Below are 70,160 nucleotides of genomic sequence, written 5' to 3' on the forward strand. Positions count from 1 at the left end.
GGTGGGTGTTCCAGAAAAGAGAGCAAATCGGACATAGGAGCTGATGGCTATTAGAGCCTAGAAAGGGTTGAAGCTGGATCTGGAGTTTCCTAACAACAGGACAGATTGGAAAGGTGTCTAGTAGCTGTCTGCACTTGCAGAGGTGGTTGGACCTTCAGTGTGAGAAGCTCGCTCCTTTCTTGCCCCTAGTTCCACTTTGGGCATTGCCTTCAGTGTTGGATCTCCTGCTGTGTAGTCCGTTGCTACTTTGGCCTTTGGGGAAGGAGAGGCAGGGGGAGACAACACATCGTGCATAAGGCCTGAGGGAGTACAGCTTCCAAAGGTAAGTTTCTGCCTGCGTTTTTGAAATTTCTTTGGATGTTGCTTTGACGAAAATTGCAACAGGCAGGCATGAGTTCCCCAGTGTGTGTTTTGGGGAAACTAAGAGGAGGACCCGTGAGAAAGGTAATGAAGAACCATGCAGATTGTGTACGTGTCTGTTCTGGGGCTGTTCATGAAGCTGTAGTGGTAATCGCTGTTACTGTCTCCTCTTGAGGGCCTTCATCACTTTGCTGCCTTGGTGTCTCCCCTCTGCAGCCACGTGGGGCTCTGGGCCAGCTGTCAGCCATGCGGCTCCTGTAYCTTCTCTTCCCCTTCTTCCTCCTGTTGCTCCAGGGCACTGCAGGTGAGATGTGAAGAGGGGAGGAGCGGTGAGATGTGAACCCATTTCCGAGGTGCCTTCCATGTCGCGCAAAGTGACCACGTTTGTCAGAGACACTGAACAGTTTGCAAGGAATGGTTTTCTGATCGACTTAGTGTTCCTGTGCGAAAAACCACGCAATGGCACGGATAAGAGATCTTTGGAGAGCACCCTTTCCTCCATGAACATGGGCGGTGGGTGTAGAGACAGCCACCCCGGAATACAGGCAGTCTCCTTCAGGCAGCTGAAGCGGGATTCAGCTCCTAGGCCCTGTATTTAGGTGTCTCACGGGGAGCTGTTGCAGAGGAGGTCATGTTGCAGTCACAGAGGACTCAGCTCCTACAGTCAGTGCGGGTTATTCAATTCTCGTGGGGAGGAACTGYGGGTCRGACCCTAAGTGTAATGCCATGTGAGGACCCCTGCCTGGGCCACAAAGCCGTTCTCCTCATCCRGTGACCTCTAAGCTGAGTATCCCAAAGTGCTGTTGCCCCACGCCATGGGGGAGTGTCAGCTCCTCTGCAATATACAGATTCTTTACAGTAATCCTCCTACTGCGCACTTTCAACTGTTCTAATTTGCAGGATTCACCACTGCACCAGGAAAWAAGGAGCAATGTGAACGAGAAGGCGGCTATTGTGGATTTCTAAAGTGCTCTTTCCCTTTTGGTATCGAAGGAAAATGCTCAACTTTTTTCTTTTGCTGCAAAAAGTAAGCACTAGGTTTAAAAAAGATGTTGTCGTGCCACAGTGTCGGTAGAAATAGTTGCTGTTGTCTTTAAAGCCACACTCCTGGTTCAGACCTTTGTGCCTTCGTGCTCTGAGGCAGAGCCCAGGGCAGGGAGSGAAATGGCCTTGTGTGCTCAGGGCTGCCCTGAAGGAGCCCAAACTCAGACAGCACTTTCCTATTCCCTTTAGCCCCACAAGACCTGCACAGCCTTGGTGGAGGCTCTGCCACAGTGTAAGCGACCCCGGGCAGYGACGCCGAGCCGGGAGCCCCCTCTGTGCGCCCCGTCCCACGCCGGTGCCGCGCCGCGCTGGGGACGGGCGCGGGCGGCCGCTGCCAGGTCACTGCAGTGACACTGCGGCACGTTGTGATGCGCCGGCCGGAACGGGGGCGGCCCCGGGGGGCTGGGCGGGGGCTGCGGCACTTTGGGGGGGTCTCCCGGCCTGCATCCCCTCCAACGGCATGTCCATTTATACATATCCACTTATGCAGTATGGGGCAAGGATGTAGATGGAGCTCATGCTTGAGGAGCTCTCTGCTCTAGCAATGGGTGTTCTGTGCCAGTGACACCCCAAATGCACCAAGCGCTCCGCTGCTTCCCCCTCCTCTGCTGCCTCCGTCGCCTGGAAACATTTTTTCTGTAGCATGAACGGGCATCCATGGGAAAGCCAGTAAAGATGTCTACAGATCCTGGCACACTGTGGGCACAGGTGTGACTGCAATCGTGCTGCAGCACTTTGCTGGCATCCCTACCCACCTCTTAGTGTCTGCGGTGAATTATATCCAAAGTGTGTGCAGGAAAATTACTTCTGTAAAGTACAAAAAGGAAACCTCCACTAAAAACACACACCGAATTTCTGTGTAGGCCCTCCGATTCTGTGTCTGCAGCCCTTCTTGAAAGCTCCTCCTGACAGGACACTTCCCCCACAGGTTTATGAACCACAGAATCAGAGACTGGTTGAGGTTAGAAGGGACCTCTGGAGATCATCTAGTCCAGCTCCCTTTCTCACAAACCTACTTGCAGGTATGGAATAGATGCTACTAAATCCTCCCAAAGCCATCTCTTCTCCAGATTTAGAGGAAGTGCTCTAACCCCCTGACAATCTGAGTTATTATCTGCTGGGCTTGCTGCAGTTTATCAACCTGTCTCTTGTGGCAGAGGTGCCACAGCTGGACCAGTTAGATATGTTTTCTAAGAGTGGAGAGCAAGGGGTGGCTTCCCTCTGGCAACCCTTCATAGCCATCTGCTGGCTATGTTCCTGCTGATACATCCCAGSGTGCTATTAGCCTTCACGGCTGCCATGGTGCAGTGCTGATCCGTAYTTGGCTTGCTGTCAATCAAGATACCCAGGCCTGTTTCAGCCAAGCTTCTACCCAGTGGTCAAAGGGCCTGTCCAGCCCAGGTGCAGGACTTTGTCTTTGTAGCTGTTGAATTTTGTGAGGTTCATATTGCGTAACTCTGGCTGTTTCAGCCTCTCTGAATGGAAGCTCTACCCTCAAGCATAACGCAGGGTTGATGTTGTCCACAAAACTTATGGAGGGTGCATTTTGTCTCATTCTCCAGGACATTGATAAAGATATTAATGATTGCTGAACAGTAGAGCTTTTTATCTTCCCTCCTTTCTTTTCTCCTCTCTGTCCTGGCTCCTCATCTCTTTCTGGCAGAATAGTGCTACAGCTGTGGGCACAGCTGGGCCCACCCCATCGCTAGGCAGGTGTGTGGCATCTTCAGCATGTTTTGGTGCCGTCTTCCTCAATCTYGCGCAAGACGCCTGCAGAGACAGTGCGCTATATCCTGACTCTGCTGCTCCTCAGACTCCCTTGCCCTCGAGCCAGCATGGAACAGCAATGAATGTACCTGATATGATCCCTTCTGAGGGCTACTTCCAGGAGCTTTCTGAGTGGAGAGATTTTCCCTTGTGAAGTCAAATTCCCAGAGGGAATTTGAGTCCCTCTCTGTCACTTTCCCTGACATGGGCAGAAATCCTTGATATAGCTGAGGGCTTTTGGCTAAAAAAGCCAAGAAGAGAAGATGCTATTTCAAGGTTCCAGATAGATGGGTCGAGTAACACCAGCAGTTTTGGTGAGCTAACCACAAACTCTAGATATGTTGTGAAATACCTTCATCTTCTGTCGTTCATACCTTTAGGCTTTATRTCTAAACCTGATAATTTATCCTGTCAGATAGTCCCTTTTAACTTCAATAATTCTATTACATAAACAGTATTAAGCATTTTTTGGCAAACWGTATATTTCATAAATGAGTTAAGATGACAGTGAAGGAAGATCAGAACAAAAGCAATTTCTGCTTTGGATGCAATGTAAGATCCAAATTAGTATATGTACCATGTACCCTRAGTAGTCTATATCTATATTGCACATAATACATGGTGTATTACATTTAAATATTATTTATAGTGATATGATACATAAATCACATGCACAGATATCCCTGAGTAATGCTCAGCAAAGATGAAATACATATAAATAGCCACTAACTGTCTTAGAAGAGATATGGAAATACTAAAATAAAACCAATGCACCTTGAAGATTAATACTGAGTCAGCTCTGAAACCTTTTTGACTTCCAGCACAGAAGCACCACAAAAAAGCAGAAACATCCGCAGAAACATTTTCTGAGTTTCTGGGGAGATGGAGCTGTCCTGCCTTCACAAGGGAGTCTCTGCAGACAGGGCYTTAACTGAGCAGGTGCCTTCATGTTTTAAATGGTACTGTACTTGCACTCCRGTTACACTATATTCAGTCTATGCTTGTTGTGTTGGTTTCCTGAAATTGCACACCATTACTGCAAAGACCAGAAATCCATGGCACTTGGGAAATTTTCAACAAATATTTAGAGTCCTTTTTCCATAAATAGTTATTTAWAAGCTAATCAAAGCTCAGTTAACTTTGTTATTCTCACTAGTATTRTTTAGTAAATTAAAAACGTTTTCTTATTTTACACTACAGGTTTCAAGTTGCTTGTCTGAGCCATTCTATAATGCAGATAACTTGGAGAACTTGTCTAGGGAGAAGTAGGGGACCATTTTTAATATAGGTTTCAGACTTTTATATGATTTCTACTACAATATGCTTAAGGAGAATATTTAATCTCTTATTTACTGGGAAATTATGATGTCCTAGCAATATTTTGCTTACCTAAGCTAAAAAAAAACCCAAAAAACAAAAGCACTTCTGTTACACTTAAGAACAGCTGTGATTCATCGCTGTTCCAGTCATATGGGATATATTGATTTATTGTCAAGATAAGTAAAATACAGGATCTTTCCACAAAACCTTCACAAAGTCCCAGTTAACCCAGAGCAAATGACTTAGTCTTTTGCAGTGTACCTCGAGTATTCCCAGTGACACGCACCTCACAGTCCCCTCCTCTTTATCTTCTCTTTCTCACCCTGCATTCCTAAATCTTCTCCGCATGGGCACCCTGGTCTCTGACAGGATGATGGTTGGCCATGTGGCTCTGTCCTCTCCTCACACAATGGCCAGATTGTGCCACAATGCATGGATTGTGGCACAATCTGCATTGTCTGAGAGCCTGCCATCAAGGACAGACACCTGGCCTGAATGAAAGGACTGTTACTAAATTGCTTGTGATGTTTCTCCATTGTGAAGGCAAAAAAGAAGAGATCTCCTGCTTATCACAATATACTGTATACCGAGTATGGAATTTTTGTCAAGGCAAAGTTTAGGTATGAAAGTCATCAAAAAGAAATTTCCGCTTTTGAATTCCAGAGGAACCTCAACAGTTGGTGGCCAACCACCCAGAAACTCCTGCTGTGTTGTAAAATAACGACATTTCCTGTCCTTTACTTCCACAATGTGCACTTAGTTCACAGACATAACTATAAAAAGTTATACTGGCAAGTGACATCAGTCAAGGGAATAACAAGCACTTTGGACAGTTTGGACAACAGCTCAGACAGAACTGCAGAAGGGCAGAGAGAGCCTGAGACAAGAACATATATTTCAGTACCAAATACAATGGGATTTGTGAAGTATGTATGCCACATACTCTGTAATACRTACTAAATGTAGCACATCTGGTGGGATTCTGTTCTGCGGACTTTATTTAGGTATCTACACCTAGGTGACTACAGGCATAGCGGTGTCTAGACTCCTGCTGCAGTCAGTAGGGTCAGGAGAAATGGCAGACTTGTGAGGACTGCTCCAGTCACTCAGACACTGGCAGTAGTGCCATTTCTAGTCCTCTGTGATATTCTGCTGGCCTCYGTGTGTTGTTGAAGTGTGACGGCTTCTTGCCAGTTGTGTCTATTACGTGCTGTAGTTCTAAATGTTGTAAGTCAGATCCTTTAAGAACCGGTGTAGCTGATTAATAGCACTGAGCACTGTTTTGTGCAGGAAGTCATGTAAGAAACAGCAAGTTAGATGTTATATTTTCATACCGTATTGGGAATAAAAATGAATGTACTGTAATTATCCTACTTATCCTCTGGTTAGGGAACAGTCAACAGCTGTGTTATTGTTAAGCTACATTCCTTTGCATATTGGCATTTCTTAGCAAAGCTTGRCTTCCCTTCTCTTTCCTGAAAACTTTTCTCCCTCTTGATATGGAGCTCTGGACTTGCTTTCAGCCATATGAGCCCTATGCATTCTCACTGCTTTTCTCTTAAAGATGTCAGACAGAATCCTCAGGAATCACTGAGGAAAAAGAAGGAATTTTATGAGCTTTTGAGAAAGATTTGAATACGTTCTAGATTTTCCTGCAGATGTTTTGCATATGTGAGAGGAGAGGTCTTGCAGCCTGTGGGGAAAGTTGCATGCCTGTAAGCTCTGTTCACTGTTGCTCCCACAGTGTTTCCCTCAAAGCATCTTTTGCAGAATGTGTTACTAAAAAAAAAAAAAAAAAAAAAAAAACTCAGATAGCATAAGGGCAGAAGAGAGGCATGAGGTAGAAATAAGAAGCAAATAATCTGAAATGAAGTAAAATTTTTCATGATGGACTGTGTGCAAAATTTGGGAAGACATACACACAGAAATATCTTCATTTCCTCGTTTAAAAAGGTAAATAGCAAGAACAACAGGCCCATATTACCTGGGACTACCTCAAGCACTAATAGTATCCATAATCTTAAAAAATTAAAAAAAAAAAAGAGGCTTGATGGATCATTAATTAGATCAAGTCTCACAGAAGATTTGTAACAAACAGATGAACTGTCTACACAAAAATATGCTAACATGCTCAAGAAGATAAAGATGAAGAGTACAGTCAAATAAGAGAGACAGAGGAAATAGTGTGAGAGAAAAGTTTTTTTGAGGTCACAGTTTAACCCAGTGGTCTGTCACAAGGACACAATCACCAAGCTGGGGACTTGACCACACCAGCTCAGGGCTTGCTGAATGAGTTCCCCGGAGCAAAAGATAATCTTCACCCATTGGTATTAAGAGAAGGCTCTAGGCCARCTGCTCCTGGTCCTTGACTGGAGAGACCAGGAGCATGAGAACAGGCTTCTTCTGTAAACTCAAGGTTAATCTAATGTAAAATTAATATTAACTGTAAGATACATTAGATAACTAGTAGTGGGAGATGGAAGAGACTGGGGAATGGGCACAATCTAGCTGCTGTAAATGCACTGAAGAAGAGGCCTGAAACACGAGGTTTTGCCTGACTGTCAAAGCCATGCTAAAGTTGCATACCTCCTCTAGAAATGTTCCTTCTGGAGGAGCATGGTGACCTCTCAGCCCCCTCTGATATGAGAGCAAGCCCTGCAAACAGTCTCAGTGCATGACAGGGCCAGACTGCCAGCTAGCACCAGGCAGAGGGCYTACAACTAGCCCAAGAATGCATTCCTCCAAACTTCCGTTTTCCAAAGACTTTGAGCTATGTTAACCAACCCTATGACTTGAGTATAAGAAATTACGCCGTGAAAGATTAGAATTTGGATGGGATGGGAATAAGGCCATTCCCAGTTAAGAAGTATGCAGAAACACTCGTAGGACAATCTGTACTGTAATTTTGAGTGCAAAGACAAAATACCCTCCCTGAAGAACTTTTCATTCAGAAATGTGTGGATTCTGGTGGGGAATTTAAGGGAGTGTGCCCGATGAAGGAGGGAGCAGGAGAGGAGCTAATGACCAGAGCCATCAGACTATGTGGAGCCAGTAYACACTGGTCTCCGTTTGTTCTCTTTTTTGCATCCTCACAGGGTGGCAGGTGAGGGAAAAAAAAAGGCAAAACTTGCATGCATTGCCATGAAATTACAGGGCAAATTACTTCTTGAGCAAAGAATGACAGAAACTGTAGTACCAGTGAAAAAGGAAAAAAAAAGTCCTACATCTTTCCAGGGATATTCACATACATACTCCAGCAGCCCAGATTATGGTGTCCCACATGCCGATATGAGGATTAACAGTTGGTAGAAATTTGGATTTTTAGTTATTTCTATTTCTTGTTCCCCAGAGAAGAGCTTTCTGCATTTAAAACGAGGATTTTAGCATCTGAATGCATTCCAACAAAGCTGGGTTTTTTTCAGCCAACTTTTCTCTTTATRTTGGAGCATAAAGTCTTCTGTCCATATCTGCCCACTTTGAGCGGTTGTACACCTCAGAAAAACTCAAATTGAGGAGTGGTGTGCACATTATAAATTTTAACCGTGTGGAGTTTTTGTGTGAAAACCCAAGCAGAATCATCACCTTGGACCCCTGCAACAAACATCCATGTTTCATCAGTATGAATGCTAAGCAACATCAATTTATTCACAAGGAGGAAAGTAATACCTAATGTATTTGGATTTGCTGATCTACATAAAGCTTTTTGTATTAGAAATGAAAGATGCTTGAGACTTTGTGGTATCAGGATCCCATAATTTTAGCAGTAAGGAGATTCAAATTACTAGATTTAGAAGAAATTTTCAGAGCTCTTGATTGCACAATCCACGAAGATTTATACATCCCATGGCCTGCATAAAGGGGAAAAAAATCAGACTCTCTTTATATTTGTATTCCTTCCCTACTTTCTCTCAGTCYGTTCATATTTTCCTCCTGGGTTTACACACATTTCAAAACACCTAGTGTCACGTGTAGTAGACTGGTAACTGATCAGAGTCGAGCTGGGACAGGTCTTTTGTACAGCACTTATCTGCAAATAGAAGCAGTGTTTTCATACTGTTCCAGGCAGAGCAGAAAATTAAATTGGTATCCCTTGATAGCAGGCTGAATGCATGCATTCTTGAGTTAAAATTCAAGGTTATCTTTTGTAAGATACTTTTTTTTGCAACACTCAATTACACTTTTTGCACACATTCGATTGTTCTTAAGTATGTGTTTGCCCTGCAGTGTTAACTAAATTCCCAGTTTATTCCCCATATACCACAACTCTTCAGTTCTGGAAATACCAAACCCTGATATTTTGGTGGAGCTGTAAAGGGGTCAAACAGAACTGAGAGAGCACACAGCTGATATTTCTGTCTGTACTCTGCCCTTCTTGACAGGGCATGTCATAGGGCCCATCTCGGGAGGGAGAGTACTGTGAAGCTCTGCCAGCAACCTGCTCCAATGTTTGCCTGTCCCGATGGTGTAAAAGTTTTTTCTTATACCTCATCTGAACATTAAAGTATGGTCTGAGGATGAGGATGTGAGTAGAATATATTTGGCTGTTCATACTGCAGGTGAACCTTGATGAACACTGAACTCACCATTTGCAGCAGTTGCGGAACCCAAAGCAACTCCCAACCTTAACCAAGTGGACAGGACATGATCCAAAATGACAAGATCCTTTTCTACAGAAAAACATGTCCCGCCGGGGCAAAGACAGTCCTGCAACAAGAATCATTTGTGATCATTTGCTGTTCAGCAGCATCATGGAGGGCTRTAGCTCAGAGCATGGTTTTCCCTCACTCGTTCAAATAAAAAGCRAGGAACTGCCTCCACCAACAACCTCCCTTAAGTATTGTCACTCTAATGGAAGATCACCAAGCAGGTCTACAACTTGCAGCAATGGGATCCTTATTTTACCTTATCTCTAAATGGAGATACTATCACAAAATTGTCCCTTTCTACATCCCAAATATGCTCCTGCATACTCATTTTTACACCAACTCTTCTATGCTCCAGTGACAGTATTTTCAGGAAARAAGTCAGACATGGAAATGTCTAGGTGGTACCATTGAGTGGTCAAGTGTAGATACCTCAAATCCACACTCTGTAGTGGTGGAGGCAGAGTGCCTGGAATTGAAATAGAGGTGGGGAATGGTGCAGACCCCTTAAAGCCAGCCAACAGAGAAAGGCTGCTTAGGCTCTGATTCAAGATCTGTGTGCTTAGAGAATAAGGGTCATGTCCCCAGAGGCTATAATCTACGATTCCCATCTGAAAATAGGTGGCCAGGCTTCATTTTGCACTGCATATTTGCTTTTGAATGGTCTGTTACCCAAAGTGCATGGCCAGTAGACACATGCTTGGGCAGTTAATACTAGAAGATTTACACCATCTCTGCAAAAAAAAAAAAAAAAACACCGGAAGGGAAGAATGAGTTCTTTTCAGCGGTCATAATTTCTCCATCTCAGAAAGGGTTTCCACAGGAGAAGCGAAGAGCACAAGCACTGAGCTGACTATTTTATAAACCCCTGCTTAGTTTCTAGTACCTTTAACCAACAGTGAGCAAAATGTTCTGGGGAGCTTACTTGAGGATCAAAAAAACTTCCCTCCCAGCATCCCTTTCTTCTTTTTCCACCTTACCTGGAGAAACCTGGAGGGCCAAGAAGAAGAGAGAAAAGAGTAGGTAAAGGATCCTCATGACTGAAGAGGAACAAGAAAGGTATATTACGGACAGTCCTTGGTATCTGAACTGTACAAATACAATATTAATTGAAAATATATTACTTATTCTAAAATTTTTAAAATAACCAGTAGAACTCACAGAACATCATGACTGCCACGAGAGCATGCCTGAGGAAAACCAAAAAGTATGGGGCAACATCTTTTTGAGATACRCGGTTATTAAATTACTTTAATTATATGATTGCTCAAGTTTCTTCTCTCACATTTTTCAAATAATCTTTTGCCAAAATACAGGCAGGGCATTATTTTTAGTTAGCTGTTTTAGGTGATAAAAAACAATGTTAAGAAAAATGAGGTCATTATACAATCAAGGTTATAAACTTCAGAATAAAAATGCTCATCTTGGAATTTATCAAGAAATAACAGCTAAAATCAACTTGCTCAAAATCTTCAGTCTTCGTATATAGGCAAAAGTTCTCAAATGGAAACATATAATCAAACAATTTGATGAATGAAATCTAAAAAGCAAACATTTAATGCCTTYATTGAAAAAGTCAATTATTAATGCAACTATTATCAACAAAGGAGGATAAGGTAGCCTAGAAGGGAGCTTRTGGACAAACGAGCAGTAGTTAATGTGGTATATCTTGGCTTTAGTGAATCTTCTAATTTGCTGCAAATTATTTTCTCTTAAGCAAGGCAGTAAAATGACATTGCAATGAAGTATAATATTTCTACAATGGAATGATAGGTGACTAAGACATAGACCTATGAAATTAGTATTAGAAGCTTAGTAAATCAGTGTTAGTAGTTTATACAATTTTTTATACATTTGAAAATATTGGGATAAACAAGAAGGCAAAGTTAACTTAATCCTGAAAATGAAATAAAGCTCTCAAACTAGATACCAAACATCTTCAAATTTCCCTATAAGACATCATTAATTTCTCTAGATGACAGACCTCTTTGCTTCTACAGTAACCTGAATTTATGTAACCTGAACCTACAATTTTTTTCCCAGGAGTTAGTAAACTTTAGTATCTTTATCACAGTATTCTGGGTGTTGGCACTTATTTGAACTACTTACTCAACCTSTGTAATTTCTAGACAAGTTAGATTCAATTTAGTAACCTATGGATTTAGGTCAATAGTGTAGAGGGCTTTCCGAGGGAAAAAAAATAAATAACATCGCACATTAAAAGAAAGACTGAAAAGAAGTGAAAAATTACCAGGTATCWGGTGACCCCACAAGCCAAAATAAGACCTGTTCTTGGTGTCTTCCCTCCAGAGGGCTTTGATAGTGAGACTGAGAGCCTCTCTTATAAATGTATTTGCTATGGGGAGTGACAACTGCTTTCTCTTCACAACAAGTACATTTTAGCCAATCAAAAAGTGCCCCATGTCCAGCCAGAATCATGTTGCTTCTCTTTTTCCAATGAAAAAGCAAGGTTTCTCTTTGGACCTGTTGCAGCTTTTCTTCTGGAAAATCCCGGGTTCTTCATGCAATACCTCTTGTGACACTCCTGTTTGTGTAAGATACGTTAGGCCACTGTGGTGCGTGTCAAACATCTTGGYACATACGTTGAACTGTTTCTGGATAGGAGCCACATAATCCTGCTGCAGTACAAAACATCTGCGTGCTTTGCATTCCCAGCTAGTTTATTTTCTATTCTATAAAAAGAGAATATAAGAACACAGAATGGCCATGTAAAGGTAAAGCAAAGTTCCACTGGCCTTACATTCTCTCTTCAGTCATAGTCCATAAAGAGTATAAAATGTCTAGCAGTAGGGTGGGTACATAGGGGTTATGTTCCTGTATGCCCTTCCAGTTGACAGAAAATACAGCAGTTTAGGGAAACCCAGCGCCAGAGGCTGCTTCTGAACCTTTAGGTTGCAGAGCTCCTGACTGAGTGGTTTTCCATGACTCTGGCTAATCTCGTTGTACTTCTGGCTTCTACAGCACCCTCAGGTGTTCATTCCACAATAAATGGAAATAGGATCTTCATCCCTGGAGATATTTAAATTCAATTAAACAAAGCCATGAGTAACCCTCTCTAACTTTGAAATCGGCTCTTTTGAGAGGATGGCTGGACCAGATGACCTTCAGGCATCCATTCTAACCTACATTGTTTTATGATTCTATTCAATGTTAAAATCTAATCCAAATTAAACCTGAAAATCTATACAGTAATGATGTGAAGAGCCTCCACATACTCTCTGATGTCTACCAGTCCTCTCCTGTCTCCTGGTCTTTCGTTGCACTAAGTAACTCGCTGACATAATAATTCCAATAACTATGCAGACACCAACACTAACAACTGTTTTGCTCCTATTTTAGTTTACACTTCACTTAAGTCAATAAAACATTGTTTATGCATCATTTTAATGAATGACTCCTGAATTACATCATAAGAGGATATGATACTTTTGATATTTTGAATGACAAAGGTTTTTCTACATTTCGTATGAAAATGAGGATGGTTTTAATTGACCAAGATCTCTCTGCAAGTGGCATTATGACCTACAGGTCATTTAGCCTCAAAACTCAATTGAAATATTTAAATTTCTTACTGGAATCTTAATTTAGCTACTGGTAATACCTTTTTTCCATATTTTGATAACAATTTCTTAAATATACATCCAAAATTACACACACATACACATACACACACACACATTTATATGTATATACATGAAAATGCCTAGGAATATTTTCCCTTAAATTTATTCCTTTATACCTGAGGTAGCTTTTTATTTTCTATACATTTTTGAGAATTATCTGTTTTTGCAGTATAAAAAAGTTATAGTTCAATTTCCTGTATGTCTGTCAACTTTTAGTCATAAGACAGAAAACGGAGGGAAAAAAAATGACATAAGTTGTAGTTACTTCACAACTTGACAAGACTTTGTGGTTAGCTTACTTACCAACTGGCATCGTTACTCAGTCAGATTCTTTGGGGAAAAGCAGATGCATCATTGATATTTACCATGCCAAAGGTCCCATGTCCAAGTTATATCAAGGATGTGGTCTTAATTCAAGTCATTCTTGATATTTCTATTTATAAGTGTCATATGGTCACCACTTTGTTTCAGTTGAAATACTTCTGCCTCGACATGGAGATGAGAGAAGCAGAACTGGAATGTCTCTGATGAATTGGTTGCCTGAAGTTCAAAGTGGTGAGGCGGGCTGAGTGGACATTGCATGTCGCTGTGGAGACACACAGATTTTCTGGGTAACAGATGACCTCTTCTGAACCACTCGTTCAAGGTGCTTACCTCACCCCATTGACTGTCCAAAGTAGATGTCCACACTGCCTGTTCCTACCCGCTATTATTCGCCTTACCTGGAAAGAGAAGGTGGTCTGGATGCAGGTCAAAAACCTATACGTTGAGAGAAGGGAATGGAAGAATTAGGATCAGCTCTCTGTGGGGAATGACTCATTTGGATCTGTATTTATAGGGCCCTACTGTTGAAAAAAAATGGAAGGATTTTCAAGTTGTGCAAAGAAGGATGAGCCCTGATAGAAACACAGAGACTGGTCCAAAGTGGGAGGTGCAGCCTTGCATCTTCCATGTTTTTTTGTGCACAGACCCTTTTACCAGCAACAGAAAGGAGAACTGGGTTCCATGACACTGTGAGACAGGAGGAAACAACAGAGTAACTGTGGCAAGCATGTTGTTCAGCGTTGAGGTGAGCAAACCTCAAAGGTGTACCCTGATCCTACCACATGAGCTCCAGCAATATGCACAGAAATCCCAGAGTTTGGCCAGTCTTAGAGGTGTGAGGGGGAATCAAAGGACTCAGGGAAAGAGAGGGCATGAAGGAGAAGGAGCAGAGCAAGATGTCCTGGGAAACAGACAGTATGGAATGACTTGAAGTATTTTGGGGTGTAGCAGGGGAATAGGAAGGGCAGGCTGACAGAGAGGTGAAGGATAGGGATGGAAAGGGGTTTTCTAATGGTCAAGAGACAGGTGTGGATCTCAGCTTTACAAAGATTTTTGATTGTGGCTTTTGGGGTGAGAAACCTTGCCATCCCTGCATACAACTCCCAGCCTTATGAGGAGGAAAGGGCGTCAATCGGTTTGGTACAGCAAGAGAAGTATATCAGTGTTTTGCCCTTCATAGTCTGAACATTTTTCTCSAGTGTCTTTTGCACCTAGACCTGACAACCGGAACATGGTGGCACCAGCTATGTATTCCTTACTCTGACGGAACCTGGTTAGGGAACCGTGTGGGATCCATTTCAACTGAGCTGGGCCCTTCCTCACAAAAGTTTGGCTTCTCGTGTTAGGTAAATAATCTTCCTTTCCCAAAATACCTTCTGATTTCTTCCTATATTATAAATTATATATTCCTATATCATATATATGTATTTCTTCCTATATGTAAGCTCAATGAGAGAATGAAATAATAGAAATATCTTTTTCCTCTCCCTCTGCAGAGGGAGAGGGAGCCTTCATGATCAGTTTTAGTCTGTTTRACAAGGTATTTCCATTATTTCATTCTCTCATTGAGCTTAGGTACCTGCAGAAGATCAAGTTAAGTGTGTCTCTATCTCCACTGAAAGTCTTGGGAATTCACCACTCCTGCCAAACTCCTCCACCCGTTTCACATCCAGGTCACCCATCCCTCTTTGGAAGACAGGAAATACTATGATGGGGTCTGTTTTTTACATGACAATCTAGCGCTTAGAGCCCTGGCATCAGAATTGGGAGACAGACTCTGAGGCTCAGTTAGGCCTTAAATGGATGGGACACAGTCTTCAGGGAAGTATGAGGCTACAGAGTGTCTTGAGGACCAATGACTTTCACTGCTTTTGAATCATGATCGTTGGGCGGCTGGGCCAAGGTCACGTCCCAGAGAGGAAGGGAGGTAAGGACTCTGTATCTAGTACTGCTGTTAAGGCACTKAAGCGTGAAAGGAAGGCTGTTCTCTTAATAGTTTTGTACTGAAAACAGCAAAGATTAGGGAGATCTTCTAGTAGTGTCATTTAGATAATATTTAAAATACTTCTACATCAAATGCCTGTCTGCTGTTCCATCCCTCATTTCCAAAGGGTGGTTTGCTCATTGCAATAAAAGCTCTAGTTGTCTTAAGGTCATTATATTCAGGTATAGACAGAACATTGGGACCACCAAAAAGCTGCTCATTCTTACAGTTCACGAAAGAGCAGATGTTTTTGTGTGCTCCAAAGAGGAGTTWGATTGACCAATAGTGACAGTTAGTTGCCTAGCTAACCACAGACTGTTCCTCAATTTGTGTGGCAAYTTCATCCCTCAACCTCTTTTGTGTGTATTAAACAGAATTCTAGCAATAAGTCATAACTGATGCACAGGAGATCAAGGTATTTTGATACCACTGTAGATTGTGTAATATAGAAATTTTTATTTCCCCAGATTATCTAGAACACCTGTAAGACTGCCAAAGTTGATCCATCAAAAGGAGGATTGCCAGTGTTTAGATGAAGCTCTATATATGTAAGTGCATTTGTAAACGATATATTGTATTACAATTAAAAAATAAACTTTTGTTACAGCTATAGATCATCTCAACCAGTAATGAATTGACACATTTTCAGAAACTTCAAGCAATATACAAAAAGTGTCTAATCAAGTYGACATTTTTAATCATTATGTAGTTATCTAGAATAACCAGGGAGAAAYGATGACATCAAAAGTTGCATGGACAAATTCACCCTTTATCTTATTATTGACTTGACACCTAATTGAGGATATCAGGCTAGGRGCACAGAGTCCAGCTCCTTCATGTGACAGCCAACATTCTAGCTGGCAGATGTGTACCTTTGCTTGAAAACTCCTTTGAACAGGCCATGCTAGCCCAAGGCTTCTTAAACAAAGCATACCTATGAACTGAATTACGCTTTCTAAAGACAAATAGCAAGAGTGATCTCATCAAGTTTGAGATGTCCAAAAAGTAAGCATCAAAGTTAAACTAGTTTCACTGCTCTTTCTTTATAGTTAATGGAGAGAAACAGTTCTAATGATCGCTCCACTTTTTAACTGAAGTACAAACATTTACTATAAGAGTGCTTGAAAGAAGAAGTACAGAGAAGTAACAGAAGAAAATACGAGACACTTGCAAACATTGCACTACAAGATGTGCTATGGCACCTCTTGTAAGTTGGAGCGGTAATGGTTCATCCGTTCATCTTGTAGAGCACTATAAATATGAACTGTGATTCTAACAGGGTCAACATTTCCCTGCATGTTTTTTTACATGTGTTGACACCTTTCCCAACCTGCCCAACAARCCATTAGGAAACAAATTCATTTTAATTTGATAATGCTATCTGAACAGGCACAATTTTAGCTGCTCCTGAGAAGATAATGGGCAAATCACTTTACGGTGTATCCTTAGCTTATGGAAATGTGTTTGTTCAGCTCCTTCTCTTTCCCTTCTTTCCCTTATTGTACTCTGATTTTAGTTCATTTCATTGTCGAGTGTCTGAAGTCATCCAAATCGTTCCTGGTGTTCGCTTGTGTGAAGCCCTCTCACCAGTAAAATATCTTGGATGTTTCTAGGGTCTTCTGGAGGGAACATCAAGAGCTATCTTGGCATTTTTGACACTGCTATGCCACAGTGACAGGAGGGGAAAAAAAAAAAGGATTCAGTCCCTGACAGCTCAGTCAAAARTATCAAAATACCTTCAAAAAGCAGCCTGGAAACTAGCAGAATGTGTGCCTCCTGGACACAAAGATCCATGAAATCAAGAGAGAGAGGCTTACAGAGAAAAAACAGACCTTCTTGATGTTAGCAGGAAATTTTGGCTAGAAGAAACAGGACTAGAGAAGGAAGTGAGGCCATGGCTGTTTTCCAGGCAGGCAAGAGCCTGTGGTCATTTAGCCACAACAGTGGCCATTGCTCCTGTGGACTCCTCTGTGGCACRCAGCATCTGCCATTTGCTCCATTGCCAAAGCACAAGCATAGGTGATATCAAGGACCCCTGGGAATCTGACTATCATGATTCCTTACAATGCAATCTGTCTGATCTAGATGAGCCCAGTCTTGGAGGCTATCCAGTCTTTCAACACCTTTCTACAGGTGGCAGATGATTGAAACTAATCCTAARATGACTGACAACCCTTTCCACCCAAAAAGCACTCTGTTTGTATTCTGGGGGGTTATTCTGAAGATCTGGGAAAGYGTGAGGACTATAAAGACATGAGGAACTAAGGGAAACTGGAGGGAGCAATGAGCCATTGAGCAGAGTGAGGAAAAGAAACAGCTAGTGCAAACATTTAGGTCCTAGACAGTTCTGCAGGGGTAGAKAGACTCATGGATTGAATCTGCAGATGCCTGGCTTGCTGATGGTGCTTATGAGGTTTGGTTTGGGGTCTCCCCACCCCCATTTCTCCTGTATTTTTTTGTAGGATGAAAAGAAAATCCTCCTGCACAAAGGATGAAGGTTTGATCCCTGACGAAGGTACCATGGTCTTTGCAAGAGAGATGCAGGAACACGGCCATTAGGGAGCAGAGGATGAAATAATCTCCCCTTTCCCTTGAGATTCATGAGGGAAAATGTGGAGAAATGTCTAGATTTGAAAGTCACCTGCGTATTTTTGTGTTACTTCTGGTGCAAGTGCTCGTAAACATTCCCTTGTTCCCTAGGAAACACACCCAAGGTTCAGTCATATGAATGCCATGATAATTGGTTTTATTAAAGAGGACAAAGAAACAATTTCTGTGGTGATGCCTTGTTCACATTTATTTTTTTTTTGCAGATGCCGATGCTTGCTTCATTGCAAAGGAAGCTCTCAAGAGCCTTCCAGCAGGAAGTGCAGTAGGAGCCAGTGACACCAGTAGCAATGGGATCAGGGTGATTCAAAAGCCATTTGGTAGATGCAGAAAGTATTCCCAGATGCAGAAAGAGAGTCATCAGGCCCTCCACCCCCTGCATGATGAAAAAGAGAGTCTTAGATTACCCACCAGTGTATTTTCCATGGTGATATTCTCTTGGGATCTGTCTGCTTTATTTCATGGCATCACATCAGAGTCTGCCATGAGATGGGAAAGCCTTTGAGTACCCTCTGTGCCAGCAGAAGAGGCACCAAAGAAGTGAAAAAAGATGGTTTCAGGTGCTGTGCCKCTAAGAAGGTGATCTGGAAAGAAGATAAGGAAGATATCAATTAATGCCAAAGTGATTCCTGCACTTCCACATACCTTCTGCAGCAAGAATATCCATTATGACATGTTCCAATCCAATAATATGGGTGTCGACATATCCCTGGAATGCAGCGTCYGTTCTGGGCTATGCAAGGATCCAAGGGCCTAGGAATGAAGGGCTGCCCTAAACAGTGAAAATAGAATTGTTATTTGATGTGAAAATGAGCAAAAACGRTTGCAGTGAGGGAGATATTCACACCCTCTCTCCTCTTCTCTAATTTCTCTCCCTGTTTCCTTCGCAYCTTACCTGCAACTCCTTGGAGCACCAGGAATAGGACAGCCAAGAGCAGGTACAGGATCCTCATGGCTGTAAATGGGTTATGGATGCCTTGTCTATCTGTAATGAGCAGAGACTCCAAGACCAAAAGATACTGAATGGAGGGTCACCTAGCCAGGAGATGACGATTGGCTTAAAACATGACCAAAGCCAGAATTATATATGCTAAAATAAAATGAACTTGAATGAGGAACAGTGTGGAAACTCCACCTTTGGTGATATTCAGAAGTCCACTGGATGCAGTTCTGATCTAATTGGCCCTGTTTCAAGCAAGGATTTGGACCAGTAACCTCTACAGCCCCTTCTAAGTTAAATTACTCTGTGATTCTAGGATTTTTTTTGCAGTATCTCATCAGTCTTCTTACATTACAAAACAATATTCCAGACTTGTACAACACCAGACAGGTTACACTGACTGACCCCTGAATTAGCYGCTTAGACTCTATCATAGTTCACAAAGTCTTCATAAACTGAGTTAACAGTTATCCACATGATAGTCCAAAAAGGATATCAATTTCTTCTCAGCATCAATTCAGGTAACAATCAAAATGCAGCTGGAATTTGGATAAGAAACATAGCTCAAAATGTAACTCTGAACTCCAATGCTGGATAGATATCCCTTTCTAGGAAGCTACCCATTTCTTAAATGATAAGAGGAGGCTGTCTGATATCTAGAAAGAAGGTTTCCAGGTCTTTCTCTACTCATCTGGGAAGGCAGCAAACACAGTTCCCTCCTGCAAACTCTGCAAACAACCCACAGTTCGATGGGACAGGTACAGACTGACCACACTCTCTGGAGTAAGGAAATAGAAGGGGTTAGTGAAAGCAGAACRCTTGTTAGATTGGAGATTAATGAAAGAATAAGGTGTGTATAGAGAGGGGGCAGGTGAGCATGCCTGTCCAGAGCAAGGCACAGTGATAGTTACCAGAGGAGGAGGTGTCTGTCTCTTCTCCAGTGGGTGCCCCAGATCTCAATACTCCCCTTTATATAGTGGTTTGGGAAGGACACCAGAGCAGCCAACAGCCAATGAAAAAGCCTTTTCCAGTCAAATTTGTCCTCCACCTTGGTGTTCTCCAATGAGAAAGGAGGCTCCTGTCTGAGACTGTTTTCACGACAAATCCTCTGATCTTTGTGCAATTCATCTTATACCACCCTAGGCTGTGCAAGACGCATTAGGCCACAGGGTTATGTAAAATATATGGGAAATGCAATGCCARCTGTTTAGGTCCTCCAGGCTCCTTACTCCATATTCTATATGCAGCTATAACTGTCTAATTTGCAGTTTCTTTCATAACATTTTGTCTATTAAGTCTAAGCCTCTGGCTGTCTTTTCTCCATGACAGAGAAGTATTGCTTTCTTTTCAGCTTATTAGTTGCATAGTTTAGTGCCTAATAGGATATGCAATTACAACATGTATACATCTTATTTTTAAAAAAATTATCATTTATCACGTTTTCACCTCTATTGCTTCCTCCCTGGATTACTCTTTTTTTTTTTCTGTTGTTTTGATATCCTTTCTGATATCAGCTTGTATTCAGTCTTTCTCAGGCCATCCAGACTCTTGTAGGATAACCAGCACTCCTGCTGACCTCACATACTTTTCCCAAATCCCCTAAAAAAGATAAGCAGGTTATTAAGAAGAAATTTCTAGTCTTTCTAGTTTGAAATAGCAGTCAGAAGTCATGGATTCTCTCTATACGTATGTGTGCATATTTGCATATACATTTTATGTATGGATTAGTGTATATACAGACATTCAGATACTATATATTCACTTCAAAGTTTTTCAAGATTTTTTGCATAGCTTAGCCATAAATGCTTTTGCTGTTACTCCTTTCTGGGACACATCTGCAGCCACTGTTACTTCRTAAGCACTTTGGCTCTAAGCCTAAGTCATATGAAGAACTCTGGCTTCTGCCAGGTATATGTGGCATCTTTTTTGGCAGSAAATTCTGYATAATCCAGGTGGCTTAACTGAACYGCACGAGCCTGGTGAGGGAGGCCAGGTAGAACACATGAGAAGCCCTGCTGAGGTGATCTACCTTTTTTTCCAGGGCAGTGACAGATGTRTGTAGATGCTCTTAAACCCATGACAGACCATCAAGTCAGCCAAATCATGGAGTCAAATTCGCAGCACCTTCTTCATATATACACAGACACACAAACACACAAGGAAAAGATGAAGTGTCTGGATCTCTAATGTTCATTTTATTAGAACACAAAGTAGAGTGAGGGGATTCGGGGCATGGAGAAAATACAAATCTCCCTGTTCCTTCTGTCCACTGGTGGGAAAACCTTTCCTCCAGGTTTACTTTTAGTCTGGCATCTTTGTGCAGTTTTCTGGTTGTTAGAAGCACTTCACCTTCCCTTCTGGGTCAGCAGGAAAGATTCTTTCTTTTCCACTCTTTCTTCATCCATGTCCTGACCAGATGTCTGCTTGCCATTTCTTTGTGAGCTTCCCACTCTCCTGTGMCAGCTGATCTCCTCTGGATGGGTCTCTGCCTACCTCACTCTCTACTTCAGAAGYTTCCTCAAATTCAGTTACTACCAGACAAGGTGCAAGGACCCATCAGCATCTTGATGACTCATGCCAGCACATTTCTCCTTTCTGCTCAGCCACTGCCCTCTACCTCCTTCCTCCCCACAAAAAATATATGATTATCTGAGTCAACAACTTAAAAAAGTCAAACCCTGGATCACAGGGGCTTAAGTTAATTTTTGCTTATTAATTCCTTTCTTAATTCCTTTTTTTAATGCTTCTGTTATTGTTGTATCAGAACTGGGCAAAGCTTGTTTCACTTCTGGCTTGCAGTGAAAGACACTAGAGAATTTTGACTGGAGCTCTTGGACAAGACCAAACTAGAAATAATAGAAGGATATTTAAAAAAGAGAAAAAATAATTTCATGAGGATGAAAAGCCATGGAGACTGTAAAAGCCTGCATATGGATGGCCAGTGTTCATTCAAGGTTAAACCAAGTAGCATTATGGAAAACTTCAGGATACTGCAGATGAYGGAAGGACAAAAGCTGTTGGCCGACCCCAAACTGGGGCTAAAGTAATATGACAATAATAGGAGAAAWTACCAGAGGAAAGACAGTAAAAGGCAGTATCTCCCTCGGATGGAGAAAGGACAAACAGTAAAATGGGAGTAGATTCRTAGAATCATAGAATCACAGAATCAGTAAGGCTGGAAGGGACCTCTGGAGATCATCTAGTCCAACCTCCCCACTCAGCACGGTCACCTAGAGCRTATTGGACAGGAAGACTGCTTAATTGGGAGGGTAAAAAAGAGGGAAAAAGGGAATTTCAAGCCTCTCCTCACATACACCTTCCTATTATGAATAATTTCCAGTTGCAAAAGTACTTAGCTATTCTTTTTCAAGTAACAAAGTGCAGTCTTTGGAGGATGCTGCCCTCAGATTCTTGCTGCCTGACCAAGAGAAGCTGCACTCCCCATCCCTCTCATGGAGACTTTATTCAGTTTTCTTCCTGTTGCTTTCTCTACTGATAGTTGAACAGTAGAGTCTGTCCTGTTCCTTTCAGAAAAATGCAGGAAAAACGCTAAAAAAAAAAAAAGCAATACGGGCTTGTAGGGAAWTTACCCAGGGTAGAAGACCAATTTTCTGGATAAGGAGAGGAGATAAGGATGGAGATGAGAGCTGAGTCACACTGAGTTCCAGGGACAGCTATGACTGCAGTGATGATGTTGGACTGCAGCAGCAGGGCCAAGGAACTGTGTGGTTRAGGCAGATTGCTTCAAACAGTGCTGGGACTCTTCTCAATTCAGACAGTGCAGAACCTCAGCAGCAGAGAACCTGCACGAGCTGATACTGCCCTTGAACTGGGTCATATGTGTAAAAATGTTTAAAAGCACATTGGACTAAAGGGAGCGGAGGAACCTAAAATTGTTGTGATACCCTCTTTGTAGAGTCTTCTATTTGCCCTTTAGAGTAACTATGTCTGTGAGAGGCTGTTTCACTGTAATAAAAATGAAAGTGCTATAGAATAAATTGGAATATAGGTCATCATGAGGCAGGGAGAAATGTGCACAAAGGTATTCCTAATATCTTTGCTAAAGCTCTACAGACCTACAGTTAAAAAGGGTAAATGCTGCTGGCATGTCCTGCTTGCTGAATTCCCTGCTTGTCTGTGACAGCAGTGCTGTTGTTGCAGATGTGCATGCAGCTGCGTGCACAGTCAGTGGAAACCTCTCTAGAGAGAGCGGTTTGAGCTCATTAAYTAATGAACCCATCTCAGAACAGGCAGTGGGGAACCAAAGCTTAGCACATGAGTGCCTGCTGCACRTTTCAGGGGTGGCACCAGAGATCTCTCTGCATCATTGACTTCCTGTAGTGGCTGCTGCTGTGGTTTTTAATCTTTCTGGCTCACATAACARGCAGAATTATAAATCTTGTGTTAGAGGTGGGGAGCCAGGCAGAGCAACCTGGGAAGGATGCCACGCTTGGGTGAAGAACAGGACTGGAGAACATTGTTTCTTTCTGTAGGACTAGATTTTGAGAAATCCCGGTGCTGGGAATATCTTCCTCACCACCATCTGTCAGCTTTGTAGTGAATGCACAGAGCTGAAAGACAGCTCAGAGGTCCACCTTTAGGCTATTTAAACCTTGTTTGTGGTCATAGCTGTATGCATTCCCTATGTGGCATAAAGCCTGGTTTTATAACATAGACTATGAAGCACAGATATTACCACTGCTCAGCAAAAACAAAATTTGGTTCCTGTTCTCTGGTTCTCAGACAAGCATGTTTGTGCACATATTTCAAGAGCTTTTAAAGCAGGTGGCTGGCCCTCTATTTGCCTGCATCATCTGCAAATGGTCATCTTGGAGGGTCTTTGTGGGTGGAAGAGGTGCAGCCCCACTACTGTGCCAGGAGGGCACAAGGAATAGCTCTCAATCAGCATTGCTGAAGTGAACACCAGGTGGCAATCATGATTTCCAGGTAGATTTTTGACAAGTCAGTTCTAGGCTGGTTTCCACAGGGCCCTCCAAGGGCAGTGAACCAGCAACAGGACTGTTCCCCGGCTGGATTTCGTGCTGCTTTTGCAAACCGTGGATGTGCCGTGAGGATAGGTGTCACGCAATTGTACCAGAGGTCTGTTGCCCTTCCTTTTTATTTTTTGTATGTAGGACACTGGAGGACAAGGATGGCAAAGAGYAGGTGAAAGATCCTCATGGTTTAAAGTTGTCTGGGGACTCCTTGTCATCAGAGGCAAGTCTCAGCAAGAGGGGACTTAATCTGGGTGCACTCACACAGGCATCCAGAGTGATTTGCAGTGCCCTGGTGAGATCTCCACCTGGGACTAGCAGATAAGGAGCAGATGTGAGGAGACCCAAGCCTTGCTGGAGCAGCACCAGGCGGCCAGGTGGGACACCAAGGGCGTCTCCAATGGCACTCGATGACTGAGTGTGAGCAAATGGGTATTTACGGAAGACAGGAATCTGCGACATGATGCATCATAAAAATACTGCTTTATATATATGCAGGCATATATTTTGGTGTAAATGTGCTAGGAGGACTGTAGAGGAATGAAAGGGTAAGCATTACCATTATTATAAAAAGTGAGGTGTCTAATTTAAATAAACAGTGACTATCACTTAAATTAATATCTTGACTATTCCTGTCTAAATCATAGTCTAGAATAGTCTTTTTCTGATCATATGTTCTTTAGATAAAATAAAATACAAAGCAAATTAGAAAAATGATCCTTTATTTCTTTTATCATGCTTATAAATCCTGAATATATGCATGCACAGACAAATAAAAATATGTATGTGTGCCTGTGTGTGTTCTCTGTATAAAAGATGAACATGATTTCTAGGGCTATACASAATATCTTCTGCATTACTGCAGAGAAAGGAAAATGAATGAGAAATTTAACTATCAAAATGCTTTCAGTATGTAGTATTAATTCGTGTATTATGTGTATTTAATTGCAAAGATACAGATTAGTCTMATACATTCCTTTGATGAGCTTGAGTAGCCCAGGCAATAATTAAAGTCAATAATAACACAGTKTAATTGATAGTTTAATTACCATATTTAAGGAATTTAAAAGCAAGTTTGACAAGAAGTATACTTACAATTCTTTAGAATAAGATTTTGTCAGTCCTGTTTCATACATGAACTCTGATCTCTGTTTTGTACCACGCTTGGCAGGTGATATAGGTACCAAGTAGGAGGAAAGGATCTTGTCATCCTATTTAAATTCAGTGTTTATTTCTGCTTCCTTAAGTAAAATTGAAACAAAATGCTCCTACCTGCTGTAAAATATGTATGCATGTTGCATCAATTATGTAGCAGTGTGACTGGGTAAGARTAGTCTGGGGGTGGTAAAAGCTGTCATTTGGATTTTTGCTATCACAGCATCACTTGGACCCAAATAAGCAGAATTTCAAGCTGCTATTGGAACAGAAACTGGTGATTTCTAAAGGAAGGGAAGATTTCCCACCTTGCCGGGTGCTTGCCATTGGCTGCCCACCTACTGCTGAGGCAAACAGACCCCACAATCCTTCTCCCTAGACCTTCCTCAATTACCTGTTAGACCAACGTAATTCACAGCAGCAGCAACACTAGCAATATAGAGGATACTAGATAAAAGCACAGCAAAAAATACTCAGTCATTGAGAACTGAGTGCAATTATTCCCATACACATTTCACCAAAGGAAGCACATCTGGCATCTGCAGCAGTCTAATGCAGCATTTCAGTGAGGGCACTCATGTTTCTGAGGAGGTAGCAGATCTACTGACCTAACAAGAGTGCAGCTAAATATGGCTMTCTCTTACCTGTCCCTAATTCTTTCAAAAGGAAGATAGGTCTCTTTTTCCCCTTTTGCAGCATTTTCCTTTTCTCTCTTCTTAGGTATCTAAGAAGGTGTGCTACAGAGGAAAAGAAAAATGTGGTTGTGCTTCGATGTAAAACTAAATCGTAAGGATAACTAGAAACCAGAAGCAAGACTTAACAATTTGGCTTCCATTCAATCTTGGGTTTTACTATTTATTCATTATTGCATTGACCATACATTCCCTCCTCCTAATCTTCATCAAGAAGGAGCAAGATCCTCTCCAACTACTAGGCTGCATTCTCAACTCCTCTCTGATCCCAAGGCACTACCCACCACCCCCAGGGATCAGGTTCCTGACTGGAGCCAAACAAGCAATTTTCAGCGTATGTCCCAATATATATATTTTTTTTTAATCACAACCTCCAACGGCTCTTGCACAAACCACGGTGGTGCAACATGTTTTTCAGAAATGCCAACTCGTTTTCCACAGAGAAAGGTGAGAGAGTTCACGAGCGGGCTCCATTTCTCGTTGGCTGCTGGGAAGTGCCAATTCAGCTGCTGTAATCGTGGTGAGAAGCTCCTGTCACCGGCTGACTGGTCTGTGAGAGCTTTGTCAAGAACAGGAATACACAAAAACAGTTGTTCTGGGACAAGATAGAGGTTGGTGAAGCTGAGCAGCTCCCTGAGAGGAACCAGGTAGGATGGACTGGCCACCGCAGCCACTTGCCACCTGCTATTCACTGATGCGCAAGGTTCTCTAGGGTGACCTGAAGATACAATTTTCACACCATTTTCAATTGATAAGGAGCAAAACACAAATCATTTTTTTGTCATGTTCTGTGTTTATCAAAAAAGAAATTTATTATACTAAGACTTATAATTTCAGAATTTAATAAAATCCTCCTAAGCAATTAAAATATTTAATACTTATTTATGTTTTAATATTTAAATATTTCAGTAACATACTTGGCTGATTACTATAGTCAATAATGATGATTTTGGATCAATATATTACATTAGTCAGTGTTATTTGTAAAAGTAAATTAGACTTTGTAGTAAGAAATGATGGTGGGGAGATACCTAGAGGCTTTCAACTAGCATATGTTATATAAGAGTTTCAGAGAAAATTAATAGATGGCTCTTTAGCTTTTTCTGTAGAGACTTTCTAGGGATTTAGTACTGGATTTATAGGTACAAAAATAATTACTATTTAAATAATTATGATTTCAGAGAGTTTATTACCCAGAGAAATCAGAATGATTTAAATCATTATCTAACTATATCTGTAATAAAGTATATAATAATTAAATAAAATGGACATTTTTAGTAATTCACTAGCTTACCTTTTTATTATAATTCAAAAGCARCTTGGATGAATGGCAAAGGACTATCTTAGTGAATATACTCAAATAAAAATGGATAAATGTCACAGTGGAAGGACATTTTGTTCATGTAGCATTGTTACCTGTAAGTTACATAAGAGACCTAAAAACCAGGCTTGTTTATACTATAATACAAGGGTGATAGTTGGAGGAGATTAATTACATTTCTTACTCTTTTATTAGTTATAACATCTTGACTGTATAGTAGTTCAACATAGAAGTCTGCATTGGAGCCAGTGTAGATTGTCTATTATTAATGGATAGTGTTCATTTCATTATTTTTAATTTTATAGGCATAAAATATATTTTTCGGTCTTCTGAAATTTGCTTTCGGATATATTTTTCTGTTTGAAATGCTATTTCAATGAATTTATTCTAAAAAAATTACTATATTGCATAAATTATAGTTTCTATTAATAAATTTCAGCTGATATGTCATAATTAGTGTTTAGACCAGGTAATGACACATGTATGATAAATACATGACCTCTCTGTGATTTTTTTTTTTTTCCTCTTGGAAGCTGTTATATTTTGTGACACTGAATTTGGACATGAAGATCTCTTACCTTTTCTTTGCTGTCCTCCTCTTAGTACTTCAAAGCACTTTAGGTAAGAGCTACATAAAATCAAAAGAAAAAAAAAAGTAGTTTGTGAGTTTTCAGAAGTTTGTATTATGATTTTTTCTGAACTCTTTTTCTAAACAGCTCCATTACCTGCAAGGTTTGCAGCAGAAAATTTGCAAAGAAATAGGCCTGAGCCAGTGGACTATTCAGACAGGCCAAGTTCCATCTAGATCAAGGGTAAAAGAGGGGTAAAAACACACAGAGGAGCAACAGACCTGGCAGCTGAAGTTACAGGCTGAAAGACAGTGTCGTGCTGGCCAGTTAAACCGTGCCGGGGTACAGGAAATAGAGCAGCTATGCTGCTGTCAGATTATTTATGAAGTCCTCCAGGCAGCTTTTGGCACWGGCCAACTAACATTCCCCACGTGCTGGGCACCGTCTAGGGCACCGGAATACTGCCTTGCTGTATTTAAATACTTGTATTTAGTCTTCCTTGGGAGGGAAAATCAAGGCTCTGCTTCTCCGTGCAGGTTTTATGCGTGTGCCTAATAACGACGCGCAATGCAAACAAGCCGGGGGCACCTGCTCCACGGACCGCTGTCCTCTCCACACAAGGGCCTTTGGACGTTGCCAGCAAGGGATCCTTTGCTGTAGGACTGTGGTGAGTTGAGGAATCGGTGAAGGCAAAGTGTTTCTTGGGGGAACGSGTTCATTACATACATCTAGTCTGCCCTTCAGATGTGAAACACATTTAGCGCAAGCCAGCAAGGGAGCAGAGCTGTTGTACACTCAGATACAGAGCTTCTTGAGGACTTCTTAATTAGTTTTCCCTGTGTAAACTGATGATCTAGCTCAAATACCTCACATGCAAAATAGCTCATAGTCTGAACTCTTGAGCAGAGGTAAGTAACTACTCTGCAATTAACTCTTTTCTCTGTATATCTCAATAGCTKATTCAGAACCCTCAGGATCAGTAATAATAGTTGCAGAACACAAATCCCTTAAGCCCATACTATGCAAATTGTGTGGAGACTCATGACATAGGAGTCAGATGCGTATTTCATGCAGACTAAGGAATCTACACATCCCATTTTGCAAAGTCTAGCAGGCCTCCTATTCAAAAGAAGGACCTGAGACATGCTGTTCTGCTAATTATTTTCTTCAGTTCTACAATTCTTCATTTGTTAGACAAAACCAAAACATAASATCTTACTTTTTACTTAATTCCTTACTACAGTTCTGAAGTTTAGCTTATATCCCTACTCTAATATGAAACCGTAGAAAGAAAATCATGAAAATTTATACTCTGTTTCCATTGGTTCTAAAATTTCATTTCCTGTTTCATTTTACTAGAAGATGCCAYAGCTAGTTTTGTTTTTGGAGATATCATTTAAATTTTGTTCAATATTAGCAACAGATATTTTAAAAATGAGGCGTGAATAGCAGATGTGTATATAGAGTTTCCTTTCCATACCAGAAATTCCAAGATGAGAAAGAAGCTTCAGATGTTGAGATCTAGTATGTCACTATTAAGTCAAATATAGAGGCAATTCTTGTTTAAAACTCGGCAGCAGCAGAACTGTGAAGTTCTTGCAGTGAGTTCCTAATTTATCCAGGCATATTTGCCCCCAGCTCAGTCAATTCCTCTGTGATTTCATTTGAATCTTATCCTGGTTATAAGAACAAAACCTAAAAGTTTCTTTCCTTTCTTGCAGTATGATCAGTGACTGTCGGCACTCAGATTGGCTAAGCGGAGCTTCTAGCAATTTAAGAAAGGTCTCCTAGATTTTAAGAAGATTTTAAGAAATCCTAGAATTTTGGGCTGAAAATGTGGGCGTAACTTACTCCTCTCGAGCAACAACAACAACAATAAAAATGAAACAAACTCTCCCACCAAAAAAACTTAATGACTTGAATAAAAAATAGAGTGATCTTTAAACCACCCAGGAAAGACTAATATTTCACTTTTTTTATATACATGAAATGTCCTTGCAGTTAAAACTATATAGCTCCCACAAATATTGATCCTAGAGAGAGCAGATTGACAACATGGGGAAGTCTGTCCCTATGGGAGGATGCAGAGCAGGTTCCTCCTTTGAACTTCAGAACAGAAACTCATTGTACTTTCTTTCTTTTCAGAACTGACAGTAATGAGATTTGCACTGAAAAACAGGCTACAGAAAATACTTAATACACAGCTGGACTGTTTGTGTATCATAGTCTCTCCTCTACATGACTCAATATGTTTCAATAAACTTACTCAAAAAGTCTTGTGTTTCGTCCTTACACCCATGGGGAATTGTCTTGGTTTGTGTTTTTGCCAAGAGATCTCTCTCTTGTCTCTTTGAGAGGCAATGTGACATGTGCACTGTGGTGCTTTTCTCCAAGAAGTGGAGAAGAAACTGAACCAGCCTACTGAAAGGAGTATGGACTGATCCTATGCCTTATTAGGTGAACCAGTAATGACTGGGAATAGCTTCTCTAAACTGTGATTATGGTAGTAGACAGCTGGCACAAAGTCTAGATGAATGAAGGTTTGAAAATTACCTCAAATCTTGAATAGTCTTTTTGCTAACTGCTAGTAATAATGCTGGAATTTGAAAATAAATGAATAAGCTTCTGAATGTGGGGAGGTGGTCTTTGTCATCACGTTAAAAGAAGAGAAGTGATTCTTCATCATTTAGTGAAAAGGGTTTAGATTTTCACTCCAATTACACTCATCGCAGTGCACCACAGCAGTTCAAGGGTCAAATGCGGGCACATAAAACAGAGGAGGTAGTATGAAATCATCAGTGTTCATTTATATTAATAAACAGAATGGCACCAAGGAATGGGTACAGGGACACCTTGGCATCCTCTTGAATGGGGCAAACAGCAGTCTCCTGGACAACTCAGGGCACAGCCGAGAGACCTTTTTTGGTCTTAGATGTATGCCCTATTTTGGAAGGTTAGAGAATTTAGTAGTACAGATATGGCCAAACATGCCAGTTGACCACACAGYCAGAGAATGGACTCTAGTACTTTTTGATTTTTAATATGTATATGTCACCACACAGATCTTTGCAACCCAAACACTCTCAGTGGAGATTTAACAGGACTCAGTGACACATATACTTAATTTAACTTAATTTAGTTAAATAAGCTATATTTACATGTTGATTTTTATAGATAATAATAAAAAGAAAAACCACCCTGACATACATGAGCACGTCAGCAGTGTGATTTTACAGTGACATGCTTTTATTAGAATTGAAGCTGCAAATGTTTTTATCMGGGATACAAGAACTCCTCCTCAGAACTTCGTGTGCTCCCAAGGCTCTTCATCCCATGGGAAAGGCTCTTCAAACTTTGACCAGAGCCAAGATCCATTGATGTCAAAAGAAAGGAGATTTCTCATAAGTTCCCAGAGTTCTGGTCTGCATGGTCAGTGAGGTGCCACGTTTAGGAACTGGGAGTCCTGTAAAGAGAAGATAGGTGCTTAGCTATTTTCGCCTATCTTCACCCAATCAAGTAAACAAATACTTTGTAGTCTCAGATTGACATTACCAATTTGTGATAATCTAGTCAGAAAAAAAGCTAATTTAAGAATAAAGAACTGCACTGGTGAATGTGGCTGATCCTCTCACTTTCAGTAAAAGTGACAAAGGTACTCTTTTCCTTTTTCTCCTTTTTTTCCTTTTTTTCCTTTCTTTTCTTTCTTTCTTTTTTTCTTTTTTTTTTTTTTTTTTTTTTTTTTTTTTTTTTTTTTTTTTTTTTCTTTTTTTTTTGTATCCTTAGCATGAAGTTCTGCAGAATCCCGGTTAGATTAAATATAAATACAAATAATTAAAAAACCTAAAAGATACTTAAYATACAAAGGGAATGGATCTGATGTAGCTCCTTTGACATGAAATGCCACCACCAACAAAGCTAGACCATGGCATATTCCAGTGCAGCTCCCCATGGAGTTGGTGCTGATGAAAATCTGCTTTATTCTCAGAAGGCAGAAATTCTCCTCTGGCTCAAAGGAAATCTCTGACTTCTCTTACAGCTAATTGAGGGTATAAGTGAGATTTCAGCGATACTTTGGCCTCATATTTGGCACTTTACGCCAGATAACATAACCCAAATGGAAAACTGCATTCCAGGTACATGTCTTGACTTGCTTCATGGTTATTCTGTCCTAGTAACCTTGTTTTTTGGCAGTATGAAGCTCATACTACTCCCCTTGTGCTCAGGCTGAGGAGAGTCCTCAGAGCTGACTGTCTCAAACCAGTTGTATCCACGTTGCTTGGCAAAGGCAGTGTTGGAGCACGAGACGTTTCTGCCCTGGAATTAGCTTCTCAAGATGGAGGAAGAGCTGAGTTTTTAACAATATAGATATTCAAAGTGTGCAGGCTTGAGTGTGAGCTCAAATCTGCATTAATATCGCAGYTGAGATACAGTCTCAGTGAGTTTCTGAGGAAAACAGCTCCATTGCTGGAAATGGCACCACCCTGAGCTCAGGACATCCTGGCTTATCTATCTGCGAATGCCAAGTTCCTCCCTCCTCATCATCAAATTCTCCTCGAAGTTTTTAGGGGAAAACAAACTAGCATTGTTTCTTCCTGCTCCTCTAGTGACCTATATCTAATGTGACATTCATACTGCTGTGTTTTATATAATCCAGGGTTGACACCAGTAACCATTTGGTGCATCAGGGACCAAACAGTGAAGGACATTCACAGGCTCCAAAGATGAGGAAGGTAGAACATGACACTCCTTTCAAGCTAAATTTTCCTAGAGGTAGASTGATTAAACTGGACATCAGCTCCCTGGAGTTCTGTGTCACCTGAATAGGAAATATTCTGACACCACAAGGCTACATGTCTTCATTGTCAGCCATAAAAATCAACAATTAAAGGCACCTTGGAGGGTGTGTGTGTGTTTGGGGGGGAAGATGATCTGATGTATCCCAAAAGGGAGGAAAGTCCAGTAAGTCTTTTTTTCCCTGGTGCAGTAACATTTTGCTGGAAAAGTTTGTCCTACCATTTGCAGCATTTCAGCTTCCCACCACGGCAGGTCCCAATGTCAACCAAAGGTCCAGAACATGCTACAAAAGAGCAGGAGCCCCGGTTTTGCCTGCATGCTATAGTATCAGCAGTTTCTTGGCTATAAGCTGCAAAAAAAGAGGAAAGAAGATTCATGTATATTTGTCACAGCAGAGAATGGGAGAGTTATAATATTGGGTTACCAGGCATGGTATGTGGCTTCCTGCCAAGGTGCCGGGGCTCGCAAGAGAAAATTGTCTGATTCCCTGAGTCAGTTCTCTATTCCAAACAGAAAGTAGAACAGGAAAAAAAAAAAGAAAGAAAAAAAAAAGAAAGAAAAAAAGAAAAGCAGTTTTCTACCTCTTACTTTGCTTTCTGGTGTCTGGATTTGTGACTGAGGTAACCCAATCACACAACCTTAAGGTCTTCACACACAAATAAAATGCAAACAAACCAGCAGGCTGTAATGCTAGAATTACAGTCTGGAGATGCAGTCTGGCTGATTAATAGTGACTTGAGAATAAGTGTCTGCTTCTTTAGCATTTCTCCTGGAGACATGTATTTGTCATTCGRTTACACATAGACACTCTATGGTCTGTGAAAAGGTAACAGGAGACACAGAAAAATACGTATTTAAAATGAACCTCACAATACTTTCAGATAAATTGATGTTATTCATATAATAATGTTTTAACTGAACTTCTTCAAGCTTTCAGTTCAAGTTTTATCAACGTTAAGCATATTTGTGATATCATAGTCATTCTATCCTGCTTTGAATAGCTTTCTGTGGGAAAACTATATGCTTTACTAACATTTAAAATATGGCAAAGCTAACACAGATGGCATAAAATTGCAAAAGGTAGATCTCATTTACAACCGAATCAGTAGGACTGATGATTGCCCCAGTAAAATGTTTTATGCACTTAAGCATACACTATAAACTCGATAACTGTTGTCACTAGTGCTGTGGGTGGTTTTAGCCAAATGGCATGCTGGTTTTACTATGCCTGATACATTCAGAAATGAGAGGCCAAACGATCACATAGTGTCAACCGCTACAACTCCTTCTTCTTCAGTGGAATCACCTGGTGTTATCCCACCTAGAAAGCTGGCCACAAGTGTGGGTTCATAATATTTCCATGATAAGCACTGGGATGTGCAGCCTGAAATTCAAACTGTTTTTTTTCTTTTTTTCTGTACAGTACAAATGGATCTCTCATATCACCTGGAGCCTTGTATACCTATGCATTTAAAAGGTAGAAGAGACCATTATTAGCAGCTGCTCTGACTTCCTGCAAAATTCAAACTAGTTTTGCYTTGTACTTTCTTTGGCAATCACAGCTGTGGTCAAACTGGACTGGATCCCTGATTTAAAAGGAATGCATGACTTTTAAAGGCATATATATTTTCTATCTATTCAAAATTCAATAATGTCTGGTAAATCTACCACATTTCAGCCCATTTGTTCCAGTGGTTCTTAARTCTTATCTCTTCTGTTGATCATTCTGTTTTTTGTTGTATATTGCTAATCTCACTCTGCCGCTTTTACAGATGTCACTGAATCTTGGTTTCTCTTGTCTCCTAGATCAAAAAGTCCTATAGCGTGATGGGTCTTTTCCGTGTGTAAGTCTTAATGGAAAGAGACAAAACTTATCAGACTTTCCCAGAGACTCTGCTGGAACGGAACCAGCTCTGCAGCCATCCCAGAGGTCATGACTTTTGATAAGATCCAGAGTACATTTTGTGGTGCGTAAAATGGGCAAAGTCCAAGAGAGCAATCCACAAGTATACTGTACAGGCACTGTCTAAACCTCCCTGGAAGGCTCTACTTTTGGCCTGAGTGGTTTTATTTTTCTTCACTGAGAAAACATATATTTGCTGCTCTAGGAAAATAGATTCACATTCGTATCTCCTGCAAACTGAAGCGTAGATGTAACTTAAACTCTCCCAGGTCCAGAGAACAGCCTAGAAAGCTGCATGTGCCCTGAACACATTTAATGCACATGAACAGCATAGAATTCCAGCAAAGTCCAACAATCACTACAACTTTCTTTCAAAAATATGGGAGATCTACTAATTTAAAATAATTTTGAGCAGGTGGGAATGCAAATGTGAGAAGAAGAATCTCTCACATCACAGGGCAATGTCTTAAGCTCCAGCCTACAGAATTGCCTGAATACACAGGAGTACCTCTTCTTTCTGTCATGTCAYCAAGCAACTGCAATACAAGATCTGTAGGGCCATAAAGAGACCATCAACAAGACCATCCAACAAGATTAGGACTATTACTAGGGAAGGGGACTTCTRATATAAAAGGTATGGAGTCCAAGGACACAGAGGTAGTCTGAATAACAGCACTGGGTTTTAATGGACTGCTCTATACATGCAGCCTTTTAGCCTTCATCTCATCTATTTTCTATCTTACCTGGAGCAGCCTGGAAGATGAAGAAGAGAACAGCAACAAGGAGGAAAAGGATCCTCATGACTGTCAGCTAGTAAGGTGATAGGCCTTGCAGGTGAGAAAATACTTGAAGACAGATGGAAGCTATGCTTCTAGGCAGAATATGGTTAGCCCCTGTGCTTATAAAGGGCTCTGGGATTGAGCAACGTAGACATTTGGGAGGAGGGAAAGATGCTGTCTGGAGAACAGCAAGTTCTTGTCCTTGTCATTGTCCTATTGCTGTAGAGACTAGTGATGTATGAACATGTTGCAACCTAATACGTTTTAAGATGCCTGACTTGAACCATGACCAAATCACACTAGCTGACCTGAGCAGTCAAATCACTCTGTACTCTCAGGCCTTGTGCCAACTGGTGGGCTGCATCTGGAGAGGATACAGGATTGGAGGAGGCAGGAGGTGGGATCCAGTGATCTGCAGTACTGTAAACCATGCCAATTTGCTGATGGGCAATGGCTCTGGGCCATGTTTTGTGAMAGCTTGTTCTCCCCAAGCCTCCGGGCACTGCGAGCCTAGCAAAGGCCAGGGAGCTGGCCTGCAAGGCTGCATGAAATAGGGAAGCCACAGATCCTCCTCCTTGGATGGAGGAATGGATCAGAGCTTCAGTCCTCAGGTGAACTGGAGCTGTAGGGCTGCAGCTGCACTTCATATGTGCTATTGAAGGATGAAGGTAAAAGAGCTGTGGACATGTCCGATCCCTGCCTATAAAGTCTGTAGATATGACATAACTTCATTCTTGCAGCTCTTCTTCTAGGATAATTCAGTGCTCCATTACTCCCTGCCTGAGATATTTATGGTCTAGTTTAGCCATGGGTTTGTACTGTCCTTTGAAGATGAAGTCATTGAAGAGAAAGGACTGTCTGGCACCATGCACTGTGTTACGCTATCACAGAAGGCCATGTTGTTTAGCAACTAGCTTACTTCTATCTTGAAAATGGTGGGGTTGTGTGCCCTGCTGCTGCTGCTGGCACTCGGCTTTTATGCCCTACTGATGGTTTGAACCTTCCTCCAAATTTTTGTCTCATGGAGAAGGCTCCATGCAAATCAGGATACTCCTAAGCATGGTTCCTCCTAAGCATGTGGGAAGAGAAGCTTTGGGAGAGTCACTCTTTTATGTTAAAACACTCTTTGTGTTTTATGTGTGTGTTGGCAACATTTTTTTTAAGTGACCTATTGGAAAAAGCTCTTGTCTCTTCCTTGCACAGCTTTCCTCCTGCCTCCCCCAGGCAGGACATGAGTGTTTGTTTGGGGGGAGTTGTTTGGGGGGGTTGCTGAGCAAACCCTGCCAGAGCCAGGCCTTGATGTCACATGCTGTTCAATGCTCTTTGTAACTAAATATTGTGGAGGAGAAGGAAGGGAAGAAGGGAAGGGAAGCGAAGGGAAGGGAGGGGAAGGGGAAGGGGAAGAGGAAGGGACTCTATCCCGCACAACCCTCCTCCCAGCTCCAGCTGGAGAGCAGCAGCAATGCTCGTCCTGAGTCTGGTTGCCTCTCTGGAAAAGTAAATCCCTGCTCTGTGAGGATATAGCAGCCCTCTGTGAAGACTCCCCAGTGTTTGGAAAAGGGAGCCTGGGCAAGATGTGTCACTTCTTTCTTCCAGAGCACCAGGATGAATAATTAGTGCACAGAAAAAAAACAGGAGAGCTGTTCTTGATAGGAAATCGGTGTGTATTAGAGTAAATATTTAACCCAATAGGCAGAGCAGTTTGTGTGGGACTTGATCTTATGAAAAAAAAGAGAAACACATCACCCAGAAAGAGTAAGTTCATYTCTTTGAGTGTTCCTTCAGCGGCTGGTTTGTTGTTCGCATTTTCAGCTCAGAAAACCTCCTTTTGTAATCTGTTTTCTGGACTGTGTGGCAAGGAGTGCAAATGTCTTTGGACCTAAAGGAGAGTCTCTCCTTTTTGTTACAGCTGGAGGGCAATTAATTCATCAAAACATAACAAGAGGAGTAATATAGTCAAAATCTCTTGTAGTCTTGGAATAAATAAACAGGTAGCATCAAGCAGTGGTGTTGAGTTGCCCCATCCCACAGTTAAGGACAAGTGGGGAGTCTGCTGTCCAAGTGCTTGAAGAACCTGTCCAAGATCAGCCATGGGGAAGAAGYCACTGATACTAAATCTTTATTAAGTCCCTGTTCCCATTACTGTTTCGAAAATTGGTCTTCAGGTTACTAAGGAAGAGATTTTCCGAGGTCCTGCATTAGCTCTGAAGGGTGTGTGTCAGTCAAAAGAGCTCTTTATTTTCCCCCATGGCTTGCATTGCATTATCAAAGAGTTTGGGTCCAGCTGCCCGCCTGCCAGCTCTCCAAGGGAATAAGGCCGAAGCTTGCCTGGCAGAGATGTTCTCATACAAACGGAGTTTGTAAACTACTAGGTTTAAGGAAGGAAATATTGACACACGCTTTTGCTAGGTGGTGGATTTGTCATTGTGACTGTTCTTACAACAAAACTATTGTAAGACAGAGATGTAGAGTAATTCCCCAGGATTTAGCGTCATTTAACACTTACAGACTATGGTCTTCTCGTCACTGGAACAAAAAGATCCGGACTTTTTTGATAGCTCTAAAGCTTAAAGTTGAGAGGCGTTTTTTTCTAGCACAAACACAGTCTATAGACAGTTTGTACAGAATAATTGCAAAAGAACAGGAAAAATTTGTCTCTATTGTGTGCTTTAGGCTAATAAGGCAAGAGTGCTGCCAAGCTTTTGATGAGGAAGTAAAGACAAGAGGAAGAAAGTAACGTGTATTTATCTGACTCTTTTCATTTCTGTATTTCCTTTTTACTTCTAACTGGGGTTCCTTTTAGACTATTTAGACAGTAAAAAAAGTCTACTGTTGCGGGAAAAGAAAAATCTCTTTCTTATGTGAGATACAGCTCCACATTTGGAGAGGATGGGATCAGTTGAACTCCCTAAAAATAGTTATCCAGTGTAACATGGAAATTTCTAGCTTTTTCCTAATGTATCTGGCTCAAGTCAGCCTTGTGCTGCCTTCAGGATAGATGTTAGGAAACTGACTCCAAGAAATGGACTTTCTGCCTCCATGACTGGTTGCAACAGGAGAAAACGTCGACTATGCATCTGTAGCTGTAGGACAATACAATGAAAAATTCCTTGTTCACAATTTAGTACTACAGATCTATTGGTAACTTCCATACTGTTAAATAAAAAAGTCCAGGGACTATTCTCTGATCTTGAAATTGAGTGACAGAGCATGGCTTGCATCCATGAACCTAAATTTACACACACACACACACACACAAAACCACATCCAAAAAGACCAGTGGGAATAGTCTGCAGTATGATCTATCCACTGACCTATGGGAATCACTTGCATCATCAGTAGTTATCCAGAGCCAAAACTGTGCCAGCAACCGTGCTAACAAACAGACAGTATAAATGAGGACAGAGCTGTGTCCTGTGGTCGATGTTCCTGTGTCATGACTCTGTTTTACTTAGTAATRTAGATATAGCCCTTTGCGCCCAAGCTAAAGCTAGTCAGCAGCCACAAGTCAAATTAAGAATGTGTATTTTCTTCTTGTCTTGAGTTTAGTCACAAGAATATAAGAACAAATGTGGTTTAGGGAGGCCTTGACAATATTTCACAGCTTAATAATATTTTATGTGAAGAAACTTCCTTATGATTATTTATTTCTTTAAAGTCTCTCCTAAATTTTATTTGACATCTTCTGCCTGTTACGCAGAAAGAAACACAAGAAAACTCTTCCTTATTCACCTTCTCCAAGACACAATTCTTTTTCCAGATCTGTCATATTATCTCTTAGCAATTTGCTTTCTTGACTGTAGAGCTCTACCTTCTTTAGTCCTTTGTATCATTATCAAATCTAGCTGCTGTTTCATCCACTACCTTTTCCAAACCACTTGGAAATATGTGAAACAACACAGGCTAATTTGTTCAAAGAGACCACTAGACCAACAAGCCGTGGGTCAAAACTACAGAGCAAATTATGGTCAATAGAAATAAGAGATCACTGTTATTGGCTTTAGAGATATTTATTTCTGTGCGTGAATAAAATAGTATCACATATATATATAGCTCCACATTCTCCAATAACAGCCTGAACTTGAACTGATTGAAAATCCAAACATCTCTGTGAGGTAGGCTGGAATAGGTGGTAATGATGCCAAAGAAGCTTGTGTATTAATTAAAAGCAAAAAAAGCGAGTGACTTAAGTGAGGAAAAACCTGGATCTCCAAAAGCAGTGTGCTAACAGGATGTATCCTCTGGAAGCTTCTTCAATGCTCAGTTGCAGGAGGGTTTAGATTGAGGAGGAATCCATCAAATATACCCCCTCAAGGCAGTGGAAATGTTACTGGTATGATGGCACTGATCCAGAAAAACTGATGTTCTTATTTGGCTATAATCCTGTAAAGATAYAAAGGGTCTTGTTATTTTGCAGAAGTGCAGTCAATGATCTCCATATAAAAGTCTTGATACCTGCTAATTACTTTTCAGAACAAATGTACAGGGTGAGTTCAGCTTGCAGATTTAAAGACCTGGACATGGAATTATCCCCATGTGTGCTGGGTGTCTAGGTCTATAGGTATCTAGCCCACAGGAATTGCAGTCATGGGCAAATTAGTCGTATTTCCAGTTGTGATAAAATATTGATTTAGTTTATCCCAGAATGAAGATCTGGGGTTGGATTCAGTCATATAAACACAGAAATCTAGTGTCATTTGACAAGTTCAGCTGTATCTGCCTGGCATCTGCCACTTTTCCTGAAAACCACTGGTTTCCCATAGGTCATGAGCTGTATCAGCCAGACCTGTATGTGACTTAGATTTTGAGACATCTCATATGGCACCAGACCCCTTTATTTAGGCTAATGAATCAAGCCAAGTTCAATTCCTAAGACTTTTTTTCAAGTAGTGCAGTAGGTTGTATCCTCAGCTTCTAAAAGGTATATTGTATTTCAGAATATCCTGTTGGTTGAAGTGATTCAACCTACCCGAATATATAACACTCCAATAGGAAGAGACATTAATCCTGAAGATTAACATCCATTGAAATCACATATGAGGACATTCTTCTGAGAAAGATTTTCACTAGAAAAATTACTAGGAGCCAAACTCAAGTGGTTTTCCTCATCTCCCAGCCCCACTTCAACTTGGATCAGGCCTAAGAGATTTTCTTAACAATGTTCAGTGTCAGAGATTTGCCCTTGCCATTCCCAGTCCGTTCACTTTCAGTAGAAAGTGTTATCTGAAGTGAGCAATCTATCATAGAGCCAGAGGGAACGAGTCATTCCTTTGTAAAAGCATCCAGTAGTTGGTTKCTTCTGCACCCTTTATATTCCCAAATTCCTAAGTGAATGCTTCCTTAGCATTATTACTTTCATGACAGTGCACATGTCCACTTATTGGTGGTATATGGGTTTTTTTCAATCWCTGTCTGACAGCTCTTGGCCTATAATCAAGCTAAGTCCTGTGGTAATTTAGTGACTGCGGATCCCCACGTGCTGAGCAAATGCTGTGAAACTTGTTCTCTGGAGCCAACTCATTTTACTTTTTCAGTTACTAGGAACCCTCAAACTCTGGCAAGTTTACATATAGAGGCTAGAAAAAACTCAGAAAAAGACAAATCTGGGTCTTTCCTTTATTTTTAGCTGGACTGTGTCTGGTCACATCAATGTCTGGTATGTGCCTAAATATATCCTATGACATCATGACTATCCCTTTCATGGAAAGACAGAAGAACTTCTCCTAATTTCCTATGAGTTCAGTACATGTGGTTGGAAGTCACTGATGGTGGCAATGAACAGCATACAGCAAACAACTGAACAAAACTACTGTAAGATTTAACAGCATGAGGAGCACATCTTTTCTTATGCTAAAGTTAATTTTCCCAAAGCATATTCCAGTTCTCAAGGAAAGAAAAAAAGTCTTACTATCAGGAAAAATTGAATTGTCTCCTCAAACACACATCTGTCTTGTACACATTCATCCTCTGTCTGGCCTTTTAATAAATAGCCATCCTGCAAGCCCAGCAGAGCTGTGCTTCCTAATCAGATAAATAGGAGCCAAAGCAGGCAAAATGGCAGACTGAAAACACCCTCATGCCCTTCAGTTCTAYGGCACTTACTTTGAGCAGCATTTCAGCAGCCCTCCATGGCATGTTCCTGAGGCAGCGAATGTGGGTGGGCACAGCCCAACACGGCAGAAATTTCCCTGGCTCTTACATTCTGCAGTGTCAACAAAAGTCAGGTCTGCATAACCTGTGGGAAGAAGAACATGTTAAAGCTTCAGTTTGCAGTCTAAAATGATAAAGAACAAATATGGAACAAGCCAAGTGTGTTGCATCTCACCTGGAGTGGCCTGGAAGAGAAGGAAGAGAACAGCAAAAAGCAGGTAGAGGATCCTCATGGCTATCAGTCAGCTGTGGACTATGTGTCCCTGCAAAAAGACTCAAAGACCAATGGAGGATAAAGCTTTTTTGAGGAAGAGGCTGGGGAAAGCATCTGGTATTTATAGGGCTTGCAGGATTGTGAAATTTTGATGTTCGAGTGCTCTGTCAATCAGTAACTGTAATTAACCTTCTGGAAAGCAGATTGGTTATCCACATACCTCAGGCTGCAATGAAATGTGCAATGAAAATTCACAAGAGTGAATTTCCACATAGTTAGCCATTTGTATAATCTGACCATCAGCCAAGTCTCACTGAGTCACGTGAGTTCTCATGGCTTTTGCAGGCCTATATCCAGCACAGACAAGAGGATGAGTCAGGCAGAGGGCTTGGGAATCGAGAACTATTGGTGTCTACTCCCTTGGATCCTTCATTCACTGATGAGTTATGTAACATTTTGTCTCCATCTCCCTGCTTCTGTCACCGGAGATATAACATCAAAGGTAGAAAAGCATTGGGAAACATTTGAGTCTTGGTGAAATTTTTCTTTATCACTTTTTAAAGAGGTTTCAGGACATTCTTATCCACTGCAGAGGGCTGACCCAAAGATTTCTCCCTCCTTTAATTCTCACTTATATCCCAACTTGAGTGCTTTGCTTGGATTTAACTGAGGCTCCTACAACGGGGGCTGCAGAGGGATAAAAGCTGCACTTGGATTATGAACYGGAGTAATATCCAAAGCTCTCACTGACTTCAGTGTGTCTATRACTTCCCCTTTTGTTTCCATGCTTATTCCATAAAATAAAGGGAGAATGGGCTGATTCTTTAAGAGTCTGTTAAGTTGTACGGGTATTATGGGTGTAATTGCTCTTCTTACAGTGAAGGGAAGGTGGTTTCCAGTTTCAAAGGGAAATAGGGGTTCTGAATTTCTGGACAAGCTTTAAGYAGCTAACTTTAGCCCAGAGTGGGTAATATTTCTGATGTCCCAGTGAAAACAGACAAACTTCTAGAAGATGATTCAGAGCAAAGACTTAATTCCAGTCGCAATGAACTCTTGGAAGACTCCCTCTCAACTCCCTTATAGGGTCTGTGTCCACTTCTAAAGACTGTTGTGAAYAACACTCCTCTTCCTCCAACTCTTCTCACTCTCCCCAGCTGCAAGTGTTTTGCAAGTCTTCAGCAGAGCTGCATTTGCAGTATCAGAGATGCTGGTCTGTCATCTGTTTTATTAATACTGAGGTTGAGTGAAATAGTTAGGCAGACAGAACGCTTTAAAAGTGCAAGGTCTTCTTGGACTTCATGTCGGAGCATCTTCCCAGTGGCTGTAAATTGTTTGAGAAGAACTAGTTAGAGGATGAAAGCACTGGAAGTTTTTCTTGATGAAATCCTGGGCTTATAGATGTCAAATCACTGCAATAGTTCTTGTACCGATAGGAATCTTCTTTTTGCTTAAATATCATCATACATAACCAATAAGTTAATTTCTGTCCAAACTCAGCCATTTCTGTGGTTCCTAACTCTGGTATTCTGGTTCAGCAGTTCGCTTCCTTATGACTTCATTTTCCAGATTTAACTACAAGTTAATGGTATTTTTGTTCTGAGAATTATTAATAGGACGAAGACATTACTGACGTTTATGTTTAATCTACATAGTAACAGGCAAGCCGAAGCAGCTAAAAGAAAGTAGTAGCAAGGTGAGTTACCTAAGTGCTTACACAGGCAACAACATTAYGATAAATATTTATTTCCGTCTTCCAACCATCAGATCTAATTACCAGAAACTACTAAACTCTCCAAAATGTGTTTTTTAGCCCATTGCCTGAGAAAGTATTCACTTTTTGTCACCCGTTCTCCATTTTTTTCTCCTTTCTAATGGAGAGAGGGTCTGCAGTCTGAGCTGATTTGTCACCCATGTCTTTTCTCTTTCAGCAAGTTGTCAAAGCTGAGTGACATCCTATGACAATGACTGAGAGACAAACATCTGACCTGGAATATGAACTTGAAGAAACYGGGAAACTAAACTCTTTTGTTTTTATGGAGGAAGATCCAAAGAAAATCTAAATTTTCCCCCATCTATCCTTCAGGTAGACAGGCTGAAGGTACAGTAACGCTTTGCAGATGGAAGTATGCTTTTAAGCGCCCCTTGATGAAGTATATACTAGGGAAGAGTCAAGTTTTCCACAAAGAAAACCAGAATGTGACAGTGAAGAAGGTAGCGACTAGTCTCTGGTACCATGTGCAATATTTGAACCAGCTCCTCTCACTTTTGGGGTTCTTTCACTCTATTTCATCCATGGAATAGAATATATCTCTTACCAGTGTCAAGTGGCTTAAATTTCAATGTCGTAAATTATTGTATTTCATGGATCTTGCCYAACAGCCTTATTTCTTTCAGAAAGAGAGCAGCACTCTTGAAAAGTGAGTAACCCTTGAAACCCACTAGCATGGGTAGCCTGAAAATTTCTCTCAGAGCAATAGGAAAATTCCATGACTCTGGCTCCCAGCAAAAAACAGACTGGTGCAAACCAGTTGCTTAAAATCAGGCCAAACCTGTATAAAGTGCCTGAAGAGCAGAGCCATGTGTGCAGCACAATGGTGACCTGAGGCTGGAACATGATGGTGTGTGCGTCGAGCTATGCCCCACTGCAGCCCAGACCAGGAATGAGGCTCTCCTGCAGAGACCTCTGGTGAATGTTAATTTCCAAGCAGGAGCTGGGAACACATGGAGATGTACGCAACTACCCTAGAGAAATCAGGATTTCTCAGTAATAGTGTTTGGAGGACTTAAAAAACTTATGAAAGTATTTTGCAATGCAAACAAGATGAAGAACTCCATGCAACAACTAAAAGTAAATGAGAGATAAGGAAGAAACTCATAACACTCAAATGACTTTTAATTCTGTCTTTGTGATCTTTAAGAGATGGTCTACCAATCATAGCAGAAGCTCATACCTGTGCTTCAGTGGCTAAGTGCGAAAGGACTTCATACATCAGCAGACAGAGATCTCTGCGTGATCATGAAGGAAGCAGAATCTCAGAACAGTGCTCCTTTTATTTCCCTCTGGTTATTTATAGGATGTTGTGCTAGCCTATGCTGGATGAATAGATATTTATGTTTTGATGTTTTTAATAGAATTTTGTTGAATTTTACCCTAGAAGCACAACATTCCAAAGGTAAATTACAAGCAAAATCTAAAATGCTGGGTGGCCAACCCTTGGAAACTTGGTCTTATCTCAATAATMAAGCATACACTGAGTAGATTTTGCAGTCTTCTGCAAGATAGACATTTTTCTTTTCTTCTTCTCTTCTTGGTTGACTAACTACATCCAGCTAAACATAGTTCATAATGAGAATCATACATCATGCTGATTGCTTTTCAAGTCCACTTTTTCTCAGAGAAGTTCTCTTAAGCACAACTTGACAGTTAACAACTAATAAATCATCAAGATGCAARTATTTAATAGTATAAGAACTACTATGTTTCTAGGAATTATTATCTATAARGTGTACATGTATTTGGACACTGGTAGGATTTGATTCTGCCATTCTAACTATAAGTATGTATTTAAAACCACATAGACACATGATTAGCCAGCAAAGCACATGCTTACACCCCACTGAAACCAAGCTAAAGTTAGCATGTGCTTCAGTGTTCTCTTGAATGAGAATTAATGAATAATAGTGGTACAAATCCTTACAATACACRCAGAGCAAAGTGTGTTTACAGAACTTCATCTTCCATTATTAACAAATAAAATAGTTATTAATTATGAAAACACTATTTTATTCAGTTGTGTCTTGTATCTGAAGCTTTCAAGACTTTGCAAACAATACCAGAAAAGGGCAGAAGAGGAGGCTGGAGAGCCTCTCTGTATGTAAGCTTCAGGGACAGTGGAGTGCTGAGGTTTGAGAACTTAATCAATAATCATCTATTTGCTGTTTGGCTACCCTTGGTTTCTCTGATCTCAGTCACATGTAATCTGATGTTGCAATCTGTACAGTGAGTCAACATTGACCARACTTGTACCTGACAACACTGAAAATCAGCATGACCTTCTGTAGTTTCTTGTTGTCACTCCCTAAATTGACCATTGTCTTGGTTCTGAAGTGCAGGTGAAGGCTTTTATACTAGGAAATTGAAATAGTGCTATAAGGATCCCTGTGGCTGAAAGTCTGCTGAGATGCTGATCACATAGAGAAGATCCTTAGCAGCAGAGTGCTTCTATTAAACAGGCTCTTGGTGATTATTAAATGATAGAGTTTGGTACTCATCCTGATACAGAGGCATTTCTAGCCCTCTGGGAAGCTGATTATTTTTCCTTAGGTCAGTACCACAGATAAAGCCCAGGCCTTGCAATTATGTAATCAATTACACAACTAATTTCCAGTGAACTAATCAGTGGATTGCATAATGTACACAGAGGCTGAAGGCATATGCAATATTTGCCATCTACCACATGATGGGCTGTGTCCTCTGGGGACTGGAAGAGAAGAGAGGCAGTGCCTGGTTGGGGGTCAAGAGCTTTTTTCTTGTGCCTTCATCACAAAAATCCTTGCTTCTCAGTTGCTAACTTAAGATAGCACTTTACTGTACAAAATTGTAGTCCCAGGAAAAGTAGAGATGGCTTTTACCTCTACTGCTAGTTACATTAAACTGCTACCTGCCATGGAAGTACAGGGACACTTAGTGATGGCTGTGGTGGGGTGACAAATAGAGAGTGCTGACTCTGGGAGGATTTTCTGGTACTGCAGCTAATTTCAATTTAATTTCCTGCAGGAACTGGCCTCCTCTGTGGGCTGAAGGGCTTGTATATAGGACCATGCTACCTCTTAGAGGGTGGAAACAGTAAGAGTCTGCCAGTCTAGCTAGTCCACCTAGGATTACTTCTGTTGTGTATATTCCCTAAGGAGGTATTCTCCTAAATATTTCTTTGTGGTAGAGATAGATAAGCATCTATCATCAGCCTCTGGCATCATYGTGTAAATCTGCTCTCTGCCTCCTTATTTCACCACCCCATCCAGCAATAGTGCTTCCACACAACTCTGGCCTCTCCTTTKCTCCCTGTCCCAGCTCCTGCTTCCTCCCATGGACCTGCCATGCTGGAAGATGAAGTCTGGTCTAATCTTAGCTGGAAATGGGATTGTTATAGCAGCATCTGTAGAGGCTAGCTGGAAAGAGTCACTCAGAAAGAAAGGTAAGCCACTGAGCAAATAATTTTTGAACTCTCTTGTTCACAGACATGATAGACATAAGCCAATCTGATTTTTAGCCCACTGAAGTCGATAAAACTCTCAAGGCCGTTTGCAGAGACTTGGCCCTGTTGCATGGAGGGTCACTTCCAGCATTCTGCATAAAGGTCTCCACAGAGCCACCCACGGCTAATAGCACCCGCTCCTCCTTGCATGACATTGCTGAGAAACGATGCTTTTAATGGTTGTACCTAACCCCTGCCTCGTAGGACAGGATTCCTCCTGGGTAATGAGCCCAGACACTGCCAGGCAAATGACCTTCAGAAAGGCCAAGATTTGCTAGCACCAGTCAAGGTTACATTTCACAAAAGTACAGTTTTTACACCCACGCTTTTGCAGGGGGTATAAAACACAGTTCCATCTACCCTTYACCCTCCTCCTCAGTACTTCAAAGGGTCATTGCATCTGTTCTGTCAGTGTTGGTACAAAGACCGCATGTAAAAGTTTGGCCTTGGTAAAGAATTACGCCCAAAAATAGAAAATTTGGAAAAAAGCCCCCATAACTCCTCAAAAAAAAAAAAAAAAATTACTACCTCTTCACAGGCAACCCTCATGGATTGCTACTTTCCTGATAGAACTTGTGAAGCAGAATCATCTGGGCTGCCTACTTAGATAACCTCAAGCTGATTGTGCATATGTACATACTTGACCTTATAATCTGAGATCTCTTTTCCATCTAACCCCTCCATTGGGTTGAGGCAGAAGGGTAGATAATGTGCAGGAAAACACTGGTAAGCAAACAATACCCTAACATGCACTGATGAAATTTAGTGGTGGGCAGTAGGAAAGCCAGTCCAACAGAGGCTTAAATGTGGGTTGCTGAAGGAAGGAAAAGGACGGAGAGTTGTCTTGACTATGCAGCTAAACATGACAGAGGCTGTTCACAGAGCAACCAGCATGGCTGGGCCCACTCTCTCACCTTCCAAAGCAAGRTGGACAAATTCAGACTACCTATTGGGAATTGTCCCTAGCCATGCTAACCCTTAGCTGTGCCCAGGGATTTTTGGCATCATTGCTAGTTGCCTGGAATCCAAACTGTGCCCAGATTAGTGATACAGGCTAAGTACACCCAGCCATGTCCCTGTTGTTCTGCCCTTGCACTGTTTGATTTGCCAGCATGGACATGATTCTGTCCCAGGGAATTTTGCCATGGATGTTCTTGTAAGAAAGTGTAGATCTTTTTTCTCTCACTTTCCTCTCCACCAATCCTCTCTTCTTCCCCTCAAGTCCAGGTCAGTTATGATAGTATTTGGACCACAGCTGTTGCAATAAATAAGAAAAATCACATAYCGGTATAAACGATGTAGGTCTTATGCTGTGATTTGTTTGCAACCATTTTGAGTGCAGTAATTTCAGAACCATAAAGCTGCTCTGAAGAGCAGAATCAATGCTGCTCTTTTGGATCCTCCTTGCACATTCCTCAACTACAGCATGGTCTTTAGATCACCACTTTACAGCATGAAGAGACAAAGCTGCAGGACCCAACCTCTCTTTTGTAGGAAGGAAGGAAGCAAGCAAGCAAGCTATGAGACAAAACCGCTTTGGCACATAGCTCCTATTCTTACATAAGTGTCAAAATCCTGGAGAAATATTCATACAATGGAAAGAAGATTCAGTAGAGTTTCCATGCACAAAAGCCTGAGAAGTAATTTCTCATGTTCCATGGTACAAATCAGTGAAGGTCTGTCCCAACTGACAGGCCTATCAGTTGGGGAATCAAAGTTAACCTGGGCTGACGCACTTACATTGCTCTTTCCCTGCCTTTCTCCAGCTATATAAATCAGGGATCTCACTCTGGTAGAGGAATGGTCAATCAGTGGATTTTACCTGTTAATTTCCTGATGGAAATGTATGAATAAACGTATTGTAGGCTGAAATAGTTTTTTGTTTGATTGTTTGTTTGTTTTTTGGTTTTTTTTRTACAGACAAATCTTCCTGTCTGGTTAATCATGGTTTCCTTTGCACTGGAGTTCAGGAGTCTCTGATACACTTGGAACCTCCCTCCTTGGTACCTTCACAGGCCCTGACCTGGATGGAAGTCACCAGATGAAGAGGCACAGAAAGAAAGAAGTAGATGAAAAGAGAACAGCCAGACATCTTCTGAGTCCTGCCAGGGCATTGCATATGGTCCAGTTTTAGCTGAACTTGCCTTCGTYGGTAATTGTGTAACTCATTGCTGTATATTTACACAATTGGGGCCAAGAATAAGAGTAGTGTCTGAGTTTATCTGGCAGCTGAGGAAGAATACTGACATATCATCTGTGTGTCCCTTCATCTCCTCCTGGTCAGAACTGATCACAATTCTCTTTCTGGCAACATGTATATTCAAGAATGGGTGGGCTAATCCACAGGAAAATACTCTGGAAGGCTGGTAAACATGCAAAAGGAAAAAATCTCATTTCTGAAAGCAAGTGTCAATCAGAGGAAGTTAAGAGATTGTATCAAGGAAAATATGACTATAGGCTTGTCACTGAAAGAGACAAGATCCTAGATTAGAGCAATTTTTGGAATACTCTGTACAACTTCTCTTAAATTTCTTATGACATGACTTTTCTGAGATTGCAYAGAGGGTTGGTCAGCACAGCGCCTGTCAGGGGTTGCGTGCTGAGTGACATCTGCAGCCTCTGGCTGTCTATGCATCTGAGATGCTGCAGGGAACCTTTTCCATAGTATTAKTCCAACATGTGACTTTGCACCAGCCCTGTGCAAAGGGGGAATGATGTGCTGGGCAGGGTCATACACACCAGCCCCGTCCTGGCCTTAGGAGAAATTCGCAAGTTCTTCACAGCAAAAATGAGGCATATGAAGTATCTGGCACACTTCTGAGGCTTTTAAAATGAAAAAAAATAATAAAGCAGGATATAGTACTGAATTGGAAGAAGTTATCTGCAGAGTGATRAGCTCTGACTTGTGTCCCTTACATTTGAACATATATCTATTTTAAAAATTTACTATTGATTGTGTCTTACCACCAGTGTCAGTGTCTGCCTCTATCTCAGTGCCTGTGTTTCTTCTAGGTCTTCTTACTACATTTAGTTCTGACATTCATTCAGCTTCTGAGCAGAAAACTTGGCCTTCATTTAGGAGTATATCTGGGATCTGCACCTGGAAAAATAAGTGAAAAATAGAAAAGAGAGATAAAAACATCTCATTATGAATGTAGTTCTTGAACCTGATGTTGCAAAAAGATTTGAAGATTTGATTGGAACAATGGGATAAAGAAGTTAAAYAGTTTGAACTTTTAGAAAAATGAAGACAAAGGTGTAACTGTGTGTGTGTGTGCACGCGCGTGTGCATGCGTGCGTGTGTTCAGGTTCAGGGATTGCAACAAGTGGGAGGTAGAGATAAGAAATTGCATTTGGCTCTTTTTCTTGTTGTTTTGTCTTGGTAGCATTCCAAGCAAATATTTCTCTTTTCTGGATTCCTGGATGATAATACATTTTGTATCACACTTTGTTTATGGTCAGCTTTTAAAAGTATCAGTGTCATATCTGAAAATCTGTCTCCTTCKATCTCTGGAGAAAAAGATAAATATCAACTCCTTTATAACAGCAAAAATATACATTGAGAAAGAGAAAAGTCTCAGMATCTCTCTGATGGGGCAGTCTTGACTTCATGTTATAACATAAGAGCATCAGAAATGTCCTGTYAGCCCCTCTGATCCAGGACGTGGTCCCTGGCAGCAGGAATCCAATAYGCTTTTTATGGACACCATGCAAGCCTGGACACTTTCTGTCAATCACCCATCTCATACTCCTCCAGCACCCACTGGTGTGAGATTAAGTACACTAGAATGGACACTTCTGCCTATCCTTTTATTACTCTGTTGTGGACCTGCTGTCTATGAATATGTCTAGTCCTTTTTAACTTTGCTGGCAATGTCTGCCTCCACAGCTTCTCAYGGCAGCAAAGTCCAGAAATTTGCTGTCTGCAATATAAAAAGGGAGATTTTTAAAGCATATTTTAAACTGAGCTTCTAGTTTCCCCRAGTACCACCATTTCCTGTACTGTGGGATTTGGTAAATATCAATTCCACATTCACCACATCCACTCCCTTCATGATTCCGCAAACCTTAGTCCTATTCATCTCCACCAGCCTTCTCCATTACAAAATGACAAGTCCCAGGCTTTTTGTTCACTCCCCATAAGGCAGTTGCTCCATCACCTTTGTCATTTTAGTTGTCCTTCCCTGGACCTTCTCCAACTCCAGCATGTCCTTCATGGCATATAGAAGTCAGGACTATATGCCATACCCAAGATGTGGGCCCACTAGGATTTATCTTGCCTTCCTCCTTCCTGATGATGACCAGCACTGTGTTGGCTTTTCCAGCTGCTGGTGACACATTGAGCTGATGATTTCAGAACACTGTACACAGTGAGTCTAGGATCTTTCCTGCCTTCTAGTTCTGTGTCACAGCCTGGATTATTCTTCCCTAGATGCATTACACTGAATCACTTCTATCATCTATTATTTTCCCACTCACTTGGTTTTATGAGGTTCCTTGCAATACACACAGCTTTAAAAAGCCTGAAAAAAGATAACAAACCTTCAGATTTCACTCTCTCATTGATGAAGACATTCACAAAAATTGGTCCCTGCACTGGACTGGGATACTCCACAGGTGACTGGCAGTCATCCTTGGTGCAGGTGGACCCTTGGTAGTTACTGACACATCAGTCCTGCTCTGCACTAGGGCAGACATGAGCCCTATATGTAACTACGGATAGAGATGAGAGCCTGAAGGAGCATGCAAACTGCATCCTGCAGATTGTCTCCAAGAACCCTTCCTTAGAGTTATACTTTAGAGGGCTTCATAGAGAACAGCTGTCACTGGCAGGGAGACACAAGGGCCCTTCTTATCCCTGTAAGAGATGCAACTTGGCAGTGAATGGTACTCAGTTATTCACTTATTGAGCAAGGCAAATTCAGTCAAAAGCAAATCTTAAGCAGTGCTAGCAGATACCTGTGAGCAACTACCTTCTCGTTTCTTTTAATGCTTGAGAAAGACTCCATGCACTGCTTACTTTTAACATCTAGTATAGTAAGGGTTTTAAGACACAGCATAGACTASTGCAACTCATGGTCTGAGGTGGCTCCTGGGGCTGAAAAGTGATGAAGCCTTCTCTAGGGAATGAAATCTCATTGTTTCTCTCTTCTAGGTTTCCATGCAAAGAGATTCAGAGACACCTTAACTACAATATGTGGCTGGAAAGACAGYAAAAGGGCTAGAAAGTTTGGGGTTCATAAGAGAGTCTTTAAAATAGAGTAGAAATATATGTGCATGTGTCTGGGGATTTACAGGGCTGGAAGACTTGACTTTGAAATTTCTCTCATCTCTATTCTTGCTCAAATTTGGATCTACTATTTGCTTTCTTTGTCTTCTGTTCTCTGTCTAGCACATTGTTAAAGGTGACAATGAAGTATCTGACTACTATACTATCTTTCTTTACACATGGATGAGATCCATAAGCAAGGTTCATCACAGCAAGTTAACTAAGTCTGATAACTCGGTGCTCATGAGCTGGTCACCCTGAGTTCGTTTTTACATCAGGAGACACATAAGTACATTCAGGCACTGGCTCCTTTTAGATGTGTTTTAGAATGAGATAAACTACGCCTCATAAATGTTTAATCTCTTCATTGACTGGAAGGAGGATAAGGAGGTTATTGCATCTGCAGATGTTGTCACTGTGACACATTATGAGATAAGTCTATGCTCTTATCAGGTAAGTTTGATCCTTTTCCGTTTTATGATAGGAAGGGCAGTCTTTGTGACTAAGCCACCTAAATGTAGGTGTTTGTCTATCTTCTAGGGGCATGTCTCAGGTCTTGCTATGGTCAGATCTGGGATTGATTCAGCTGATGGATACCTGGGGCATCTATGTGGACCTAAGGATCATAATACAGGACTTCAGAAAACCTGCAGTCTTCTGATATGGTCACTGGAGACCAGGGCTTTTCAGATGTGTGTGTGTCTCTGAATCATGTCCTTAGATAATGCAGGCACTGAAGACAAAAAGTATTTAAAAATGTTAAATTGGGGCAGGATTCAGTCCGCAATTGTGATAATGCAAATTAAAGTGTGTGCTTGTGATTCAGCTCCCCCCGCAGCAGGCACCTGTACATCAGGAGATAAACCATGCCCTGAACTCCTCTGATGGCACTGAACTACAGACTTGATACAGGCTTTGCTTATGAAAGTTCACTGTATCATACCTGGTTGAACATCAGAGAAAATTAATAATGAGGCTATGGCACTTGACTGAAAAAAAGGCCATTTGAACTTTCTTTGGCCTTCTGTTAACAAAGGTGAATTTGCACTGATTTGAATTGTCACTAGGTTTTTCTCTGAAAAACCTCCCATAAGCATTAGATAGCTCAGTTCACTCCAGAAGCAGATTATTTTTCCCCCTTTTTTAATTTAAGAGGGGAATTAAAGATAAAAAATTATTCATGTATGTGTTTTTATCTATAGCTGCTGCTATGTAAAGAATATATTGCATACATTATGGGAGATGGTAATTCCAGTCATGGTTTCATCAAGTGCAGAATAAAGAGTCTAACAACACTGGAAATAAACCTGCAAAGTAATAGGTCCATATGCTGCATGGAAATACAAACATAMCCTTGTTGCAGTATTTATGCCCTTCTAATCATATTACACTCCAGCACATTTTTAATGAAAACCCATGTTTATGAATACCTGTCTTTGTAAGTGACACAATAAAGATATGTCTTTCCAGGATATTTTGTTTAAAAATCTGCAAGAGTTACCAGAATTGCTGAAATAAAATAWGTGTGTATGAGTATTAATCAATTCAGACCTATTTCTGTAAATTTGAGTCTTAAAGTRTTATTTTTATTAACTGTTTCTGCTCAGAGAGTGTCACTGCCAGTTCTTCAGGGAAAAGTTTGGCTAATTTCGTAGATGGRAGTGAGAAACAGCCAAACACTGTTCTACCTACCTTATCATATTATAAGGTGATATCTTAAGTATAGTAAAACCTCATATCTGCATTCACTCTACCCAATAGCATTAGAGGTTCTTTTCTTCTTTTTTATATTCTGTTTGAGTTGCTTTTCCATTCTCAGGCATAAGATAAAYGGGTATTTGAGATCATTTGTCTCTCTTACAAGTGATTTTCTGCTGCAAAAACCTTTACAAAAATGGTCGCTTCTAAAGTTCTCAGTTCTGGCAAATCCCAGCAAATATCTCCCACAGAATCACCTGATCAAGAAACATCCCTCTGCAGAAGACACAGGCAGAGTGTTTTCGGGTATTATCCTACTGCTTGTAGGACTTCAACATGCTAAGCAGAAAATTAAGACAGAAATAYGGGAAGGGACCTCTCGGATAATGACACTGGAAGCATTTTTTATAGTTCTTATTGATTTGAATTAAAATAATTTCRTGAAAAACAAGGAGGTTTTAGTGTTACAGGCATCTCACTGCAGTTCTATTCTCTTAAAAGCAGGAATAATTATTGTTTTCCCTATTAGCTGCCCTAGTAGTGCTGGGTATCTCCTGAGACTCCACCACGATAAGCAGTGAACAAGCACAAATATAAGCCATGGTCTCTGCCCTTCCAGGCCCCTCAGTTATACCCCAGTTCAATGTTTATTGACTGTATGTAAAGAGAGGGAGGAAAGGGAAAAGCTCCTCAAACCATAATTTGCTGCCATCTTAAATTCACATCCAAGTAAACTTTTAAAAAATTAAAATTAAAACAAAACTTTTGCACAAAACAGTATTAGTTTGTGGTTTTTGGTTGCCCATTTTGAAAATCTCCACTCCTGTTTTTAAAAATAAATCTTAAACAGTCTTAAATTCAGCTCATTGCAGAGTGAGAAAAATCTGTAAATCACAGGACTTGCTAACAGAGGCAGCAAACAGACGCAGCAGTTTCTGCAGCCCTGTCTTGACTCTGCCTTGGACTTCTGGGGCCTGTGTTGGACATTGCGTCTCCTGGCCCTTGTAGGACGAGGGGACTAGAGAGTGACTCTGCTAACAGGTAAGGGGAGCTGGGCAAGGGCAACTGCAGGAAGCCTTAAGCTCTCCTGGAAGAAGCCCCAGCAATTATCCCCCACTCTAGCTGGGTGTAGCTACTGCTAACAAGCAGTCTCCTTTACCCCTGAGTAGAGGGTGTTGGGGCTTTTGACACAGGTAGCCCTTGTTTAGGGTGGATCAAGTACCCTGTGGGTCGGTAGTAGAGAAARGTCTATTTAAGAGCCAGGTCTGGAGCGCAGCTCCCAGACTGTAGTGAACAGGGGTAGCAGTTTGTGCAGCAAGGTGCAAGAGGACATCTTCTTCCGGCGCCAGTAGTGCCCTCTCTTGCTAACATGGCTGTAACTTGTCGTAAAGCATATTTGCYAGTAGCTGTGGGAATTGCTATATCAGCTGCGTCCGAAGCGTCGACCCAGACAGAGCCTCTTGCAGCAGACGCTGCCCTACAGGTCCCAGGCTGCAGGGAGCGCTTGGAGCCTCTCCAGAAGGTCTAGACTGATGGTCCGTCCTCCTGCAAGAGGTGTGCTGTTGTTCAGGATTTGTGTCGTCAAGTCAGGGAGTTGCGGGATGAAGTCAGTAGATTGTGAAACGTGCGAGAGAGTGAGCAGGAGATAGACAGGGCGTTCTCAGAGACCGTGCTGCTCCCGGAGTCCCAGTCCCCTGCAGCAGGGGAGTTGCTGGAGGACTCTGCGAAGAGTGAAACAGTATAGCATAGGACTGTCGAAGAAGGCTGGAAGCTAGTTGCTTCTCGAACAAAAAGAAGAAAGGCCCCTAATCCTCCGGTAGACCTGGAGTTACAGTTGAAGAACAGGTTTAGTGCACTGCAGGATGAGGAGAACCCAGACCTGGCCTCAAGGGAAGCARCTGGGCTGCCTGAGCCTGTGCCTTGTTGGACCACTTGGAAGAGGGGACGAGTGGTTGCAGTGGGTGATTCCATGCTGAGGGGGACAGAGGTGCCTATCTGCCAACCTGACCCTTCCTCTAGAGAGGTTTGCTGCCTGCTGGGGGCAAGGGTACGAGATGTGTCTGAAAGGCCACCAAGGCTTGTCCGCTCATCAGACTACTACCCTCTGCTGCTCTTTCACATGGGTGCTAACRATACAGAGAGCAAACTAGAGACAATCAGGGAAGACTTCAAGGCCTTGGGCACGGTGGTCAAGGGTCTGGGAGCCTAAGTGATCTTCTCATCGATCCTGTTGATTAGGGAGAGGCATGGGAGGAGGAATGGGATGATTTGCCAAACCAACAACTGGCTACGCCATTGGTGTTGGCAACAGGGTTTTGGATTCTATGACCATGGAACATGGTTTGAAGGCCAACAACTGGTGGGGAGAGATGGGATTCACCTCACCAAGCAGGGCACATTTTACTAGGCTGGCTAACCTGTATGCAAAGGCAAGAGGGCTTTAAACTAGGTAGGAGGTGGGAGAAGGGGAGTCATACAGACAGGATAGACAACAAAACACAAGTTGGGTTGGGGGGCYTCTAGCAGGTGCATGCAGCTGGGRACACGCATTCGGGACATGGCTATGGGGGACTCCTGTACGCCCTTCCTGGGAAACCTGCAGGCCTGACTGCCTCTTTGAAATGCCTGTACACCAATGCACACAGCATGTGGAACAAACAGGAGGAGCTGGAGATCTGTGTGCAGTCACAGGGCCACGATCTCATTGCAATCACAGAGACATGGTGGGATAGCTCACATGACTGGAATGCTGTCATGGATGGCCATGTGCTCTTTAGGGGAGATAGGCCAGGGAGGCGAGGTGGTGGAGTTCCTCTTTATGTGAGAGAGCAACTGGAATGCATCGAGCTCTGCCTAGGGGTGGAGGAGGAGGAGGCAGTCGAGAGCTTATGGGTAAAGATCAAAGGTCAGGCTAGCGCAGGGGACACTGTTGTGGGTGTATACTACAGGCCACCTGACCAGGAAGAGAAAGTTGATGAGGCCTTCTGCAGACACCTGGAGGTAGCCTCATGATCACAGGCCCTGGTTCTCATGGGAGACTTCAACCACCCTGACATCTGCTGGAGGGACTACWCAGCAAGGCACACACAGTCCAGGAGGCACCTGCAATGCATTGATGATAACTTCCTGTCACAAATGGTGGAGGGGCCTACGAGGAAGGGTGTCCTGCATGACCTTGTCCTTACCAACAGAGAGGGACTTGTTAGAGATGTGAAGGTTGGGGGCAGCCTTGGCTGCAGTGACCACGAGATGGTGGAGTTCAGGATCCTGCAGAAAAGAAGTAAGGCAACAAGCAAGATTGCAACCCTGGACTTCAGGAGAGCRAACTTTGGGCTCTTCAGAGACCTAATTGGTGGAGTCTCATGGGTTAAGGCCCTAGAAGGAAGAGGGGTCCAGGAGAGCTGGCTAGTATTCAAGTATCACTTCCTCCAAGCTCAAGAGCGGTGCATCCCTATGAGTAAGAAGTGCAGCAAAGGGGGCAGGAGACCTGCATGAGTGAGCAAGGAGCTCCTGGCTGAACTCAGACAGAAGAAGACAATACACAGAATGTAGAAGAGGGGACAGGCTACTTGGGAGAATTACAGGAATGCAGTCAGAGTATGTAGAGATGCTGCAAGGTAGGCTAAGGCCCAGCTGGAATCAAGTCTGGCAAGGGACATGAAGGACAACAGGAAGGGCTTCTTCAAATACATCAGCAGCAAGAGGAGGACTAGGGAAAGTGTAGGCCCACTACTGAATGGGGCGGGGGCCCTGGTGACAAGGGATACAGAGAAGGCAGAATTACTGAATGTCGTCTTTGCTTCAGTCTTCACTGCTAAGGGCAGCCCCCAGGAATCCCAGAGCCTGGACATGAGGGAGAAGTCTGGAGAAAGGAAGACATTCCTTTGGTTGAGGAGGATAGGATTAGAGACCTTCTGGGCAGGCTAGACATCCACAAATCCATGGGCCCAGAGGGGGTGCACTCACAGGGACTGAGGGAGCTGGCGGATGTTGTTTCCAGGCTGCTCTCCATCATCTTTGAAAGGTCCTGGAGAACTGGAGAGGTGCCTGAGAACTGGAAGAAAACCAATGTCACTCCAGTCTTCAAGAAGGGCAAGAAGGAGGACCCAGGCAACTATAGGCCGGTCAGCCTCACCTCCATCCCTGGAAAGGGGATGGAACAGCTCATTCTGGATGTCATCTCCAGGCATTTGGGGGAAAAGAAGGTGATCAGGAGTAGCCAGCATGGATTCACCAAGGGGAAATCCTGCTTAACCAGTCTGATAGCCTTCTATGATGGACTGACTGGCAGGGTAGATGAGGGGAGAGCAGTGGACATTGTGTACCTTGACTTCAGCAAGGCTTTTGACRCTGTCTCYCRTAACRTCCTCCTAGRSAARCTCAGGAAGTGTGGGTTAGACGAGTGGACAGTGAGGTGGATTGAGAACTGGCTGAAAGGCAGAGCTCAGAGTGTCGTCATCAGTGGCGTGGAGTCTAGTTGGAGGCCTGTGGCTAGTGGCATCCCCCAGGGCTCAGTACTGGGTCCCATCTGTTCAACTTCTTCATCAATGACCTGGATGAGGGTACGGATTGCCTCCTCAGCAAGTTTGCTGATGCTACCAAACTGGGAGGAGTGGCTGATACAGCTGAGGACTGTGCTGCCATTCAGAAATACTTGGTCAGGCTGGAGAGTTGGATGGAGAGGAATCTCCTGAAGTTCAACAAGGGCTAGTGCAGAGTCCTGCACCTAGGGAGAAATAACCCCAGGCGCCAGTACAAGCTATGGTCTGACCTGATGGAGAGCAGCTCTGCAGAGAAGGACCTGGGAGTGCTGGTGGATGACAAGTTGACCATGAGCCAGCAATGTGCCCTTKTGGYCAAGAAGGCCAATGGTCTCCTGGGGTGCATTGGGAAGAGTGTTGCCAGCAGGTGGAGGGAGGTGATCCTGCCCCTCTGCTCAGCCCTGGGGAGACCTCATCTCAAGTACTGTGTCCAGTTCTGGGCTCCCCAGGACAAGAGAGACATGGAGCTACTGGAGAGAGTCCAGTGTAGGGCTACAAAGATGATCAGAGGGCTGGAGCACCTGCCCTACGAGGAACGGCTGCGAGAGCTGGGCCTGTTCAGCCTGGGGAAGAGCAGACTGAGGGGGGATCTKATCAATGTRTACAAGTACCTGAAGAGAGGGTATCAAGGGGACGGGGACAAACTCTTTTCAGTCGCCCCGTGTGACAGGACAAGAGGCAATGGGCAGAAATTGAAGCACAGGAAGTTCTGCCTGAAGGTGAGGGGGAATTTCTTCCCTGTGGGAGTGACGGAGCACTGGCATAGGTTGCCCAGAGAGGCTGTGGAGTCTCCTTGTCTGGAGATCTTCAAGGGCCACCTGGATGCAACCCTGTCTAACATGCTGTAGGTGACCCTGCTGAGTGGGGAGTTTGGAGTAGGTGATTTCCAGAGGTCCCTTCCCACCTTACTGATTTTATGATTCTATGATTCATGAAATGTAAAAACTGTTCCTACTGACTTCTGTGAAATAGTACTTTTTTCCAAGTACTAGCTAGTCAGAAGTATTTAATAAAGAACAAAACACACCAACATCCATGCCAGGAAAGACCATTTGAGACAGAAAGAGGAACTCCTGAGGATGATTAATTACTCCCTGGATTTCTTCTGCTCTCAGACATGAAGTCTTCTCCAGTGTCTCTTACAGGAGAAAAATAAATGCTTTAACACATCCTGGTTTGAAGTTTGGTCTTGGTGCACTAGCACTCCCAGAAAAGTATCCAGCCACCTGCTGTGTATTGTACTGTACACTGGTGGAAGCTCTGCAGAAGGAAGCACCCAAGTTTCTTTCCATTTAGAGATGTCAAAGAGGCATAAAACCAAACTGTAGAGGCAGAGTGGTGGCACAAAACTTCCCAGTGGTTCAGCAGAGATCAGAGCTGTGTGAACACATGCATAGGGTTTGGCACATTCAGACTCCAGCTGCATGACACATAACACACAAAAGTGCACCTGGTGCAGGGTAAGGAGCTATGCCCCCTGCCCTCCCCTCCATCCTCCTCTGTCCACGCTCCTTTGTTCTTGGCAGAGCCAAGGACATAAAACAATGGTGAGGTAGCGACATCTGGAGGGCAGTCCACAATGGAAATCCTCTGCTTGCTCAATCTGTCAGTGACAAGCTAGTGGTTCTGGGGCATGGGATGGGCGCTCTCAAGCCTGAGTTTGTCAGAAAAATGAGAGCTGGAGTCACTGAAAGGCTCACACTTAATTTTTAGGTATAGGGCAGGAACAATGAAAACACCATAGCAGATCTTTCAGCCTTACTTCTTCAAATTGTTCTGTCTTCTTAGGACTCATCATGTCTAAATCCATGTGACAATTAGATATTGCAAGGAAAAATTCCTGGTCACTATATCTTTGTGATCTGTGCTGCTGAGATACTGTCCCTGACACAGCTTTGGCTTAGGCCAGCTGGCACTGACACAAACAATTCCCAGAAAGAGTTTAGAGTCAGCACAGCGAAGGGACAGTTCCCAACAGGCTAGCTGGACACAGACACACCATTCTAGAGCTAAAAAAGTTAAATTGCATATAGGCAACATGGGAAGACAGTGTCAATCTCTTTGACTAAAAGTCCAAAGAATGAACATGACACACTTTTGATTAATAGCATAGAATCAGATTATAACTGTTACAGAATGCATTTCCTTGCTGACAAGTGCTTTTGAGAGTGCAATTTGTCCTGTTGGACCCAATGCCTGGCTAGGAGAAATGGCTGTGCTGGGTGCTCACCCCTAAGGCAACCAGTCAGCAGGGAATGGCAGTTGCCCCGGCCCTTTGACCACACTGATGGATTAGAGGAGATACCTCACTGCTGCACTGGTGTGTTGTAGGAGACCTGACTGTGATTCCCAAACAGTGCAGAGCATAGAGCAGCCCTGGGGCTCTCTGGAGCTGTGTTCCCCGGCCATGGGGCAAGTTGAGCCTGAGAGATGTCTATTTTCCCTCCTCTTTCTATCCCTCAGGATACTTATGGATAGTGACAAGCAATTTATGGGCAGATAGTGGGTGTTTCATGACTGGGTGGTCAGACAGGGCAGCCTCTGCATGGCAGTTTAAGCCCTTTGCACTTTCAGGTCTAGAGCATTGCCAAGCCCATTTGCAATCCCACCACTTATGAATCCATGGAGATGACCTTTTTAAGATATCCCATCTACTAGATTCTCTTGGGTGATCTTCCTCATTGACTAAAAGTCATTTTGATGGCAACTTGAGCTTCTTAGCCCACTCACTGGGGACATGAGTTCAAGATTACTTTTTTATATCCATCCCACACTTGTATCATTCTGACAGCTTTTGGGTCAATGTCCTTCTTTGTGTGTACGATGCAGAATCATGGACTTCTACTCTCTACTAAATTCCTGGTACCACCTAATATGAGTATGTAGAGGAGGAAATAGAGCCAGACTTTTCTCCAAGTGCATAATGATAAGACGAGAGGCGGAAAAATAAAAGTTGTAACAAGGAAACACATGTTGCCAGAGAGTGCCAGGCTGGCAAGGGCCAGTAGTACGATAGATAATGTGCCATACAACATCTTAGGAGACTTCATGTTGGACTCTTGCTTGGCTTAATGACTGTGCCCTGCCCTCACCTGACTTTTTTTCCATCTCCCTTTGTAGGGAAGTAGAAACCTTGATCTGGAAATAATTACATTTGTCCTTACAGCACAAGATCAGGGCCAAGAGAAACATTGTCTGGCCATGGCACAATAGCCTGAGCAGCTCAGATGTCTAGGCACTACAAGCCAGTGCTGCTAGTGTCTGCCCTATGTCGGAAACTCATCAGCATACCTTGTAGGTCTRGGTTGAGGGAATGCTAAAATTATCCAGATACAGTCTTACAGTCTTTTTGATATCAATCCATCAAGGAAAGGCCTCTCTGCTATGGCTTACCTGCTACTCTCCACCAGCAACGTGGGATATGGAATCAGAGGGCAAAAGAGGCTGCGCTTGGGATATCCAGTCCACAGGCTACCCTACAGGATGAAGAAATCCTGACCTCAGTGTGATTCGAGTATATAACCTTTGGATCTAGAATCAGACATGCTGCCATTGTACCAAAGGGTCAGAGACAGAGGGGCATGCCACCTAAGCATGACCCMAGGCTTTAGCTTTTATGGTTGAGGGACACTCTTTGAGGAAAGAGGATTTTTAATCCATCTAACAAAGAAGTGGGATCATTTTTGCAAGGTGTCCTGCTAACCCTTCAAGAAAGACTTTAAATTAAGTTCATTGGAAGAGGAAGGCCAAAGCCCAAAAAGAAGTGGAGTAACAGAGGACAGGGAGGAAGTACCTGGGGAAAACCAGGATGCAGGTGGGGGCTTTTATACTTTTCCTAACTGTAGGAGAAATGTCTGGGCATGACTGCAAGCAGTGTCGGAAACAGAAGGAATCAGAAGTCCATCTGCAATGAGAGAGACATTACGGCGTAGATCACATAATTAGATCAGACCACCCACAGCTGAACACCATAGCTGTAGACGTCCTGCCTTAGCCCTAATCCTGTGTTGGCCAGGAATCACCGTCGCAGATCAGGGAAGATGTCCCTCTACTGCCACAGAGGGGTGAGGCGCTGTGGGCTGTGATGGATTAGGGTGGAAGGGACAAGGAGGAGAGATCATCTTCCCCTACCTTCACTGCCAACCCTCCCCAGCAGCCCACTGAAAGCCCCTCAGGGCCACCAAGCTGCACACAGGCTGGGGCCAGTGGCGCAATGGATAACGCGCCTGACTACGGATCAGGAGACTGCAGGTTCGACTCCTGCCTGGCTCGACCTTTTCCTCATCCCAAGCCTGGCTGTGGTGGACAGCACAAAGACAGTTTCTCCCAGCCCTCTGGCAGAAGCCCAAGTACTGGCTGGGGGTGGGAAGGCTTTGGTTACAGGGAATAGTTTCAGAGTTGAGCTGAAAATCCTTAGAGAAGTGGGGAAGATGAGTAGCAGAATGACAACCCTGGACTTGAGGAGAGCTGAGCTGGGCTTAGTCGAGGAGCTATGGCAGAAGGCTGATTTGGCTGAACAGGGGGCTCTTGTCTATGCCCCGGTATGAAAAGAGCAGTCCACCACCGTCACCACTGTGGGCTGCAACAGGGTGAGCTACACAGGAACTGAGCCTGCACCCTTCTAATCCACAGTCAGGTTTGCTGACTCTTGCGCCAGTGGCTTTGGCCCACAAACAGCATAGTATCCCCAGTAGTAGGGGGTTTCTGTAACTCATCAGGGTAAGCTGGAGGTGACGGGTTGCACGTATTTACTTTTAATCAGTTGACTTTGCCTGTGACTGYTTTTCCTTCGACTTTACTCCTTTTGGGTACCACTGTCTTGGTAGTAGTTCCCGTAACATGCTGCTACTGTGAAATAAAGCAGGACGGTAAGGGTAGGTGTGAGAAATGCAATGCACAGGCCCCTGAGGGGGACCATCCACCTCTCTCCACTGGGGTCATGGCACAATCTAGCATCAGCACAATCAGCAGAGCAGTACAGGGCCAGTCCCAGAGAAAACAAGATCCTGAGCAAGATGAAGGGATCTTATCAATGTGTATAAGTACCTGAAGGGTGGGTGTCAAGGGGATGGGGACAAACAGTTGTCCCACATGACAGGACAAGAGGCAATGGGCAGAAATTGAGGCACAGGAAGTTCCGCCTGACYGTGAGGGGGAATTTCTTCCCTGTGAGAGTGACGGAGCACTGGACCAGGTTGCCCAGAGAGGTGGTAGAGTCTCCTTCTCTGGAGATCTTCAAGGCCCGCCTGGATGCAACCCTGTCTAACATGCTGTAGGTGACCCTGCTGAGCAGGGAGTTTGGAGTAGGTGATCTCCAGAGGTCCCTTCCCACCTTACTGATTTTATGATTCTATGATTCTATGTCTCCCCTGAGGGCCAGGTGGGGTGGTTGCCCAACATATCCTAGGGAGAGGCCCCACTCACCTGGCAGATGCCCATTGCTTACCTCAGACATACCCCAGGCACTCRTATCTTTTGCATAGCCTGGCCCAAGTCCATCATCCCCCCCTTCTTCAGCTTTGCCCACGTACCCTGAGTCCGCACTGTCTCTCTGCACCTCAGCCCTATCCTGCCCTGCACATTCATCCTACAGCCTGGACTACACTCTACAGCCAGACTACAGCCAGAACTTGGCCATCCCCTCTTCACAGAGYGCCCTCATCCTCTCCACCTCCCTTAGCCCTGCTACAAAGGCACCCCTGGGTGGTGCCCCATGCAGAGCACATGCCCAGTCACTCACACCATGGTGTATGCCTGGGTGCTACAGCCTTTGCATCTTGACCTCGTGGCGCAAGGGCAGCGCATCTGACTCCAGATCAGAAGGTTGTGTGTTCAAATCACACCGGGGTCAGGATTAGTTCAACACCAGGTGGCCTTTGTATTGACTCTGTTTTGTATTGCCTTGATCTTGCAATAGGAGGAGTTTCCTGATGATGGGAAACAGATCACAACATCTGACCCACTTTCAATAAGGGTGAGAGGAATTATCTATGATGTTACAGCCATGCCAGCCTCACTGCAGTTCTCAGATGAAGATGATGGAACAAATAGATACTCCTGAAAGTGATCTCCAAAAGTCTAAAGGACACGAAGATGACTGGAAACAATGAGTGTATATTTACCACAGGCAGACCATGCCTCGTGAGCTGAATTGCTTTCTTTGAAGAGGTGAGTTCCTTACTGGCCAAGGGGAGACCAAGGAAGATCATTGACATACTCTCCTATAGTATCACTGTAGCAAACTACAGCAATAAAGGGAATAAAGTGAATCACAAGATGAGTGGAAAACTGGTTAGACCACCAGGTTAGTGACTGATGACTGGAAGTCTGGCTGACATCATCAGTGTCTTATTTGGGTTTTATATTATTTAATGTCTTCATTAGCAGTCTAGAGGATAAGACAAAATGAGGGACAGTGGAAGCCTGTCAAGTGCACTAGGTTGACCAAAGGCTGGGGCAAGTGGGGCAATGGATAACAAACCTGGATTAGGAGACTGTCGGTTTGACTTTTGCCTGACTTGACATATTTACCTTGTGGTGGTGATGGTCTGCTTTCTCCACAAAGGTCTTCCCTCTCCTGGCTATTATCCCACCTCTTGGGCCTTCTGCAGGGCAAAGGTGCTGGGATAGCTTCTTGCCATAAGGAAAAGAGAGAGTGCATCCAGCCCTTATGGAAGACCTGAACCCCGCAAAAATGGCAAAGTGCCCTGCTCACATCAAATAGCACCACAGCTAATCTGGAAGAAGAATTAAGGTCCCTTCTTAACTTTCCTTCTTGTAGGCTAAACTAATTCAGCTCTTTCAGGCTACCTAAGCATATCATGTGCTCCAGCCCCAAATCGTCTTTGAGGTCTTGTTTTGGTCTTGCTATACTTTCTCAATGTTTTGCAAAACCCTGTATGTAACATAGACGAGCTCCACAATGGAAAACTCCACAACTGAAAAGCACAGCTAGGCCCCTGTGCTGCCCTAAGCCTGACCCCGGTGTGATTCGAACACACAACCTTCTGATCTGGAGTCAGACGCGCTGCCTTTGCGCCACGAGGTCAAGGTGGTGGGATGCAACACTCAGGCATGGATCACAGCCTGAGTTGTGAGACTGTGCTCTCCATGGAGCCCATCCCAGGGTTGTCCTGGTTCTCCTCCCCTTCCCTCTAGTAAGGCAATAGAGGGCATGAGTGGATGCCCAGGGAGAAATTGACCATGGCTTGATGTGTCTGGGTGGAGGATGGATGCCCAACACAGGATGGGGTGGTGGCAGAGAGGTGCAACATGATCTCAGAGAATCAGGCTGGAAGTTGAACCCATTCCAGGCTGAGGCCTCCTTAGGGACTGTAGAGAGGATGGTGCCTCAGACAAGGCCACACAGAAGGGCTGAGGGCCCCATTCCTCAGAAGAGTCTGAGGCAAACTCTGGGCACCCACTGACAGTGTGTGACTTCTCTTCCCAAGAGTATAGTGGGTAAGCACTCTGCTGGCCCTACATGCTGCTCTGAAGTCTCTGATTCTCCCAGGAATAGAGATTGTTTGGTTATTCCAAGCATTGCTAGTGTCTGCCACAGTCCTGAAGATGCTGACGGGGAACTGCAGGCAAGCCATAAGCAGAGGGAGGGTTGTGCTAAGTGGGTGGGAGCAGCAAGTGCCCGGATAGCTGCAGCCTTCCCACCGTCAGTAYCCCTGCATGGGGCAAGATGGAATGGGATGGGTTCCGCTTCCAGCTTAGATTCCCTAGCATCATGTTGCCCACTGTGCCAGCACATCATCCTGCCCTGAGTGGCTATCCTCCATCTGGATACCCTAGGCCTTGGTCACCGKCTCTCTGGGGACCCAGTCGCCCCCTCCATTACCCTGATGAGGATGCCCCATGGAKGATACTTCCCTACCACCCTGACCACAGTCCATAACTGGGAGCTACATCCCTCCACCTTGACCTCGTGGCGCAAGGGCAGCGCGTCTGACTCCAGATCAGAAGGCTGTGTGTTCAAATCACACCGGGGTCAAGATAGCCCATTTCTGTGCAATACAGCTGGGGATCTGTGCTGCTGCAGGGCTTGACTCTTCTTTAAACTTCATGTGCTCCTATTAGCCCATGTCCTTGCCTCACAAGGCCAATCTGAATGGCAGCTCTCCCCTCTGGTATATCAGCCTCTGCTTCGTGTTCCATCTTGACCATAAACTTACTGAGTATGTGCCCCATCCAGCATCCAAATTGTTAAAGAAGATGTTTAAGAGTGTTGTTACCAGTATTAATGCATGCCAACTCCATTCATAACAAGCCACTGGTTGCATTTATGACTGGTGATCAGAACACCTTGGGTCTGGTGGTTCAGCTGAGTACTTAACTCCTCTTCTTAACCTCCCATCAGGTCAATATTTCTGCAATCTGGCTACAAGGAGACTCTAGGACACCCTGCTTAAAACCTTGCTAAAGTCAAGAAAAATAGCCATTTCTTTCCACCAAGGCAGGCAGGCAGTAGGTAGGTATGATCTGCCCTTACTAAATCCATTTCAGCTGTTCCTAGTTACCCTGTTTTGTTTAAGTGGTTCCTGACTTCATCGTCCTCTACCATGGATAATTCCTCAGTAAGGGAGGTCACACGTTAGTACAGTGTCCCAGAAAAGTTTAGAGTTCTTATCCTTAAAGATATTCAAAGCTTGATTGGACAAGGCTGTGACGAAATGATCTAACATCAAAGACTCTTACTYTGAGCAGGAGATTAGACCACACGGCTGCCAGGGATCTCATAAAATCTAGATGTTTCTTCACTTCAACTGAATCATCTTCCACCATTCCCTGCTCCCCTCACACACCCCATCCAGTGTAGAGAAGCCCCCTGAGAAGCAAGATTGTGCAGGGCCAGTGGCGCAATGGATAACGCGCCTGACTACGGATCAGGAGACTGCAGGTTCGACTCCTGCCTGGCTCAGCCTTTTCCTGATCGCAGCCTGGCACTAATGATGACAGAGGACTGTTTTCTCCATGGTGCCCTATGTTTGCCCGGCATTTCTCCCACTTCTCTGGACTTCCCTGAGAGTAAAAGCCCTGGGTGACTTCTAGCCTTAAAGAAAAGGAAAGGTTCATCCAGCCCCTCCTGGGGCTGGAAAAGGAGCAGAACACCTGCAATCTAGCTCCTGGGGAACAGTCAGTCTCCTGGAGAGTAGAACTACCTTTCAGAGGGGCCTGGAGAGTTTGGAAAAAAAGTCCTGCCTCTGAGGCAAAGCAATCCCATTCAGCTGCAAAGGCAAGGCAGCCAGACTCAAGCATYCTCAGTGCTTGTCATAACCTTTCTGATCTGGAGTCAGACCTGCTGCCTTTGCACCATGGGGTCAGGACTTGGGGGGATAGTGCCCAGGTACTTCAGAGTCTAAGCTTTTATGGCCAATTGACACTTTCTGAGGAGTGAAGATGGCTGGGGAAAGACAATGTCTATTTGACAAAGTGGAACAAGAGCATTTTTTTCAACTCTCTGGCTAAACCTGCAAGGAGGGCTTTAAGTAAGATTCATAGGAGGAGGGAGGTCAAAGCCCAAAAAGAAGAGGAGGAACATGAGCTGRAGATGACCTACTTGGGGAACAGCAGGATATAGTGGCTTTTGCCTCATTCAACAGCAAGTATGGAATGGGGCTTCTGCTTCAGAACTGTTGAATGGGGTAGAAGTGCCTGGTCATGATTGCAAGCAGCATCAAAATCAAGCAGGAGGAATCAGAAGTCCATGTACAATGGACAAGTTACAAGCTTACTGGGTTCACAGAGATTCCTCATAACTACACTGCTGCTACACCAGCTAAAGAAGATTAAGGAAGCACAAGATGGGAAGGTGAGGGCAAGGGTTGCATTTGACACAGAGTGTCTTAAATTTGCTTTGCTCTAAGGCCAATGACAAGCTGGCTGAAAGAGATGCTGACACAGGAAAGCATAGTAGGTGTGTCTCACCTGCTTGATCAAGAGGAGGAAGGAAACAAAGCCTTCAGATAGAAGGAGGAGGCCTTGCAGCTGCAGTCCTTGGAAATCACAGGAGATTTTAATTATCCTGTTGCTATCATGGTGTGGTTCAAGAAATTCAGAGGATTTCTGGAGAACACCAGCAGCGATTTCTTGATGCGGGTGCTAGATGACATGATCAGGAGAAGCACAGCACTGGGCCTGGTACTCACTAACAAGGATCAGGGTCAGAGATGTGAGGGAAGCCTTGGATACCTGAGACATGAGCTGATGCTGTTGAAGATCCTGAGAAAAGTCAGGAAAATGAGTAGCAAAGTAATTACAAACTGTGATTCTAGCATTGCTGACATGTGGGCCAGAGCACTGCTTTTGCCTTGCCCTGCATGTGAGTGGCCCAGGGAARAAAGACTGGAGCAACACAGAAAAGGGATATTCCCATCCAGAWAGTCAGGGAAGACCTTACTTCTGTCTACAGCTTGCCTGCTGCCCTCCACCAGCATCTTCAAGGAAGGTAGAGTGCAAAACAGACTGCCATCTGCCCACCCCACAACTTTGGAGAGCCCCGTGGCTGTCTCAAACCCTGCATCAGCGTGGAATGGCAGCCAGGCTCCCCATGGGGCAGGCAAGACATTCCCCCAACCCACTAGTGTGGACAAAGGGGCTGGGGGCCCCTGTTGCCTGTCTTCCTTTGTGAGGGGGTATCCAGAATGGGCACTGCTCCTGTTGGGTGCTGCGACCAACTAGACCAATGCTACCCTCTGTCTGTTTTGGGGAGGAACAGTGCTGTCATGGGCRGGGATGGGAGCTAGGCAGTAAAATTTCCCTATTTCCCCTTCACTCCCCACATACTCAGCTAGTATAGAAAGAATGGTGAGGGCACCAGCCTGCCCACGGGCTGGGGCCAGTGGCGCAATGGATAACGCGCCTGACTACGGATCAGGAGACTGCAGGTTCAACTCCTGCCTGGCTCGACCTTTTCCTGTCCACAGTCCGGATGTGGTGRTTGTGGGACCTACTTTGTCTGGTGGCTTGCCCTCACCTGACTTTCCTCCCATTTTCCAGGAACACTGCCTGGCCTCCTGTGATCTTCACCTAGTACCCACAGATCTCTACCCACATCCCTGTCTGGGTTACATATGATAAATTCATAGTCTCCAGGAGGATGTGCACTAACCATGACTGTTCCGGGAGCTTGATGAGCCCTACCAGTCTCTCTCCACGTGACAGGTCTGAGCCTGGCAAGTAGCAATCCCTGTGACAGAGCATCGGTTGGTAGATAGGGCTTCTACTCAGAAGAACCTGGACAGGGTGAAGAAACACTGGCAGAAGTCTTACGAAGTGCAGCAAAGGCAAACATAATAGCCTGCATCTGGGATGGGATAATCTCATACAGCAATACAGCCTGGAGGTGACTGTCAAGAAAACAGAGAGACTTGGAGAACAACTTGAGCTAGTGTCAGCAGTGTGCCCTTGCACCCATGAAGGCGAACTGCGTGCTGGGCTGTATGATTAAGAAAATAGGTAGTAGCTCAAGAGAAGTGAGAATCCAAGGTAYATCCAGCACTTCTGAGAATGTCACTAGATTATGGGGACTTGGATTCAGCTGCCCAGTACAAAAAAGACGTTGACAACCTGGAGTAAGTTTAGCTTTCTCTTTGTCCCAATTTTTCAGCACGTTTTTGAGATTTTCCCATATTAAATTTTTTTTAAGCCCTCCTTAATAGTTTAACAATTCAGCTGGTATGGGTTGTGGCCACATTTGTCTGATGGACCTTGTCAGCTCCCAAGCCATCCTAATTCCTTAAGGAAAGTCTCGTGGTCATAAAAAACAGAGGTCTAGTGTGACTGCAGGCTGCATTCCTCAGCTCTCACATCATAACACAAGGGCAACACATCTGACCCCAGGTCAGAAGGTTGGGGCCCAAGTCACATTGGGGTCAAGTACCAGGTGGTGCTGGGGGCAGGTGTGATGTCTGCATTTTTCCATGGGGCTCATCTATGTTGTATATAGGGCTTTACAGGGCAATAAGAAACTGTAGCAAGCTGAATTCATTGCCTCAAACATAGTTTGGAGCTGGTGCACATGATATGCTTAAACAGCCTTCAGGAGTATTTGTTTCATAATCTTCATGTGGGTACTGAGAGGCTGACTGGACTATATAACTCCACAGATCCTCATACCTTCCCTCCTGGAGGTTGGGTCTGACTCTAGCCTTTCCCCAAAACACGGTCATCAATCCACTCCAGAAAT

General features: G+C 43.1%; 5 protein-coding genes and 6 non-coding genes across 13 annotated transcripts; 6 read left to right on the plus strand and 5 right to left on the minus strand.

The window, feature by feature from the left end:
• Positions 1-606: 606 nt before the first annotated feature.
• On the plus strand, positions 607-1,391 carry LOC146587036 (ostricacin-2-like). The gene is made up of 2 exons (XM_085320264.1): positions 607-664; positions 1,261-1,391. The coding sequence occupies exons 1-2, from the start codon at positions 607-609 to the stop codon at positions 1,389-1,391; spliced, it is 189 nt and encodes a 62-aa protein (XP_085176390.1).
• A 6,789-nt stretch (positions 1,392-8,180) lies between these two features.
• On the minus strand, positions 8,181-10,172 carry LOC146587037 (gallinacin-2-like). Its single transcript, XM_085320263.1, is given in 4 exon segments — positions 8,181-8,265; positions 8,267-8,339; positions 9,064-9,195; positions 10,115-10,172. Coding segments are annotated over 4 exon segments (348 nt in total).
• A 7,817-nt stretch (positions 10,173-17,989) lies between these two features.
• LOC146587038 (gallinacin-7-like) lies at positions 17,990-18,646 on the minus strand. The gene is given in 4 exon segments (XM_085320260.1): positions 17,990-18,039; positions 18,042-18,095; positions 18,316-18,465; positions 18,589-18,646. Coding segments are annotated over 4 exon segments (312 nt in total).
• A 12,037-nt stretch (positions 18,647-30,683) lies between these two features.
• Positions 30,684-34,894, minus strand: LOC146587039 (gallinacin-9). 2 transcript variants are annotated; one of them, XM_085320265.1, is made up of 3 exons: positions 34,805-34,894; positions 32,378-32,507; positions 30,684-30,827 (listed from the first exon to the last, which is right to left on the minus strand). In XM_085320265.1, exons 1-3 carry the CDS (start codon positions 34,860-34,862, stop codon positions 30,812-30,814), a joined length of 204 nt encoding a protein of 67 aa, XP_085176391.1. In that variant the 5' UTR covers positions 34,863-34,894; the 3' UTR covers positions 30,684-30,811. The 2 variants fall into 2 exon arrangements, with proteins under 2 accessions (XP_085176391.1, XP_085176393.1); XM_085320267.1 differs by lacking the exon at positions 30,684-30,827 and having other exon boundaries at positions 32,374-32,507.
• A 3,973-nt stretch (positions 34,895-38,867) lies between these two features.
• On the minus strand, positions 38,868-41,249 carry LOC146587040 (gallinacin-10-like). 2 transcript variants are annotated; one of them, XM_085320261.1, is made up of 3 exons: positions 41,166-41,249; positions 40,943-41,075; positions 38,868-39,223 (listed from the first exon to the last, which is right to left on the minus strand). In XM_085320261.1, the coding sequence occupies exons 1-3, from the start codon at positions 41,221-41,223 to the stop codon at positions 39,208-39,210; spliced, it is 207 nt and encodes a 68-aa protein (XP_085176387.1). In that variant the 5' UTR covers positions 41,224-41,249; the 3' UTR covers positions 38,868-39,207. The 2 variants fall into 2 exon arrangements, with proteins under 2 accessions (XP_085176387.1, XP_085176388.1); XM_085320262.1 differs by lacking the exon at positions 38,868-39,223 and having other exon boundaries at positions 40,939-41,075.
• A 20,917-nt stretch (positions 41,250-62,166) lies between these two features.
• On the plus strand, positions 62,167-62,239 carry TRNAR-ACG (transfer RNA arginine (anticodon ACG)). Its single transcript has one exon. It is a non-coding gene; the product is annotated as a tRNA-Arg (tRNA).
• A 1,507-nt stretch (positions 62,240-63,746) lies between these two features.
• Positions 63,747-63,818, plus strand: TRNAW-CCA (transfer RNA tryptophan (anticodon CCA)). Its single transcript has one exon. It is a non-coding gene; the product is annotated as a tRNA-Trp (tRNA).
• Positions 63,819-64,943: 1,125 nt separating this feature from the next.
• On the minus strand, positions 64,944-65,015 carry TRNAW-CCA (transfer RNA tryptophan (anticodon CCA)). Its single transcript has one exon. It is a non-coding gene; the product is annotated as a tRNA-Trp (tRNA).
• Positions 65,016-65,894: 879 nt separating this feature from the next.
• On the plus strand, positions 65,895-65,966 carry TRNAW-CCA (transfer RNA tryptophan (anticodon CCA)). The gene has a single exon. It is a non-coding gene; the product is annotated as a tRNA-Trp (tRNA).
• An 854-nt stretch (positions 65,967-66,820) lies between these two features.
• On the plus strand, positions 66,821-66,893 carry TRNAR-ACG (transfer RNA arginine (anticodon ACG)). The gene has a single exon. It is a non-coding gene; the product is annotated as a tRNA-Arg (tRNA).
• A 1,914-nt stretch (positions 66,894-68,807) lies between these two features.
• Positions 68,808-68,880, plus strand: TRNAR-ACG (transfer RNA arginine (anticodon ACG)). Its single transcript has one exon. It is a non-coding gene; the product is annotated as a tRNA-Arg (tRNA).
• The last annotated feature ends 1,280 nt before the right edge of the window (positions 68,881-70,160 follow it).

Source organism: Rhea americana, unplaced genomic scaffold (genome assembly GCF_003343005.1).
Source record: "Rhea americana isolate MKP2758 unplaced genomic scaffold, rheAme1 scaffold_621, whole genome shotgun sequence".
Taxonomy (NCBI): domain Eukaryota; kingdom Metazoa; phylum Chordata; class Aves; order Rheiformes; family Rheidae; genus Rhea; species Rhea americana.

What these genes read in the sequence shown, in the direction of transcription:
- LOC146587039 (XM_085320265.1), bottom strand. Translation starts at nt 34,862, where the DNA reads ATGAGGATCCTTTTCCTCCTTGTTGCTGTTCTCTTCTTCATCTTCCAG. An exon ending in CATCTTCCAGGCTGCTCCAG is followed by an intron (nt 32,508 to 34,804) that starts GTAAGATAGAAA and finishes CTTTTTTTGCAG; the next exon opens with CTTATAGCCAAGAAACTGCT.
- LOC146587040 (XM_085320261.1), bottom strand. Translation starts at nt 41,223, where the DNA reads ATGAGGATCCTCTACCTGCTTTTTGCTGTTCTCTTCCTTCTCTTCCAG. An exon ending in TCTCTTCCAGGCCACTCCAG is followed by an intron (nt 41,076 to 41,165) that starts GTGAGATGCAAC and finishes TTCTTCCCACAG; the next exon opens with GTTATGCAGACCTGACTTTT.